Here is a 72,089-nt window from a genome sequence, read left to right on the forward strand (position 1 = left end):
TTCGGAGGAATCATTAGTGCTTGTTGATCTTAACTCATCAGTCTTCCTAATTCGAAGGATATTTAGATTATGGCTGTTAACAAAACAAAAAGAAGAAAAGAAAAAAGATGTTGTAACATAAAGACATTGAACTAAAATTTAGTCATGTTTTAATTTCTAAAGTAATATTCAACAATAAGGGAAACTATCTCTGCGCATGGAGAGTTAAAGTGTAAGCCAAATATTCACGGCTACTGCCATAGCGTCCTGGATCAGTTCCACTCCTTGGTCAACGCTCATGTTCTCCCTCCATCCTTTCTCCATTACTTCATTTGCTGCACCTTCTTGGATGCCAAGACACTTGTAATCAACTTCGGGATAAACTTTACCACCCACAATCGGTATCAACTTTGGAACGACTTCATCATACTCATCTTTCTCCCATGTTCCATACATGAACATACTACGGTTTGCACGACTAGTAGTTTCCTTCGTTTCTTTGTTATCTTTAGCTTCTCTGACCTTCTTCTCTATGTTATCACGAATCAACTTAACTGCATCATTAGCTAAAAGTTGTTTTTTATCAACATCTTCATGCTCTAGAGCCTATAGACCTGTTGATACATAGATAAAATAGTTAAAGAAGTATATGTTTTGATACTAATGTCATCATTAGATCCTACGCGAATCAAAGGAAGGAGATATTCATACATATATTACAAAGATATGAATGTGCAATTCTCTATGGGAAACTAAACTGTGAAGGATTGAATTAGTAGGTCCAAACTTTTCTAAACTCAGCACTTTTTTCTGGTTGGGTGTTTCTGTTTAATGGTTAATCCATTTAGGATAAATTCGAGTACGGAAGCAATGTTAATGATTGTTAGAAGCCCATTCAACACCTAAATATGTGGCAATGTGGCCTGAGCAACAGAACCCAATAAATCAGTTGTATCTTATCCTGCTCTTGTTGGGGGGTTTTCCCATTTGATCAAACTCTACAGAGTCGGTTATTAAAGAGCTGACTGGAAAAATCTAATATCTTTTGGTTTTAAAGACACCACTAATAACAGAATAACCAAGGAAAATACAAAGGAAAACTAGCTAACTGTTTAGAGAAAGTAAACAACAACATTTACATGGCTTTGTCTTTCCCTTTATCTTTCTGTGCAACCGAAAGAGATACTTACTTCATCCAATAGCTTTGAATGCACCCATTGTCCGAACGAGCCGTTTCCTGCTATTGCAAGTGCACAATATTGAGCTAATTGAACTTTCTCATTCTTCTTCTCGACTGTACCAATAACAACTAGTGTTAACACTTGTAATAGTGTAAATGTAATACAAATTGATAAGTAGTATTTCGAAAAACAAAACTTACCCTTGCGTTCCTCGGCTATATCCCATTTCTCATTGGGAACTGGAATCTCATCTGGCGTCTGTTCTTTATGAGACTTCGTGTCATAAGCAAGCAAAAGAGCATCTTTAGCTTTCATGGTTAACAATAAGGTTCTACATCCGCTTTCGCTTTCACTTGACTGTTCAGAAACGTGATCCATTGTCTTGGATCTTCATAGACAATAAACCAAAGATTAGAAACAATAAACAAGTAATTAATCAATTACTAAACATATTTAAATATTAATTAAGTCAAACATATGTGATATATATATGTGATTTATGAAATAAACCAGCATAGAATATATAAACTAATTTCAGGAGTTCCTTAATGGTTAGTACATAATGGCATCTCTATTTGAGTCTTGAATGTCCAGTTACTTCCCATATCAACACTCAATACTTATATATGTAAGTAGTTTAAAACCTACTGATCATCATTTATTTTACTATATTTTAAAGGGAGGTGAAGCTGCAAAATTGGATTTTCCAAATTTGCCCTTCATTCATAAATAAATGAGGGTACAAAAATAATTTACGGAAATTAAATTTCAAAACTAAATTTACTACCCAAAAAAAAAATCATAACCGTCCCAACTTAGACCTAACGAGATTACAGTTTAAAAACCAGTTCTCCGTGATCAAAATCAGATGCTTAACAAAAAGGTCAAAATCAACAACTATATGATCTTCATCGTTAAATTTTTTTGAGTATATATGTAACCTTGTATTTATCGAATCGACCGAATTCTCTAATTACGTTACCTTATATATGTAACCTTAAATTTGAGTATATATGTAATCTTATATTTATGGAATCGACCGAATTCTCTAAAAATGAATTATCATATCGTCTGCATAGTTACGATTTGTTGATCTAAACTTAGCAACTAAAATGAGATAGGTTACCTTAGCAAATAGAGTGAAATTGAAACTGGAAGGACATGAAGAATTTGAGAGAACAACAACAACCATTAACATTGGCTGCTCCACAAGAAACTAACAACGGCAAGAGAAGATTAAAGAAAGGCTATAGTCCTTGAGCTGATAAGTCATTTAAATGACCAAAACCCACTATATTTTCCACCTATTGATTCATTTTGTAGATCATTTGGTAGCCATTGATATAAGCGCGTGCGTAAGCACGTGCCCAACCCTCTAAATTAAAACAGTACATAGTGAAGCCATTATAGCATCAAAAATGTAAAAAATATGAAGTTGCTATGTGATCATCAAAAATGTAAAAAATATGAAGTTGCTATGTGATCATCAAAAAAATACCCAGGTTCTGTATACGGTGAATTCTTCATGTTAAATATAGCATAGAATGGAATAGACACTATGGCATCTCTACTTTGGTCTTGATTATCCAACTGCGTCCCACATCAACACTCCATATAAATATAATATAAACACATATCTTGACATCATATATGCTTATGATGATATATTTCTTCATCTTTGTGTTTTATGAAATGTTGGTTCATAAGGAAGCCAACTACCTGATAAAACAACAAAATGGATCCATCTACCAAACGAAGAAGACAACTTACAGAAAGAAAAGAAATTGTGCTAAACCAGCTGTTGAAGATAAAATTAAGGAGCTGTTGACCTGACGAGGTGCTTCTGTGAAAGAAGGTGGTCCGAGTGCTTCTCCACAAAGAAGATAAAACGAAGAAGACAACTTACAGAAAGAAAAGAAATTGTGTTAAACAAGGATATGAGGTGCTTCTGTTGAGAAACATTTAAGCCACCTTAAAGGTGAGAGAAGGCATCATTAGTTTCGGATGGTACATCATACTGATCAAATCATTATGAATGCTATTTATTTTATCCGTACAATGAAGTCCGTTTGAAATTATGCAAACAGCTCTCACCTGCTGTAGTGTCAGCTCGGGAGTTAATGCCATGGGGAGACAGAGTGTTAGCATGGAATCATGGTTAAGAAAATTGGTTTCACAAATGACACGGACGGGGCAACGGGTGGAGAATACAGTGCTAGTTGATTTGATTCAAATACCACCTGATACCGTGGATGAAATTAAGCACGTTATATCGCTAGCTCCCCTCTGTTTACCGTATCTCTAATAGTATTACTCCCTCTATTTTTTTGAAATGAGTTACTATCACCCTTCTAATTTGGGCCAATTTTTAGGCTAAAATGAAAACACGATGACACCTATTTTCTAGAAACACAAAATTGGTTAAAAACACCAAAATCAACAATATTCGGGTGAAAAAGACATGTAAAATTTGATACCGTTTAAATGGACGAGAATGTAAAAATAGCCAGGATGTAAACAGTTTCATCTTATCCATTTTCAAATACTTTTTCTTATTTTTAATTTACATCAGGATGCATCCAGTTTCATCCTTGCTCTTCTTTAAATTTAAGTCATGATAAATCAAGTTTCATTCTTGCTATTTTTTTGGTATTCATTTCACCCATACCAATTTTTACTCGTCCATTAAAACCATGTTTTAAGAATATTTGGACAGATGACTTTTTTTCCATTCTAGAAACGAATGTCGTATGAAGCAAAATACTTATCGGTGTTGCACATACAGAACAAAAACAAAAATATAATAGTGTTTAGCACTTCACGTAAGAAGGAAAAACGAAAATAATATCGGAAAATGGGTCATTTGTCCAAAAAATTTTAAAACCCGGTTCAAATGGACGAGTAAAAATTTGTATGGGTGAAATGGACAAAAAAAAATAGTAAGGATGAAACTGGATGCATCATGTGTAAATTAAAAATAAGAAAAAGTATTTGAAATTTGGCAGGATGAAACTGGTTACATCCTGGCTATTTTTAAATTTTTGGTCATTTAAACAGTATCAAAATCTAAGTGTCCTTTTCACCCAGGAAATATTATTTTTGGTCTTTTTAACCAATTTTCCGGTCAAATTCGCAAGGAAAACATAAATTAAATTCAAAGTAATGCATGCCCTCACTAGTAAATGTTGCGCTCATTTTTGTTTACTATCTTTGTTCTTTTCTTATTTGTTAGCAGAAGGATTCACATTTTAATTAAATACACCGTATACGAGTGGAAGTTTACATCAAATTAGCCCTTTGAAAAAACAAAAGAACTTCTACATTTGACAAAGTCTCGTATGTAATAAACTTGGCCGTTGACACCCTCTGGCACAGCTTTCTTTGCTAATTGGTCCTCTAAATATAATTCTCCCTATTTTTAAAAATAAAGAAAGAGTAATATTGGATTAGACTCATGGACAAATTTTTGTTTACCCGTTCACTTCACCTCTGCAATAAATCTTATTGGTTACTGTGATATTTATTCAAAACGTACTATTAGACCTTTAAGAGTTGTACCAAGAAAATTTACACCTCTTGCAGAAAAACAAAACGAGCGCATACAGGCCTTGGGATACGGAACCTCACTAGTCATTACATTCCTCGGCATGGTCCTTGTTAAGACCTAAAGTGGTCCGAGTCCTACGCTCATGGTCCGTCCAGTCGGATTCTTGGATGTGAAAATCAAACAACCATGTGTATATTTATGATGCACAATGTGTGCCAAACTCCAAAGGGCTCTTTTAGTCTATTATACAGTAGTTTGTCATCTACCCGGATAAATCATAACAGTTTCCATTTTGCTATAAACTTGTAGCTGATATCGATCTTCAAAATCCCAAATTTATTCGAAAATATTTGGTGTACTGAAAACCTACACCTTGATCTGCACCGATTTTAATGTGAGAGGATATTTGGTGGTGGACCTCACCTTTGACCCCACCTCTGCAAATCTCTTGCAGGACTGTCCTAACAGCCCTTGGATTGTTTTGCGGTGCAGATCGTGGTACACGCCTTCTGTGTGTATCATTACTGAACTTTATCATCCTTAGAGCAACTGCAGTGGTGCGATCAAAACCAAAGATCAAAGATCAAAAAAAAGATCAAATTTTGGGTTTAGTCCGTGTTGTCACGTAACGGTGGCGATTAAAATTTGGTCGCGCGTAATTTAAAGATCCGCCCCAAAAAAATTTCATCGGGCGTATCACAAATGTCCGCCCAATCAATCACCAGGCGGACTTTAAGTTTACGCCTGTCAACAGGCGTACTTTAAGTTTACGCCTCATTTTTTTTTTTTTTTTTAATTTGAATTTTCATCGGGCGTAATTTAAATCTCCGCCCGTTAACAAGCGTACTTTAAATTTACGCCCAGCAACAAGCGTACTTTAAATTTACGCCCGACTATATTAGGATTTGGTATTTGGTCGCGACCAAATATGGTCTAGAATTTGATCTTTGGCTGGGATTTGATCTTTACTCCGTCCCACTGCGTCACGATCTCATCCCAAATTTTTGGTTATACTCGCCCACTGTGGATGCTCTTAAGGATCACATAAAACCAAAGTACTATCATCCGCCAGATAAACATTCTGGTCGGGTTCGAATTTCACAAAGAAGCTCGCCATTTCTTAGACACTGTATCTGCAAACCATGAATGAAGTGCTCTTTTAAAAATATCTTCTGGGTAATCCTTGGTTTTTTTACAGCTAGAAGTTCTTAAACGGTTATAATAGCTAACATACTTACGACATATTTATTCCACGGTCTTGTTTCAGCATACCTAACTTACTAGCTCCTCGAAACGAACAAATGAAGACATGATAATACATTTTAGTAACATCAGCAACAAATTAAATGACTACTCCTCGGAGTAAAACAGGCTGCCGTATGTTCCATAATAATCTTCAACAGTGTAACTAATTAAACTCAATTAGTAGTTTATCTTCCACGGAATAATTAATTAAACTCAATTAGTTTTTTTTTTGTTTGAAGAGATCACATCGAAGCACTAGTCCAAAAGGGACCATAAATGACGAATGAAGCCTGTTACAAAACATGATTTATCACGGTTTTCATCTGTTATTCGAACCGTTATTTATTTGGTGTGACTTTTTATAAATGACAAATAGAGAATGTTATTAAGTATGACGAATAAAATTTGTGACTTTAAATCACGCACAAAATCTGTTATCAAGTATCACATTAATTGAATGTAAAATAAAATAACGTTTGATGTATGCCATAAATAAATGACGGTTTTTATACGTAAAATATAATAACGGTACATGTACGCCATTAAAAATGAACGGTTAATATATGTTATTGTATGATAGCATAATAACGGTTAAAATTTGTTATAATGGAGAGTCAAGAATGTTCCGTCATTCTCTGGTGATTTAGATTTTGGTATTCCGATTCTGTGAATCTAAAATCCGGTCAGATTGAGAATTAGTGCATCTGAAATTCGTTCAGATTCATATACCGAGTATCTGAAACTGATTTTGGAATATGGAAGTGAAACAAAATTAATCCAAAATTAACTTTATTAATTATATTTTTAAGAAAATCAAATTTTCGAATACAACTCGGAAGATAAGTTACAAAATGAAAATTCAAACTGTAATCAATCTACTGTCACCTTGCCGCTTTAACTTGGTGGCTCTCCTACAAGAGTTACATAGGCTTTTGGCCATTTAATCATGCCACATCTTTAATCATTCCCGAGTACATCATCATCTTTGTCGCACAACATTGCTCTTGGGTTAATGATTTCATCAATCATGCAGTCATTATTGTCATCAATAGGCCTGTCAATGGAAATCCGTTAACCGTTAGCCGAATCTGATTACCCGGTTGCCGTTACGTTTAGTTCCATTATATCCGTTATCCGTTACCGATAATGTAGCGGTTAATTTTATCCGACGGTGACGGCAACGAAAGACCTATTTCCGTTAGCCTTAGTTCCGTTAACCGCTAACGTGTGCCTAGCACGTGTAACATTCATCTATACCTAGGTTACTATACTCGAATGAACATCATTTTCATCTTCTTCTGTTCTTCAACTCACAAACGAGAGAAGAAAAACTCACCCCTCAGTCGATTAGAAAACTAGGGTCATCTCCTTCCTTTCAATTCGAGCAAAATCATCATCTTCATTCGATTAGAAAACTAGGGTTATCTTGTACTTTTTATTTCGAGTTTAATTTCAATCCTAAAAACTAAATTTTCAATTTAGGGTTTCTGAAAATTGAAATTAGGGTTTTCAATTCGTGAAATTAATCATGACCCAAAGCGAAAGAGGAGCATCCAATTGCGTTGGTTCATCAAAAAGAAGTCATCCCTCTCAATCACTTTCAGTTGCATCTGAATTACCTTCTGCATCTCAAGTTCAACAATCAGGAATTCAATCAACACCTGCTGTTGTTGCAACAGAAGAAGCAGTAGAAGAAATAGAAGTAGATGAAGATCCAATTATAGCTGAAGCAAAGAAGAAACTGCGTGCAGTAAGGTCTGATGTTTGGGATGATTTTGAAAGGTTAACTGAAAAGAAGATGGTAAAAGGTAAGGAGATCGGGATACTTGTAGCTAAATGCAAACATTGTAATAAGAGAATGACTTCACCCAGTAGCCAAGGAACCAGCAAATTGCATTACCATGCCAAAACTTGCCAAAAAAAGCCTGCAAACAAGAAAGGACAAACAAAGATTACTACAGTCAGAACAGGTAATGCACAAACTAAGCTTGCTAATTGGAAGTATGATGTTGATGCTACTAGGATACTAGTTTCCAAAATGATTGCTAAACATGGTTATCCAATCACTATAGTTGAGCATCCATATTTTGTTGAGTTTGTGAAGTCTTTAAATCCTGCTGCTAAACTTTACACTAGGAATACAGTTAGGGAAGATATCATGAAACTAAGAACTGAGTTCAAAAAAGAATTACAAGACCAATTTGAGACAATTACATCTAAGTGTAGTTTAACAACAGATATGTGGTCATGTAAGCATACAAAGGATGGTTATTGCTGTGTGACAATGCATTACATAGATGATGATTGGAAACTGATTAAGAAAACACTTGCATATACTTTAGTGCCATCACCACATTCTGGAGAAGTTCTAGCATCTGTAGTGAAATCAGTATGTCTAGATTGGAACATAGATACTAAGCTTTTTGTTGTTGCTGCTGACAATGCTAGCTCCAACAATGTTATGATGGACCATCTGAAGAAATGGCTTGATAGCAAAGACTGTTTAGTTCTTAATGGGGATATGTTCCAAATGAGGTGTAGTAATCATGTATTACACTTGATTGTAGGGTGTGGAATGAGAGTGGCTGCTCCATTTATAGATGCAGTTAGAGAGTGTGTAAAATATGTCAAAGCAAGTCAGGCTAGAAAAGAGAGATTTGAATTTTCTATTGCTCAAGTTAAGCTTCCTTCTTCAAGGTCTGTGGGTTTAGATGTGAATACCAGGTGGAACTCCACCTATAAGATGCTAAAGGATGCAATCTTTCTGAGACAAGCTTTTGTTAGGCTAGCTGATTTAGATAATGACTTCAAGATACTACCAACCTCTAAGGAGTGGGAACAAGAAGTACACATATGTGAATGTTTGGAATTGTTTGATGTCATTTCAACCAAATTTGCTGGGATTAAGTATCCCACAGCAAATTTATATTATAATGGGGTGCAAGAAGTTAATAGATGCATTAAGATATGGGAATCAAGTCAGCATGAGTACATCAGAGACATGGCCAATAATATGAGGATGAAATTTGATAGCTACTGGAAAGAAAGTAACACTTTGATGGGCATTGGGGTTGTTTTAGATCCTAGGTACAAAGCTAAATGGGTGGAGTTTGTTATGAAGAGAGTATATGGTGTGGATCACTATAAAAGTCACTATAACAAATTTGAGATTGCACTCAATGCTCTTTTCTGTGCTTATGAAACAAACACTACAGCTCCAGATTATTTTGATACTGCAATGCATTCAACTGCATTTGAGAGCTGTGCAGGTGCAAGTACAACAACATCATATGGATTTGGTTATGATGATTTCATTATGGAAAACAATATGTTTGAGGTTGAGAAGTCAGAATTGGAGACATACTTAGCAGAACCAGTTCTTCCTAAAGGCACAGCTGCTGAAGAAATGAGGTTTGATATCTTAAGTTGGTGGAAGAATCATTCTGCTAAGTACCCAATTCTCTCAAGGATTGCAAGAGATGTATTGGCTGTTCCAGTGACAAGTGTAGCATCAGAATCCATGTTTAGTATTGGTGGCAGAGTTCTCACATCTCACAGGAGTTCATTAGCTCCAGATCTTGTTGAAGCTTTGCTTTGTTTGGGTGATTGGCTGCCAGATCTCACTCTCAGTGAGAGCAATAGTTGTGTTACTGGTAAGTTTCCTTATATCTTAATATTTTACTAGCTTTTACTGATAGTTGTGACTGCACTGACATTGCCACTTTTATTGGCTTATTGCACTGACATTGCCACTTTTATTGGCTTATTGCACTGACATTGCCACTTTGCCAACTTAAGTTGCTTCACTGACATCACTGTCTAACACTTTTCATTTTCCTTTCAAAATGCAGAAGTTGAGGACTAAGGAGGAATGCAGTTGGCATTGGCAGTGGAGAATTTGGAGATGGAGGAATGCATTTGCAGTTGCAGATGCAGTTGGCATCCCTTTGTCTTTTCTTTTGCAAAAACTTGGTTTTTTTCTTTTGATAGAACGTGTGATGATCTGAACATGTAATTTGGTTTAGAACATGAACATTTGTATGTTTTTTTTTCTGTGTGTCATGGATTTAGAACTTGTTTGCTTGGATTTAGAACTATTCTATGTAATTGGTTTGTGTTTTAAACCTGCTTTTGTGTTGTCCTGTGACATACCGGTTAATACCGGAAAATTAACCGTTAGCCGATAAGTCCGACGTAACGGCAATGGTTTTGGATTTTACAATTCCGTCGGCATTTAACGGATAACGGTTAACCTCTAATTTAAACGGCAAAGGTAGCGGCAGAGCCATTATTTGTTACGTTAAGTGCCGTTGACAGGCCTAGTCATCAATTAGCAGCAGCTTTGAAGTATTAGCATATGCATGTGCAATGGTTTTTTTCTGAAATTAAAGACCAAACGACCGAGGTGCTGTTAATAGGAAAATGAGTAGAGAGTTCAACTGTATAAGAGAGAACGTAAAACCATACCCCAAACACGTCTTTCAATTTGCTCCATTCTCAAATCTGGGGACCTAGCATGATGCATGGCAGACATCTCAGCAGTCCTGTATAATTCACATTTCATTTAGTATTTGTTTACCCAGAATTCAAACAAAAGCTAAAAAGGGGTAGGCATACTTGGAACTGAGGTGAAATGGATGGTACACCTCATAATGAATTGAGTTTTAAGTATTGGTAGAACAACATCACCAAATAATTCAGATCTTAGCCATTGTACAAAGGATTATACGTGCAATATCTCCCAAATACATCCCAGAAATTATCTTCTAAATAATCTGTTGCATTAATGAAGGATATGACAATTAAAAGCACTGAAAAGACAACAACTAATAAAATAAAAAAATAAAAAGATGTCCATACTTTTTACATGCTCACCAACATTAAGACTCTCTAGTCCAAAGCCTGATCATATTCAGTCACCGGAAGTACCCCAGTCCATGTTGATTACCTAGCGAATTAGAAAGCAAAATTTAGAATATTTATTTTGACTGCCAGATGCCTTTGCTTTATTTAGGTGTTTTAACTGATCAAATTGATCACTTAAAGCAGAAAAAACATATTCGAATTGGAGTGATAATGGTGAAGGCTACATACCATGTCTCCTGATTTACATAGGAATGGCGTGTGCACGCTCTACATATGCTGCATTTGTTCCAGTTACCAAAATAACTACAGCTGCAACATCATTATTGAAGTATTTGCCTCCAACTAATGTACCAATTGTATCATTCACCTGCATCAACAATGCCAGTTATAAACAGAATCTGAAGAACCAGTATGCAAGGATAGCAATAGCATAAGAAAACTCTAAACTAAGAAGAAAATTTTACCTTACCAAAGCTGCATATCTATGCCTATCTGTCTAATGCTTTAGTTAGTTCCACCACCACAACTTATCAACCTAGGACAAGGGACCGAAAGAATCATTATCAGAAACATAAAAGTACGAAAAGAACTCCATATTATGAACCATGAATACTGTCAGTAACTACTCTTACAGTTTGTGATATCTACCCAGCCATACTCTTACTTCAAGTACGTACATATATGCATGACTAAAGTATGCAAACTAGAGGAAGGTATAAAGAACTAACTGCATCATCAATGGAGAAACCCTTTGTCCATCTAATAAGAGTTCCAGATGCCATTGATAACTTTACAGAGAATGAAAAAATAAAATCCAATTCCGTCTCACTACCAGGAGGAAGAAAAAAGCTTCTCCTTCTATAGCTATAAATCTTAAGAGTTCTTTAGCAATGAAATCAAGAGAAAAACTGTAATTAAATCATACCTAAAATCAAACCTCTTTAATTGGCAATTGAAATTCTACAGTCTCAATCACCTCCTCCTTCATTTGAATATTGGTCACAATTTCCTTCTTAGCATCCTCCCGCCGTTTCTTCTCTGACCTACAAAAATACCAAATCAAAAATGAAATCAAATTACAAATATCAAATTAAAAAATTATGAAAATAAGATGTTCAAAGGAAAATCAACAAAAAACAAATGAAATCACTATAGACCCTTAAATTGACAGTAAAAACTGATGATCAGACCTTATAGTGGTCATGTCCAATCATGGGAAACTCCAAGGGTGTGAAGGTGGAGCTGACAAGAGACAGACTTAATCGCGAACAAGGGCAGGGTCTCCTCAGGTTGATGTAATAAGTTGTTAGTGAGCCGCTGGGCATCTTGGTGGTGCTGATTTCGGTTCCCACTCTCCTCGCCAAAAGGTTGTGTCACAGGAACAAGCCCAAGAACCCCAGTTCTCATATCCTATTTTAACTTTTTAAGATCAGTAAGTGGCCTCAGACTGATTGCTCAGTGATAAACTAACCTCAGAAAACTGACCATCTCATATCAACAAAGCTTGAACAAGAGAAGCACATCAGGAAAACAAACTCACTTATTGATCAATGAAAAAATAGAATGGAATGACTTAAGATTTCCAAAGTATCCAATTCTCCCGTAAAAATCAGACCAGTTTATCAAACCAAAATCTCTGCAATTATCGATTCTTAATAGAGATTTAAAAACCCAATTCGTTCCCTTCCAATTCATGCAATAAAACTAAACAAATTCATTCCTTTCCAAGTTTTATATCAACCAATTTATCAAATTAAATTAACCAAAAATCAATTTTTTTGACTAACCAGACAAAAGCTTAAGCAAAAAAACAGAATGAAATATGAAAAGGGATTTGAAACTTACTTTAATTGGATATCTTCTTCTTCTTCTTCTTCGATCTCCTCTTAGGTTTGTCTTGCAAAATAACAGAGAGAAAGGTATGAATCAAATCAAAATCTTTGTATTTTGGTCTCCAAAATCAATTTTTTAGGGACCAGATAGAAACTTTCAAAACCCAGAAACAAAGGATTTGAAACTTACTCAATATCGCCTTTTCTTCTTCTTCTTCTTCTTCTTCTTCTTCTTCTTCTTCTTCTTCTTCTAAGTTAGAGTCTCCTCGAGTAGTTAGGTTTCCGAAGGGTAAAAAACAGCCGACGGGGTGAAGATAAGAAATCAGAACTTCTCTTTTGGTTCTGGGTTTTTTTTTTCTTTTTTTGGTTTTGGGGTTTGCTAGAATTGGAACCGATATGGCTCTATAGACTTATGGCAAGTAAGCCGGTGTCTATGTCAAGCCGGTGGTTAGCCATTTTTATGGTGCGTAACAAAATATTTATGGGGCGTATTAAAACTTACAATATCCGATAAATATATTCTGTGATTTAATGGTTCTTAAAAAATCACACACCTACAAATTTATCACATATCAGAATAACAGTTTTTTTGCGTTAAATGATGGGTCCCACTGTTTTCATATTATATCACATGATTTGTTTGTAATACCCTAATCACGCAACTAGTATGTTATTTAAAAACGTGATTTATAGCCCCTTCTGGACTAGTGAAGAGAAATTTAAAATGAGGGGTAAGGAATACATTATTTAAGCTTCCATACCATAAACCAGTATTAATCTCTGGAGGAGGAACTTCTTAAAAATAGATAATAGTTTCATACAGAAGTATTCAATTGCTAGGAAAATTTTGCATCTTAGATCATTTTCAACTCCCTGTGATGCACAACCACTATATGTTGTCATATCAAAATAAGCAAGACACCTCTACGTGTTTTGCAATTTTTGTACTTGAAAAATTATTTATAACTAACTACAAAAGAACAAATTAATAAAACTCTGTTACGGGGTGGTGGTTGTGAAGTCTCACCTCTCTCACCTCCAAATTGGATATCAGATTTAGATTTAAACGTAGCCGTTACAGTCCTAACCTAGAGGCTAGAGGTCTTACACTAGAATAAAGTAGACTTCTTAAAGATATTATGGCCCCCACACCTGTTCTCCATTGATCCTGGATCAGTGCCTCAGCAGCTGTCATAAAATATGATGTGAAGACCCACCCGTTTAAGTTTTTTTTCTCTTTGAAAGAAAAAGTTACTTTAATTAATTTGAAATTTCGGAACGAAATAATCGTCCCATCATCCCGTCGAATCATTCATTATAATTACAATTAGACTGAGGAAACTGGAATATGTGCAGTCCCATATATATGAATAATCTAATTGTGAGGGTAAAATACCCGATCACCACGTGTCAACATCTTAAAAGGTGGTCTCATGATAAGATGATAGGATAGAAGTATCGAATCATCTTCCAAAAGGTAATTTCTTCTGAATCGAGATGACTGCTGCAAGGCTACATGTATGACGCGTGTAAGGAGTGGTCTAATCAACTCAGACGGTCAAATCTAAAAAGAATGAACACATTTAATGAAGGATCAGAAGAGGCGTGGGAGAAGGTACATCATTTCAGAAGACTCGGACGACCCATAACACAACCCGAAGACGGTGCAGTACGATGCCCTTCAAGGAGGGGCAATACGATAATGCACAAGGCGAGACAACTCGGAAGGAGAACCGAGCAAGGCATCACGAGGAAAAGTACAAGGTTCGTCTGAAGTACTGATAAGATGTACAATAGCTCCACCAGCTCGGAGATATCGGGTCACACCTTCACGAGTCCAGTCTGTCTATAAATACCAGTCCATGTAGAAGGAAATGGACATGTAATCTTAGATGGTCTTTCTACAGAGAATTTTAGAGAGACATTTTGTAACTCTTTCAAGGGTAAGACCTTAATCAATAAAGAAGATAGTTTCTTTCCCGTGGATGTAGGTCTCAATGGCCGAACCACGTTATATGCTTGTTTTCATCTTTAATTTCATGTTCTTTACATCTTATTTATCTTTGAATCTTGAATGTTAGTAGTTTTATAGTCATTAGATCTACTTGGGTGTAGTCATCAGAAAAGATGCAACTACATTTTGGCGCTAGAAACAGGGAGGTATGAAGATTTAGTCTACCTCCCTTGTAAAGTCTTAGAATATTTTTATAATCTTTTAAAGAGAAGTGGTTTTCCATACCACTGTATAGATTTAAATGTAACTCATGAGTATATCTCGGATGCAACACGATCTATGTGATCAATGAAGTCCTGAAGAGCCTCAGAAACATTAGATCTACACCTTTTCGCCAGTTTTGTTTAAGATTTTTGTTCTTCTAAAGTTCCTAGTATCTTCCTTAGAGGCTCGGGATAGTAGAGGGTTGGAATGAAAATGGAGTATAAACCACTTCAAATAAACATTCAAGCGACCTCCTCCGTGAACGAGTTGGGAAGAAATCTAAGCAAGTAGACTTCGTAGAGAGAAAATCATACTACGAGAGTTGAAAAGACTTTGAAAGAAGAACTATTCATGATGTTCTTCATCTCCTAAGAAGCTCAAAGTGAACCAAAATCTTCTTCTTAAAAATCTAAATCTAAGTAAAAGGGAAAGGTTAATGAGTACATAATCATTATTCATCAAACTCAAAGTTTGTTCAAATCAAAAATTTAAGACATTGAGAAATATTTCCTAAAATGGGAAGACGTGCTCAATCATCATAACTTGGTTTTTTTCCATTAAATATATGACGTGTCAAAGGAAGTAGTTTTCTCGAAAAATGATAAAAGAAAAACATTCTTGTCACCGAAACTTTATCCAAGTGTGGAATGTTTTAACATCATCATATGTCTCCATAATTTACTGAAGAGTCTTCCTGTACTAAAATTTTATAGTCTGAACTATGTTCAATGGCCCGAATTTTATAGCATAATCAGTTGGCACTTATGTGAAGCTAGATGTGAATCTACTTTCCGAAAAAGAAGTCAGAATATTGCTAATACGGCAAAAAAAATTGTCTAATTCATAAACAGTTTTACGGATCTTAACAAACCAGATTACAATATGTACAAATTCTATATTATAACCCAATGAAAGATGAGGAACTTAAAATTCTGGAAAGGGAACCATATAGAGAAACAATCTATATAAGTTTGAGAATCTCTATTGACATATCTATGAACTTTCCTTTTAAGTACTTTAGGACTAACACGCAGGTAGAACAATCAAAGAAGGGTTCTCATGTAAATTGTACCACAAAAGAAGAACTAGAAGAAAAAGTTGTTGAAGCAACCTTCCAATGGACTACTGAATGGAATGGTCATAGCGTAATCTTTCAAAGTGACTCTGAACCTTCTCTCCAATTGTTGATGCAAAGATATGCAAAGCAAGAGAGATTAGATAGAGTATTAGTGATGACCTTAAAACTGGACCTCACATTTACATTAATTTTAAAGTTTTTGCTTTTGTTTTAAACTTTTGATTCAATATCATTAAGGAAGGATTAGAAATGGAATCTAAAATACTTGGAATAATGAAGGATTAGAAGCTATTCCGCATTACCTATGTATTAGGAACTGTATCAACCTTGTAACAACAAATGAGCCGAACTAAAACAGTGAAAAGGTAATCTATGTTACCTAATGAACATCAACAACCTTTAATAGTAATACTAATAGGGATTATTGCTCTAGCAGTAACTGTGACCTTTAATATTTAGATGTGCTAATGGTGAATGCAGGGAGGTAAAAGTAAAATGGATATGCGGAGGGCTCTAACATACTATAAATGAATGACGCAAGTGATTAACGTCATTCCGCCGAAGTCTACATCCCCGGACAGGGGCGGAGTCATCCCATTGTACGGGCGTACACTTACATCCCCTACCCAGCTGGCTCCAAAACTTATTTTAGGTCCAATAGGAAAAAAAAATCTATATCTAAGCCTAATTTTTTTTTGTGCCCCTAATTATTATTTTTTGCACCCCCGAAACAAATTTTACAACCCCATAACAAAACTCTTGGGTCCTCCCCTGTCCCGGGGATAACGAGTTTGAGTTCTTACAATCGATAATCCATGTGAACTACTACAAGTTTGTGACACTAAGAGCATCTCCAACGGGAGTTTCTCACATTCCTATACTATAGGCCATATAGGATTTCTGCACTTTCTATAAAAAAAACTTCTCCAACGGAGATGTGAAGGAAGTGTGAGGATGACGTGGTGATTTAGTTATTACCACTTCCTCTAGTTCATCCTCTGGTTCCAGAGGTTTTTCGGGAGGATGTGATAAATCTAGTTACATATCTTAACCAATCAAAATAAAGTTAAATCAACAGAAAATAAAAAATAAAAGTAAAGAAAATATTTCAACCAATTAGATAAATATAAATGGATTACAAGATATCAACCATTGGAGATAATTTTTCTCAAATTCCTAAATTGTAGGAAATTTTTGAGTTTATATTTTACATAATAAGCTTTAAAAATCCAAGGTGATACTAGTTGAGATATAAAAACACTAACCATATTATTTGGCACACATAAAAACCATATCATGTAAAATTGACACAAAAACTCCATTTCAATTTAAAATATTTATATTTAGTTTTTATAATCTCAATCCTACCCTTTACTGTATATATCCTTATCGATCCTTCTTCTCCTCTCGTTTAATAGTTTCATTTCTTTTTTCTTCTCCCCTACCACCACCACCAACTCCTCCGACCGTAGAACCACCACTAAGCCACTGTCACTTCCAGATCGCCACCAACATCATCTCCGTCGCCACCAAACCCACTACGATGTTCAGATCTGACATAAACAACACCTCCATCTCTTCCTTCCCCACCATCATTACTAGAAGCACCTCATCTTTCTACTCTGACAACAACACCAAATTCGTGGATATACACAGAAGAACTTCAATTATTCCGTTGATTATAAAAACAAAATTCAGAATTAGGGTTTTTTCTGAAATTGAATTATGAAGATTTATTTTATTCAGATATAGAACCTTCAAATTTACAAGAAGGTGTTATTGTCCTTGATGATAAGAAAGATGAACAACGACAACTGCGTGTTAAGAGGAAAACGTTACAAGATGTACTTGAACAGTGTCAGCGAGCTTTAGATTTGATTAATAGTGGTGAAGTTGATGATGATGATGGTGAAGATGATGATGAAAGTGAGGTGGAGATTGGTGAGGATTCGTTGAATCAATTTGGTGATGATGAAACTGTTCAGGTAATTTTGTTCAATTTTAAGAAAATTTTAGTGTTGAATTGTGAGTTTTTGTTGATTTTTTTTTCTTTTTAATTGCATAATCTATGAGTTTAAATTGATGAATTGAAGGTTTGGTGTTGAAATAATTTGGGAGAAATTGAGAATAGACCGTCTTTAGAATTGTAAAACTAGTGGGAAGGTAACCTGAGTTAAGTATGGAACCTGAACTGAGCAAGTTCATTTACATGTGGTGAAGGATTCGCAAGAAATGGGTAGACTTTAGGTTTATTGTCCCATATTAAGGGTAATAGTGAACCCTTCACACTTTGACCGCTTTTGGAACGGCGCATGCAATCATTGCTTGATTCAATGGAAAACCTGGTTATAGACATTTATGGGTGGAAAAGTACAATTTGTGAAACAAAACTCCTTGTATGTTTGAGCGAGAATCTTAAATGTAAATACTAACCCAGGACCCGAACTCGTTTGTTATTTTTATCATCAAATTATGTAAATTGCAGTTGAGACCTGCTAATTACTACCTCAAGTTGCATGGTACTTTCTTATATGGTAGATAAGGTTGTAGTGATCATCTATTAGCATTGTTGAAGTAAACATGTGTACCTTCAGTACCATTAGCATTCAAGGTCATTGTGATTAGGTATTAGAGATTGATATTTTTATTTATTTTGTCTTTGATAAAGGTGTTGGAGGAAATAATGTATATTTTCATGTTTCCTATACATCTTCCTGCATTTTTTGGTAATATGATTTTTTTCACTGAAACCAGTTTTGGTTTCATAAAATATTCATTTCCTTTTTTCAAGTTTATGTCGATTAAGCCAATCTTGTTGGTTATATTGCGACCAGATACCGATAATATTAACTTAGGGATTATTTATGTGTAAAGTGTAAAGGAAATAAATACAAAAAGAAGGATGTTGTTGTGCAAACAGTAAAGAAAGTAAATGAAAGAAGAGTTGGCTTCTGTTTACGGTGTTAAAAACCGTAAAGGAGGTAAAATGTATGCTTCTGTTATTGATGTTGTTAAAACAGTTTCCTCAATATGATTATTTTAGTGTTTCATTTTGGTTTCATCTAATTTTTGTTAGTTTTTGTCGACGAAACCAATCTTTTCGTTTATATAATTATTTTTCATTGTTGAAACCAGTTTTGGTTTCATCTATTTTTATTTCTTGTTTTGAGTTTATGTTAATGAAACCAACCTAGTTGGTTATACTGCGAACACTAGAGTATTAACTTCGGGGTCATTTATGAGTATGTTTGTTTGCTGCAGGAAGTGACCAGTGAGGAGGACGAATTGTTGAAAGGCTGAACAAGGTGAGGAAGTATATTAATGGTTATTACACGTACCACAAATTATTAAAAGCAATTTGACAAAGCTCTATACTTGAACTTGTCAGTGTACTTGTTATTTCTCTCTACGTAGCATGAAGTGGGATTTTCATTTTGGAAGAATTTAATTTGTCTGATTAGTATTAATGTGTAACTAACTTGCTGGATGATTATTCACTTGCGAGGTGGTTATGGCTTCTTAAATTCATCACCACATATTCGCGTAGCAAGTACTCCACTGGTCAGAATAAGCCTGACATTGGACCTCTTGGTCATCTCCATACTCTTGGTATGGTTGATTACTATAGCATAGAATTGCTTTTTTTTATATATATTAGACGTATATTATATGTTGTTGTATTCACTCGTATTCCTGTCTTATTTTTTCTTTGTTATGCAAGTTTATTGACCGAATTCTGGCACAATGAACCCTGACATTTTTTTTTAATGAAGGTAATGCCTGCTATAGTCAAACTCATGAAAGATAAAGCAATATTAGTTACCCTAACATATTTTCCTGATTCGAACAGTACTACTCGGTTTGTCGCCATCTGTCGTACTGCTTTCTTAAGCATATTTTAGTATTTGGGTAGCGCCACTGTCGTATAATTCCCATAACGTCATAAGTGTTCTTTTTGATTTGCGTGTCTTTATCATCTTTGATTATTTTTTTCGATGGACATGTAGGCATGCCATGTCAATCATGACATTTCAATGACGTCTTTTTATCAATGGACATGTATATACCTCCAGTAATTTCTCTTGCAGTTGAATAAACATTTGCACGAAACCAATTATGGTTTCATCTTATTTATGATGAAACCAAAATTGTTTTCATCTAATTTTTGTCGACGAAACCAATTTGTTGGTGATATAATTTTTTTTTTGTTAAAACCAGTTTTGGTTTCATCTAATATGTGTTTTTTTTCCAAATTTTATGTCGACGAAACCAATTTTTGTTGGTGAACTAGAAGGACATATTCCAGAGATATTTTTTTACCTGGTGAGCTGGAGATCTAGTCAGGTTATGAAGATCCGTCTCATGTTTTTTGGACAAAATTACTGAATAGGAAGACCCCGAGGTGGAGATATTTTCCTGCTGCATCCTCACCTCAGAGGTCCGTAAACGAGTTCCATATTTCCAAGGCTCATTGGAAAATGAGAATTTTGACAGTGATGATGTCACGAAGAAAAGAAGGAAGGTTCTCACCGGTACCATTGTAGCAGGAGAATCTGAAACTCCCGATTTTGATTGCTCCAAAAAAGTTGATGGTGGTGGTAGGTTTCATCTTATTTGTGTTTCTTCCGTTATGAAACCAAATTTTGGTTTCAGCTGATTTTTTCCTAGTTTATTTGGCCTGAATTGGAAGTCGATGTATTTGGTTTCATCATTGAAGTTTGTGTTGGTGAAATGACAATATGTGGAAAAATGATAAAACCAATTTCGGTTTCATCATTTTTTATGTTTGGTTTCATCATTTTTTTCTTATTTTGTTGAGTATTTATCAATGAAATTCATTTTTTGTGGCGGTGGCGGCTGGTTGGTGGTGGAGGTCGGCGATAATGATGGTGTTGCTCGACGACGATGGTGGTCGTCGTCGGCGGTGGTCTGTGGTGGTGGTTGGCATCAGCGATGGTAGTGCGGTGGTAATTGGCGCGGTGGTGGTGGTGGTGGCTGTGGGTGGTGGTGGTTGGCGGCTGTGGTGGTGGTGGCGCGTTGGTGGTTGTGGTAGTTGGCGGCAATGGCGGTGGTGGTTGGTGGTGGTGCGATGGTGGTGGTTGGTGGCGGTGGTAGTGGTGGCGCGATGGTGGTGATCGACGGCGATCAGTGGTGATGGTCAGCGACAAGTGGCAGTCGGTGGTATTGCTAGTTGCTGGTGGTGCGTTGTTGCTGGTGGTGATAATATTAATAAAAATTAAAGGTGGGGTTGATTTTTGTTTTTATTGGGGTGATTTAAACTAGAACGACAATATAAATAATTTATATTAAATGAGATTTTTGTAAACAATTTGTTTTGTTGGAGTTTTTGTACATGGATAGGGGTGTTGTAACTCACGGATTACATTACATACATTCTGTTGAATACTCCTCTTTGTTTCCTATTATCACTGTTGCCATATACAGAAGCAGCAATAATGTGTGTCAATTGTACAAGAGCTCCGGCCATAGTTCTGATAGGATGCCAGACCAAAACGATAGAATCCTACACTAATTTCGATCACTTTATTGGAGATGAGCCACCAAATCAATAACTTGTACGTAATTATAGAGAACATATAATAAAAAGTGGAATCCTAAACAAGGAAACCTAGTCCTAATCAAATACGGAGTACTTGCATGAAGTTTTCTGGAATGCTGGACATTCTCTATTAGAGTTTTTATTTTCTTAGGTTGGAGAACTCAGTGGTTCGCTCTTTATAGACTATAGACTGAATTAATAGTGTGCCTCAGAATCCTTGCCGCAATCTGCCTTCCGAACAAAAATTAACCCAGCTGGTCTTGATTGCACCAACTCAAGCCAAAATAACGACAAAACAAAAATGAAGTGTTGACAGTGGGATATGATTAGCTTAGCAGGCTGATAAAAACCAAAGCTAATGTGAAAAATATGTGATATGAATAGCTTAGCAGTATTGCAGCAAAGCAGTATCCTAAAGCAGTTCTTTCCTAAAGAAACCTTACTTTGCCGGCTATCTCTCTCGGCCTGACAAAACTCCATGCTCAAATGAAAAAGACCGTGCATACAAATCCATAAATTCACTTTCCAAATCCAAAATTGACTAACAACACTGTTGACTCATGATTTATAAAGGGGATACCAGTTTTACTAGTGCATACCGTTTCATATAGGATAAAAAGATCCCACTAATCCTGACCGTTGGATCGATGAAATGATATCAGCACTTAGGAGGACTGATATCCCCTTTATAAATCGTGTCTTGACTTTCCAAAGAAAGTAGAGATCACTTTCTCTTCCACATACTATTATTTTTTATTTTTTTATTTCCAAAGGAAAAAAAACTACTAACTAGCTAAACTAGTATTGAACATAAAACCGGACAAGAATAATTTTTAGAAATTAGATTGATTCAAAGGTGGAGGACGAGATTACTGCACTATCACCATGCTTGTTGGATTGGATAGCATCAAAAATGGGCATGAAAATGATCTGTGTCATAGTTGCTTGAAATAACAGTGAGTTAATTAAAGACCATTTCTCTTTGGCATCGTCTTCTTGGACACTAATGCTTAGAACAATTCTTAGATTTTAGAAATCATTCTCTTCCAGTTTCAAATAATGCTCTAGATTCCTGTCATTAACGTAGCTTTTTACTCAAATGACGTCAAGAATGACAAAATCAAAAGAGCTACTTGAAATTGGAAGAGAATTATTTTTAACAATTCTAAGAACCGTTCCAAGCATCTATATATGTATAAGATACCAAATGAAGCTCTATTTTCTGTAATTCTTCTCTACTTAACTTGTGCAAAGAATTGATGTATAATATTTATTACATTAATAACATCAAGATGGAGATAAAATAGGGAGAGTAGTTTTGAATATTGAAAACTTCTACTGCTACGTCAGGTGAGCTCTGATCCTTTGACATTTTTTTTTCATAATAACTTTACGGCGTTATAGGCAGACCGAAGATAGATGAAGGAAACTAAAAGCCAATTCACGAAATGACAAGAGTCAGCCGACTTAGCTCAGTGGTAGAGCGCGTGACTTTTAATCCCGATCCCCTTAGTCGGCGTTTAGAGCAACCACAGTCATGGAAGAGATTAAATACCAAAAGCTAGACCAAGAGCTAAAAAATAATGGTTTTAGTGGAGGTGAAGTGCAATGGTGAAGACTAGATTTTAGTCTGGCGGAGGATATACCAGCGCATGGAGTTAAGCGGGTGTGTAACTATTAAGGAAAGTGTAATACTTTCCAAGACCGTAGTGGTCAGTCTATGGAAAGTATTGTATGTAAGTCATTAATGTGAGACTGATAAGGTAAGTGATATTTTAGGAAAGTGTGGTCATATACTAGGAAAGGATTGTCCATGTAAGTCATGATTTTGAGACTTATAAGGAAAGTCTCAAATCCGTGTCTTAGGAATAAAATTAAGAAAGGAATTTACCAAAGTTTTAACATGGCATCACGAGCCGGTTGAAAACCGAAAAAAAAAAATCGTTGAGAATGGGTGGAGATGGAGAATCAAGCAAAGACAAGAATATAGATTATGATACGCAAAAGAAGAATCCAGTATATCACCTAGGATTTGCGAATGGAAGAGGTGGTAGAGGACAAGGAACGGGCAATCAGGTTCGAGCACATAATCTAAATATATCAGAGACAAAGCAGTCAAATGGTCCATATTCCTCAGACGGCTCAGATTTGATGGGAGTAACCGCAACACAACTCAGACAGGTGCTTGAGTTTTTGAATGCAAAGAAAAATACGTCCCAACTTCAAGGTAAGCAAACTAAACCGAATTGGATTATTGACACGGGAGCTACAAATCATGTCACGTGTAGAAGAGATGACATGATTGATGTGAAAGATATTGTGGAGTGTACTGTTGGACTCCCAGATGGAAAATATGCACAATCTGAGAAAATAGGGACTATTATTCTGCAGGGCGGTTTGAGACTTAATAATGTGCTTTATGTTCCTCAAATAACTTGTAACCTAATTTCAGTCACACAACTTATTGATGAATTAATGTGTACGGTACAATGTACTAACAGTTTATGTCTTATACAGGACCGGTTGACGAGGAAGGTGATTGGAATGGGTGAACGACAAGGTGGACTGTATATTTTCTGTGGTGTGCCTCGAGTTGAAGTTATGGCAGTCAGTGGAGAATCATACGAGCTGTGGCATCGACGAATGGGGCATCCATCAGAAAAAGTATTGCAAAGGTTGCCGGGTGTGAGTAGATTGAAGAAGCATAATGAAGTTTGTGATATTTTCCCAAGAGCGAAACAACATAGGAGTAGCTTTACTAGTAGTCTAAGTAAATCCAGTTGTATTTTTGAGTTGATTCATATAGATTTATGGGGTCCTTATAGGGCTACATCGTCTTGTGGAGCACAATATTTTTTAACAATAATAGATGATTTTTCAAGAGGTGTGTGGATTCATTTACTTCCAAATAAAACGGCAGTTGAACGAACGTTTCTTGATTTCATTGCTCTTGTGAAACGACAATTTGATAAAGATATCAAAGTTGTTAGAAGTGATAATTGTACCGAGTTTAATTCATTACGTGGATATTTTAAGACTAATGGGATAGTTTTTGAAACATCGTGTGTAGGCACTCCGCAACAAAATGGAAGAGTGGAGAGAAAGCATCAACATATATTGAATGTGGCAAGGGCTTTGAGATTTCAAGCCAACTTGCCAATACGGTTTTGGGGAGAATGCGCATTGACAGCTGCGTATTTGATTAATCGTACTCCTACACCTATTCTGGAAAATAAAACGCCGTATGAAATATTGTTTGGAAAGCAACCTCTGTATAATCGGTTGAAAGTGTTTGGATGCCTGTGTTATGTGCATGATCAAAGTAATAAAGGTGATAAATTTGCAAGTAGAGGAAGGAGGTGTGTTTTTCTTGGATATCCGTTTGGTAAAAAGGCATGGCAAGTATATGACTTGGATGAAAGAAAATTTCTTGTGTCAAGAGACGTCCAGTTTTGTGAGAATAGTTTCCCATATAAGAATGAAACATCTGTGTTGCAGCAGCCAACAGTTTCGACTCGCAACGAGAGTGTTCAGCCTGGTCATGATTTTGAGACCGAGGTGACTGGTGTATCAGCTGAGACTGATCAGCTGAATCCAGCGTTTGACTGGAGTGATGATGAAGACGTAACAGCGACAACAGGAGAAAGTGTGGCAGTACCAGGCGTAACTGCGACAGCAGGAGACGCTGTAGGCATACCGGGCGTAACTGTGACACAAGGAGAAGGTGTAGCAGTTCAAGATGTGACTGCAACGGAAGAAGAACGTGTAGCAGTTCAAGAGAGATCTGACATTATGAGTCCGGGCAATGATGTTGCAGTAGAAGGTGATATGGGTAAAGGAAAGCGTACGAAAATTCCATCGAGTAGGCTTAAGGGATTTGTGACGCACACCACTCGAGAAAAAGTCCATCTCATCTTCATTCATCACAATCATCCTCCTCAGGTACACCGTATCCTTTGACATATTATGTTAGTTGTGATAAATTTTCTAGACCGTATAAGAAATTTCTTGCAGCTATAACTGCGAGTTCTGCACCTCGCAACTTTAAAGAAGCAATGAAACATCCAGGATGGAGGAAACCATGGAGGAAGAAATACGAGCACTAGAAGAACAAGATACCTGGGTTTTGCAAGAATTACCGGAGGGCAAGAGAGCACTAGGAAGTAAATGGATATATACAGAAAAGTATGATGAAAATGGGAATTTGGTTCGTTTAAAAGCAAGATTGGTGATCTTTGGAAATCATCAGGTGGAAGGCTTAGATTACAAAGAGACCTTTGCACCTGTAGCAAAAATGACAACAGTGCGCACTTTTCTAGCTGTTGCAGCTGTTAAAAATTGGGAAGTACATCAGATGGATGTGCACAATGCATTTCTACATGGAGATTTGGAGGAAGAGGTGTATATGAAAATACCACCTGGATTTGCGAGAGGTAATCCTAATATGGTATGTAGAATGAAGAAATCATTGTATGGTTTGAAACAGGCTCCACGTTGTTGGTTCGCAAAACTATCAACAGCTTTGAAGAATTATGGTTTTCGGCAATCTTATTCAGACTATTCTCTCTTCACTATGATCAAAGGAAAGATGCAGCTTAATGTTTTGGTGTATGTGGATGATTTGATTGTTGCAGGAGATAATATAGTGGAGCTAAATAAATTTAAAACATATTTGGGACAGTGTTTCAAGATGAAAGATTTGGGAAAATTAAAATATTTTCTGGGCTTGGAGATAGCTCGCAGTAAGCAAGGCATTTATGTTTGTCAACGGAAATATGCATTGGACATTATTATGGAGACGGGGTTATTGGGAGCAAAACCAGCAGAGTTTCCAATGGAAACTAATCATCGTCTAGCTTTGGCAACAGGGCCGTTGCTGATTGATGCAGAAAGGTATCGACGACTGATTGGAAGATTGATTTATCTGGCTGTGACTAGACCAGATCTAGCTTATTCTGTGCATATTTTGTCACAGTTTATGCAGCATCCAAGACAAGAACATTGGGAAGCTGCACTTCGGGTAGTTAGATATTTGAAAAAGAATCCTGGGCAAGGAATTTGTTGCGCTCTGATAGTAGTCTAAGTTTAAAAGGCTGGTGTGATTCAGATTGGGCAAGCTGTCCTTTGACTAGACGATCGTTGACAGGATGGTTTGTGCTTCTTGGAGATTCACCAGTGTCTTGGAAGACCAAAAAGCAGTACACAGTTTCTCGGAGTTCAGCTGAAGCAGAATACAGATCTATGGCTGCAGCTACTTGTGAATTGAAGTGGTTGAAGCAATTACTAGGTGATTTGGGAGTTTGTCATACACAGGGAATGAGTCTTCTTTGTGATAGTCAGTCGGCATTGTATATTGCTCAGAATCCCGTTTTTCACGAAAGAACTAAACATATAGAAGTGGATTGTCATCTCATTAGGGATGCGATAGTACAGAAAATTATTTCTCCCTCTTATACGCCTACGGGGTTGCAGTTGGCGGATATCTTCACCAAATCATTAGGACGAGTTCAGTTTCAAGGTCTTTTGTCCAAGATGGGCATTTGTGACCTGCATGCTCCGTCTTGAGGGGGGGTATTAAGGAAAGTGTAATACTTTCCAAGACCGTAGTGGTCAGTCTATGGAAAGTATTGTCCATGTAAGTCATTAATGTGAGACTGATAAGGTAAGTGATATTTTAGGAAAGTGTGGTCATATACTAGGAAAGGATTGTCCATGTAAGTCATGATTTTGAGACTTATAAGGAAAGTCTCAAATCCGTGTCTTAGGAATAAAATTAAGAAAGGAATTTACCAAAGTTTTAACAGTAACGAGCGTATGCTAGTTAGGCGTGGGTATTGTGGACGTACACATGGGGCGCAACTATAACTCGCGTCTGGGATGGGACGAAGATGAAATAAGAGCCCAATCAATAGGCGCATGTATAACAAGCGTTTTGTGGGGTTAGTTATGTGAACCATAACTTCTTCTAATTTGATAAAGTATTACACAATTGAGACGAGGACTATATCAACGTTTGGCATGAGGCGTGGGTATAATAGTCGTTCTCCCCGGCGGTGTTTATAACGACGCCTCATTCATACGCTAATTCTATTAACGTTCCAATCACGGGCGCTCACAATACTAACGCTTAAATCCAGACGCTCACTGTACACGCGCCTAATCTCTTACGCTCATTATACTTCCGCCTCACTATATTTTGATTTGGTCTGGGTTGACGACTACATTTGGTCTCAAACCCTAGTTTTTCAGACCAAATATAACTATGGTCCTCTCCCTATGCTTCACTTTCAGACTAAATTTGGGTATAGTCCCCAAATTTGATCGTGACTGTGGTTGCTCTTAGCCTAAGAAAAATTCATTCTTAGTTTTTTTTTTTTTTTTTACTTAGTGAATTTTTCGTATGCCATCCAACCTACGAAGCTGGTCTTTCCTACTGACCAACCTATGAAGAGACCATGCATGCCTCAGAATCCTTCTCCCGATCCTCCTTGGCGAGATTCTCCAGCAAAAAGTCGACCACTGCCTCTCTGGGGTAAACTACGGCCTCAGCTACAGCTGAGCAAACTATATATGCATGGTACTAGCTTTGTTCCTATATGCCTTACTTTAGTTGAAAGTTGGTTGCTAGAGCCTGAACCCACGCCCTTTCGGACCAGCGCCTTAAGCTAGCGCCTTAGACCAACTCGGCCATATCAAAATCGTTGTTTGGATTGCATGCAGATAAGAAACATACAAACAAATATAGCATCTTATTGGCCTTTTGTGCTCACCTGTTTGCACCAAATTTAAAACAACATAGGTTGTGCTAGTGATGCAAGAACGCATGGCGCATCCGTGTCAAATGGTAATTTCTCCAATATCCAGTACATGTATTCTGATGTCTAAAACATCCCATGGTGCTACAGAAATAAATTGCACTACCGTGGTGTTCCCATCAACCACCAATATCCACTATTTTGAGTTGTTCGGCAAAATTTACAATCTTCAAAATCAAAAAGTGTATTATGGATATCGAGTGCTGAAATCCACGGGGAAATTTAAGTTGATGTATGTATGTTGCAATAGCAAACAATTTTTGTGAATTGGTGATTGCGAAAGAAGAAATAAAAAAGACCAAACATCTAAAATTCAAAGCATTCAATTTATATCCTCCTCCGCCAGTCCTCAATGGAGACAACTGGCTTCAATTGTCCCTACCATGCAACATCTAATATTTCATCGTATTGGAAATGGATTATCAACCCCAATGGAAGCCAATTGGATTCCACACTCAACAAATCTACACCCGACACATTGTCGCCCAATCCGAACGGTAGCAGATATCATCGACCCAATATCCCATTCCTGGAATCATGAAAAATTAAGCACCCTTCCCACTCCTATAATCCAAAAAATCATAAACATCCACTTTCTTCAAAATAGCCGCCAAGACGAAATTATCTGGCCACACTCAAATTCTGGAAACTACACTACCTTATCAGGATACAAATGTTTAACCCGAGGTCAACCAACTCATACCACTCTCCCACCTACCAAATTTCTATGGACTTTACCATGTCCACCAAAAATTCGTCTTTTCTTGTGGAAAGCCATCAATGAAGGACTACCAACCTTCTCTATCCTACATCACATCCATTTAACCAACTCAGACATTTGCCCGAGATGTAACACAGATCCAGAATCAGCAACTCACCTTCTAATTCATTGTCCAACGACAACCAATTCATGGAACACCTTATTCAACCAATCTACAAGTTCACCAACCTCCAACCCCCCGCAACATTCACCTTAACACCTCAAACAACCATATCCCAAATCCTTCAACAACCAGCATTAACATCTGCAATTTCCTCGTTCTGTTTTTTATTTTGGACCTTATGGATGGCTAGAAATGATCTAATATACCAACAAAAGCAAACAACTTCAGAAGATATCCTAGTCTGGGCACAAAAACTGCAACAAGAATACTACGGGGCTATCCACTCTTCACCACCAATCATTCCAGGAGATACACCAATATTTAACCACCCAATAAGAGATAAAAGCGCATTAAAAATATCGGTGGGATGGTCAATTCCGAACATCAACTGGATCAATATTAACACGGATGGAGCAGCCAGATGTCACCTAGGATTTTCGGGGGAGGGGGTTCATCTGCAGGGACTCCGGCGCACGAACTTTAATAATTGTAGCTCAACCACTGGGAATTACGACTGCATTAACTGCAGAAACTTAGGCTTTGCTTTTGACCTCAAGAACAGCAACAGAGAGGCAATGACCAAGAGTTCTCTTTGAAACAGACTCAGAGAACCTTCTGCGCTTCATTACCTCCTCCACCCCTCTACCTTGGCACATAGCAGGAATGATTGAAGAAATAAAAAGTAGACTTCGGCATATCCCGCAAGCTGCTATTCAACACAACTACAGGGTAAGAAATCAGGCAGTCGACGGAATGGCCAACCACGCAGCAGATGAAAGCCAAACAAGAAATTCATTAACCAAAAGCGTCAGGTTCGAGCACACAGCCTTAACATATCAGACGCAAGGAAGTCAGGTGGAGCGTCCTCATCAGAAGCGTTAGGTTTGACCGGAGTCACAGCAACACAGCTTCAACAGGTGCTTGAGTTTTTAAACTCAAGAAAATTCACGCCTCAGCTCCAAGGTAAGAAGAATAAAACTATTTGGATGTAGACACGGGAGCTACAAATCATGTCACATATAAAAGGGATGACATGATAGAGATAAAAGATATTAAGGCATGCACTATTGGACTTCCAGATGGGAAGTATGCACTTTCTAAGAAGATAGGAACTGTTATCCTTCATGGGGGTTTGAGACTAGAGAATGTGCTTTATGTGCCTCAGATAACTTGTAACTTAATTTCGGTTACACAACTTATTGATGAGAAAAGATGTATTATCCAATATTCCAATGTACTAACAGTTTATGTCTTATATGAGCTTTGTTCCTATATGCCTTACTTTAGTTGAAAGTTGGTTGCTAGAGCCTGAACTGTGGATGAATCTAAGTTTACCAATGGCGTTAAGAATTTTTCCATCAGAAAAAAATAAATAAAAAAATTTTTTAACTGTTGACAGTGGGATTTGAACCCACGGCCTTTCGAACCAGCGACTTAAGCTGGCGCCTTAGACCAACTCGGCCATATCAACATCGTTGTTTGGATTGCATGCAGATAAGAAACATACAAACGAATATAGCATCTTATTTGCCTTTTGTGCCTACACTAGAGCTTAACCGGTGCCTCGTTTTATTTCTTATTATATCATAGTTTTAGACCTCACCTGTTTGCACCAAATTTAAAATCGTCAACATAGGTTGTGCTAGTGATGCAAGAACGCATGGCGCATCCGTGTCAAATGGTAATTTCTCCAATATCCAGTACATGTATTCTGATGTCTAAAACATCCCATTGTGCTACAGAAATAAATTTCACTACCAACTTGGATAGTCCATGTAGATGGTCTATTTACGTAAGTAGCAGACTTGAGACCCAAGTAATCGGTCTCAAGTCGGTAGGTCTAGGGTTTGTGTCTTGTAACCCAAGTTTGGTCTTGTATAAGTTAAGACGTGATGAATGAATGAAAACACTCATAATTATCAAAACTTAACATGGCATCAAGAGCCAGTTAAGAACCCTAAAAGAAAACGATGGATGGTGAAACAGATTCATCCAAAGGGAAAAATATAGAGTGTGATATGCAGAAGAAGAATCCAGTCTACCATCTAGGATCGAGTGATGGTCCAGGTATCATCATCACGCCGATTTTTCTAAAGGGGACTAACTATGATGAATGGGCTAGAGCCATAAGAAGATCATTGATAGCTAAAAGGAAGTTTGGTTTTGTTGATGGAACAATCACAAAACCTGAAGATAGTGACCAGTTGGAAGAGTGGATTGCTATCCAGTCAATGCTTGTTTCATGGATTAGAAACACGTTAGATTCACCAATGAGATCGAGCTTGGGAGACTATGATAATGCAAACTTGATGTGGACACAGTTGAAGAGAAGATATTGTGTTGTAAGCGGAACAAGAATTTGTCAACTGAAAGCTTTGTTAAGTGAGTGCAAACAAAAGAAAGCAGAAGGTGTACCTGAGTACTTTGGGATATTGAACAAGATATGGGATGAGATGGTAACATACATGAGGGTACCTCAGTGCAAGTGTGGTAAGTGCACTTGTAATATCGCATCACAAGTAAGTATGTTGAGAGAAGAAGACTTTCTGCATTATTTTTTGATTGGACTAGACTCTGTGTATAGTTTCGTGCGTGAACAACTGTTGGCTAGAGACCCGTTGCCATCAACAGATGTAACATACTAGACAATGGTGAATTCGGAGCGTCTGCGTATAGGAGAAGTAGCTATGTCTACGGAGGTACATGACAATGTGATGGCATTCAGAGTACAATCTGATCAACGTCAACTCAATAATACGTATGATCCTAACAAGCATTGCAAGTACTGTTTCAGATATAGACACTCATAGGATGGGTGTTTTCAACGTATTGGATACCCAGAATGGTGGGGAGACAGACCTAGAGGCGGAAGAGGATCTGGTCGAGGAGGCAGAACCAATGGTAGAGGGCTAGGTGGCACTAACTTTACCGGTGGTAGAGGTGGTCGAGGACAAGGTGCAGGCAACCAGGTTCGAGCACACAACCTTAATATATCAGACGCAAGGCATTCAGGTGGAGCGTCCTCATCAGAAGCGTCAGGTTTTACCGGAGTCACAGCAACACAGCTTCAACAGGTGCTTGAGTTTTTAAACTCAAGAAAATCCACGCCTCAGCTCCAAGGTAAGAAGAATAAAACTGTTTGGATTATGGACACGGGAGCTACAAATCATGTCACATATAAAAGGGATGACATGATAGAGATAAAAGATATTAAGGCATGCACTATTGGACTTCCAGATGGGAAGTATGCACTTTCTAAGAAGATAGGAATTGTTATCCTTCATGGGGGTTTGAGACTAGAGAATGTGCTTTATGTGCCTCAGATAACTTGTAAATTAATTTCGGTTACACAACTTATTGATGAGAAAAGATGTAATATCCAATGTACTAACAGTTTATGTCTTATACTAGCTTTGTTCCTATATACCTTACTTTAGTTGAAAGTTGGTTGCTAGAGCCTGAACTGTGGATGAATCTAAGTTTACCAATGGCGTTAAGCATTTTTCCATCATAAAAAAAAAAAACAAAAAAAAAAATTAACTGTTGACAGTGGGATTTGAACCCACGCCCTTTCGGACCAGCGCCTTAAGCTGGCGCCTTAGACCAACTCGCCCATATCAACATCGTTGTTTGGATTGCATGCAGATAAGAAACATACAAACGAATATAGCATCTTATTGGCCTTTTGTGCCTACACTAGATCTTAACCGGTGCCTCGTTTTATTTCTTATTATATCGTAGTTTTAGACCTCACATGTTTGCACCAAATTTAAAATCGTCAACATAGGTTGTGCCAGTGATGCAAGAACGCATGGCGCATCCGTGTCAAATGGTAATTTCTCCAATATCCAGTACATGTATTCTGATGTCTAAAACATCCCATGGTGCTACAGAAATAAATTGCACTACCAACTTGGATAGTCCATGTAGATGGTCTGTTTACGTAAGTAGCAAACTTGAGACCCAAGTAATCGGTCTCAAGTCGGTAGGTATAGGGTTTTTGTCTTATAACCCAAGTTTGGTCTTGTATAAGTTAAGACGTGATGAATGAATGAAAACACACAGAATTATCAAAACTTAACATGGCATCAAGAGCCAGTAAAGAACCCTAAAAGAAAACGATAGATGGTGAAACAGATTCATCCAAAGGGAAAAATATAGAGTGTGATATGCATAAGAAGAATCCAGTCTACCATCTAGGATCGAGTGATGGTCCAGGTATCATCATCACGCCGATTGTTCTAAAGGGGACTAACTATGATGAATGGGCTAGAGCCATAAGAAGATCATTGATATCTAAAAGGAAGTTTGGTTTTGTTGATGGAACAATCACAAAACCTGAAGATAGTGACCAGTTGGAAGAGTGGATTGTTGTCCAGTCAATGCTTGTTTCATGGATTAGCAACACGTTAGATTCACCAATTAGATCGAGCTTGGGAGACTATGATAATGCAAACTTGCTGTGGACACAGTTGAAGAGAAGATTTTGTGTTGTAAGCGGAACAAGAATCTGTCAGCTGAAAGCTTCGTTAAGTGAGTGCAAACAAAGGAAATCTGAAGGTGTAGCTGAGTACTTTGGGAGATTGAACAAGATATGGGATGAGATGGTAACATACATGAGGGTACCTCAGTGCAAGTGTGGTAAGTGCACTTGTAATATCGCATCACAAGTAAGTATGTTGAGAGAAGAAGACTTTCTGCATTATTTTTTGATTGGACTAGACTCTGTGTATAGTTTCGTGCGTGAACAACTGTTGGCTAGAGACCCGTTGCCATCAACAGATGTAACATACTAGACAATGGTGAATTCGGAGCGTCTGCGTATAGGAGAAGTAGCTATGTCTACGGAGGTACATGACAATGTGATGGCATTCAGAGTACAATCTGATCAACGTCAACTCAATAATACGTATGATCCTAACAAGCATTACAAGTACTGTTTCAGAGATGGACACTCAGAGGATGGGTTTTTTCAACGTATTGGATACGCAGAATGGTGGGGAGACAGACCTAGAGGCGTAAGAGGATCTGGTCGAGGAGGCAGAACCAATGGTAGAGGGTGTGGTGGCACTAACTTTACCGGTGGTAGAGGTGGTCGAGGACAAGGTGCAGGAAACCAGGTTCGGGCACACAACCTTAATATATCAGACGCAAGGAATTCAGGTGGAGCGTCCTCATCAGAAGCGTCAGGTTTGACCGGAGTCACAGCAACACAGCTTCAACAGGTGCTTGAGTTTTTAAACTCAAGAAAATCCACGCCTCAGCTCCAAGGTAAGAAGAATAAAACTGTTTCGATTGTAGACACGGGAGCTACAAATCATGTCACATATAAAGGGATGACATGATAGAGATAAAAGATATTAAGGCATGCACTATTGGACTTCCAGATGGGAAGTATGCACTTTCTGAGAAGATAGGAACTGTTATCCTTCATGGGGGTTTGAGACTAGAGAATGTGCTTTATGTGCCTCAGATAACTTGTAACTTAATTTCGGTTACACAACTTATTGATGAGAAAAGATGTATTATCCAATGTACTAACAATTATGTCTTATACAGGACCGGTTGACGAGGAGGATGATTGGAGTGGCTGAGAGACAAGGTGGACTGTATATTTTCTGTGGTGTGCCTCAAGTTGAAGTTATGGTTGTTTGTGGAGATACGTATGAGCTATGGCATCGGCGTATGGGACATCCTTCATAGAAAGTTTTGCAGAAGTTACAAGGAGTGAGTAGGTTAATAAAGAAGAATAATGATGCTTGTGATATTTGTCCACGAGCAAAACATCATAGGAGTAGTTTTGCTAGTAGTCTCAGTAAATCCAGTTGTATTTTTGAGTTGGTTCATATAGATTTATGGGGTCCGTATAAGACTCAGTCATCGTGTGGAGCACATTATCTTTTGACAATAGTAGATGATTTTTCAAGAGGTGTGTTGATTTATTTGCTTCGAAACAAAACTGAAGTTGAACAGACATTTCTTAACTTCATTGCTCTTGTGAAGCGTCAGTTTAATAAAGAAATCAAAATTGTTAGAAGTGATAATGAAACTGAGTTCAATGCATTGCGTGGATACTTTCGAACTAATGGGATAGTGTTTGAGACATCCTGTGTAGGTACACCACAACAGAAGGGAAGAGTTGAGAGAAAACATCAACATATAATGAATGTGGCAAGGGCTTTGAGATTTCAAGCCAATTTGCCAATAACGTTTTGGGGGGAATGCGCATTGACGGCTGCGTATTTAATCAATCGTACGCCTACACCTATTTTAGATCATAAAACTCCATATGAACTTTTTTTTGGAAAACAACCTCCATATCATCAGTTGAAGGTATTTGGATGCATGTGCTATGTGCATGATCAAAGTAGTAAAGGGGATAAGTTTGCGAGTAGAGGAAGAAGGTGTGTCTTCCTTGGTTATCCGTTTGGTAAAAAGGCATGACAAGTATATGATTTAGACACGAAACAATTTAGGGTATCAAGAGATGTCAAGTTTTTTGAACATCAATTTCCGTTTAAGACTGATGGTGTATCGAGTAAGATGGCGACTGAGATGATGCAGTCGAGATTTAACGCTTCATCTACGACTGATATGCAAGGTGTATCGGCTGAGAGGGTTCAGTCCAGTAGTCCTGATGAGTACTGGAGTGAGGATGAAACAGTATTAGCTCCTCAAGGTGGAGTTTCAACTGAGACATACAGCGCTGGTGCTTCAGCCGAGACCGAGGATGCTGGTGCTTCTACTGAGACTGAAGGTATTGGTGTTTCAGCTGAGTCCGAGGGTATGGGTGAGAGAATACAATACGATGTTCCAAAACAACATGAAGAAAATGTTGCTTCTCTCAATGATGTTGTAGTTGAGGGTGACATGGGTAAAGGGAAGCGTCAGAAGATCCCTTCTAGCAGACTAAAAGGATTTGTGACGCACACCATTCGAGAAAATAGTCTACCTCATCCTCATTCTACACAATCATCATCCTCGGGTACGCCTTATCCTTTGACATATTATGTTAGTTGTGATAAATTTTCTGTTGTGCATAAGAAATATCTTGCAGCTATAACAGCTGGGTCTGAACCCACTAGTACAAACCTTCACATAGGCCACGTTTTTTAGTGTACAGTCCAGCCACGTTTCAGGTTATTTGTGTGGCTATTGGTCATCAGTATAACTATAGCCACATTTTGTTTTACCATGTAGCCATAGTGCACCATTTAGTCATGGGTTTATTCCTAAACCCATCAACTGTATCCATAGGGAAACTTATAGAGGCATCTGATGGCATAAAAATGACTTCGTCAAAGCTCAGGGACAATGTAGAGTGTTGAATAGCCATAACGAACCTGCAACAGGAAAATAGGGTTCTGAGTTCAAAAAAAACAAGGAAGAAAGAACGAGGGCACAACAATTAATACAAGGTGTCAGCCCAACTCAACATAAATTGTGGTCAAGACTTCTTACAAAGAGGACTTTCACAAGATATGGGAAAAACCCTGTCAAGTATGGTATTCAAAACGGTTGAGGGTTAAATTGGAACAAGGAAAATGAGATTAAAATTCACTATTATTCACAGGCTACACAATACAAACTCCTCACACAAGCAAGTGAACCGCTCCATGCAATTCACTTAGGAAAAAGCATCAGTCCGCCCCCAAATGCTTTCACCATAAAATTGAGAACCATAAGACCTTTAGCACCATCATTTTAAATGTTTTTTTTGTGGTTAATGAACTGGAGTTTCCATCATATATCTACAGGGTTACGAATCTAATTTGGGTACTTGGAATTCAATTTCACCATATGCTTTGAGTAATGTTATGAAGTGTATAAAAGATTTCTGAAATACAAGTACAACATGTAGTTATAGTGCATGTGCCCATAAATATATTCAAGCAATAGGACAAAAACATACCAACTCTCATTCTCTTGGATATCTATTTAAAAGTGACCAGAGTAGCAAGTTGTAAAGTACAGTAGTAGAAATTTCAATTGAAGTTCCATATGAGACACGGATAAAATGATGTTATTCATTTTACAAAGAATAAAGCACGCAAACATACAGAAAGCATGCTAAGGAACAGGATTAAACATAAGTTCCATCTTTATCGTTCTTTCAATATCATGTCACTAACCGAATAACCACAGATTAAAGGAAATAAAGCGATGTACCTGCGGGAGTGTGTCATTTTGGCTTGCGTATAAGTAAACCTCGGCAGTCAGTTCGGAAGTAATCATTTCGGGATTCTTTACCCAAGTCTTGTGGATATACAGACGGCAAGATATTATCATTCGCAAAAAATATTACTGTACTGAATTCCTCATCGTTGCCATCGTCATCTCTATAATTTTTGGGAGGTGTCACAAAAACAATAGACTTTTTCTTATCTAACTGGTCTTTGACATAAAATACCTGCTTAGCTTGTGAGGCTAAAATAAAAGGATCATTTTTGTATCCCAACATAGTAAGGTCAACAATCTTGTAGCCAAGAGCATCTCTTTTGACCCCACGTTTATTATCAACCCAATTGCACTTGAACAGATGAACTTTTCTTTCACAGTAATCTAACTCCCATATCTCTTGCAAGACACCATAATAAGAGGCTTTACCATATGTAACATCATCATCTCTAGATATGTGCATGTCATTTGCTGCAACGCTAACCCCACTATTCTGGTGAATTCTACCATCACGGGATCTTGTGCGGAATAGATATCCATTGATGCGATATACAGTGTATTTCGTTACCTCGTAGTGGGGTTAGCGTTGCAGCAAATGACATGCACATATCTAGAGATGATGATGTTACATATGGTAAAAAAATTTAGATCTACAACCAATATTTTTTATTTACCTCTTTCCAAAAGAAAAAAACAAAAATATTACATCAAATTGATTTTGGAGCCAGCCACTCCAAAACTACGATTGCAGTAGGAATGCATTTCTTTTGCTCTTTATATAACAAGACAAAACAATCCCATAATCAAATTCTTGATGTTTTAGATGCAGAGTTCGTGTCCTACAATTCGAGTGTCAAACTTATAGAGGCATCTGATGGCATAAAAATGACTTCGTCAAAGCTCAGGAACAATGTAGAGTGTTGAATAGCCACAACGAACCTGCAACAGGAAAATAGGGTTCTGAGTTCAAAAAAAACAAGGAAGAAAGAACGAGGGCACAACAATTAATACAAGGTGTCAGCCCAACTCAACATAAATTGTGGTCAAGACTTCTTACAAAGAGGACTTTCACAAGATATGGGAAAAACCCTGTCAAGTATGGTATTCAAAACGGTTGAGGGTTAAATTGGAACAAGGAAAATGAGATTAAAATTCACTATTCTTCACAGGCTACACAATACAAACTCCTCACACAAGCAAGTGAACCGCTCCATGCAATTCACTTAGGAAAAAGCATCAGTCCGCCCCCAAATGCTTTCACCATAAAATTGAGAACCATAAGACCTTTAGCACCATCATTTTAAATGTTTTTTTTTGTGGTTAATGAACTGGAATTTCCATCATATATCTACAGGGTTACGAATCTAATTTGGGTACTTGGAATTCAATTTCACCATATGCTTTGAGTAATGTTATGAAGTGTATAAAAGATTTCTGAAATACAAGTACAACATGTAGTTATAGTGCATGTGCCCATAAATATATTCAAGCAATAGGACAAAAACATACCAACTCTCATTCTCTTGGATATCTATTTAAAAGTGACCAGAGTAGCAAATTGTAAAGTACAGTAGTAGAAATTTCAATTGAAGTTCCATATGAGACACGGATAAAATGATGTTATTCATTTTACAAAGAATAAAGCACGCAAACATACAGAAAGCATGCTAAGGAACAGGATTAAACATAAGTTCCATCTTTATCGTTCTTTCAATATCATGTCACTAACCGAATAACCACAGATTAAAGGAAATAAAGCGATGTACCTGCGGGAGTGTGTCATTTTGGCTTGCGTATAAGTAAACCTCGGCAGTCAGTTCGGAAGTAATCATTTCGGGATTCTTTACCCAAGTCTTGTGGATCTACAGACGGCAAGATATTATCATTCGCAGAAAAGATTACTGTACTGAATTCCTCATCGTTGCCATCGTCATCTCTATAATTTTTGGGAGGTGTCACAAAAACAATAGACTTTTTCTTATCTAACTGGTCTTTGACATAAAATACCTGCTTAGCTTGTGAGGCTAAAATAAAAGGATCATTTTTGTATCCCAACATAGTAAGGTCAACAATCTTGTAGCCAAGAGCATCTCTTTTGACCCCACGTTTATTATCAACCCAATTGCACTTGAACAGATGAACTTTTCTTTCACAGTAATCTAACTACCATATCTCTTGCAAGACACCATAATAAGAGGCTTTACCATATGTAACATCATCATCTCTAGATATGTGCATGTCATTTGCTGTAACGCTAACCCCACTATTCTGGTGAATTCTACCATCACGGGATCTTGTGCGGAATAGATATCCATTGATGCGATATACAGTGTATTTCGTTACCTCGTAGTGCGGGCCGTGTGATATCCATCTTAAGTTCTCTGAGATACTTTCTCTGTCGTCTGCCAACTCTTTTTCAACCTGAAATTCATTATTAGGATGAACCTTGAGTTTAAAGGAATATAACACATCAAACAAGACACTTTTTCTATGACCTATTACCTCATTTTTTAACCAAGCGCCAAAAGTGTTAGAGTGCTCTTTCTCTAGCCATGCTCGCTTTTTAGTAGAATAGTTAGTTTCCAAATATAGCTTGTGTCGGCTGGTATGTACAATAACCAAATGTTATTATACTTTGTACAAAAAAAAAACAGGAAAAAAAACAGGAAAAAAAACAGGAAAAAAAAACAAATTAATACTTACTCTATGTAAGGCTCAATTTCAGGCGTGTTCTGCATTACATAGAAATGTGCTTGTCTCAACTGTTCAGGGGTAACTATACACGGCTCTTCAGCTGATAACGGTTCTCCCTCCTGAGATGTATTATGCCTATCTAGTGGAATACCAATTGTCCTGATGCTTTTATGGTACTCACAATATATCTCAATCGTCTCTTCTGCAACATTCTCTTCGGCAATGCATCCACAAGGTTGATTCTTGTTTCGCACATGCCCCTTTATAACCTTCATACACCTTTCGAAAGGATACATCCATCGAAAGCAAACCGTACCGCATAACTTCACTTCCCTGGTAAGATGTACAGTTAAATGAATCATGATGTCAAAGAAGGATGGAAGAAAATACTTCTCTAGTAAGCATAACGTCACACAGAGATCCTCTTGCAATTTATCTAGCTCTTCCACCATGATTTCTTTGGCAGATATTGATCTGAAAAAGAAACAAAACCTAATAATAGCATATCTCACAGGTGTAGGCATAATTGATCGAATAGCGACGGGCAAAAATTGTTGCATAAGCATATGGTAATCATGTGATTTGAGTCCGATCAGCTTACGCTCTTTTAGGTTCACAGGGGTGGAAAAATCCGAACAATACCCTTCTGGAACTCTTAACTCGGATAGTGTCTCCAAGAATATGTCTTTTTCTTCCGTAGTTAATGTATAACATGCTGCGGGAAGTATCGTTCCTTTGTCATTTGTCTTAGGGTGTAACTCCGATTTTAACCCCAAACGCACCAAATCCTTTCTGGCGTTTAATCCATCTTTTGTATTCCCGTTGTGCAGCAACGTTCCAACAAGACTTTGTCCCACATTCTTTTCGACATGCATGAAATCAATACAATGTTGGACATCATTATTGCGCCAATATCTAAGTAGTCGCTGCCATATGTTGTACTTGCTCCAGTAAGTGGTTTCCCTGCCTTCCTCTTCCTCACCTGACCTATCGACTTCTTTTGATATTTTTTTGATGCGCTCAATTTTCGTTTTTCCGATGCGCTTCATCTTTCCACCTTTTCCAGGTGTAGCCTGCACGTCTTCCCCTTGAGTATTCGTCCCCTTCTTTCCCCATGAATTCTTTATACATTTTACCTCCTCATATATTTCTTCCCCGGTCATTGGTTCTGGAGCAGTCTCCCACTCTTGTTTTCCGCCAAATGCCCCCTTCTGCCTTCTGAACGGATGCTCATAGGGTAAAAATCTTCTATAACCAACATAAACATTCTTGTTTGAGTCATGAAGCCTAATACTGTGCGTTTTTTTACGACACACCACACAACCATGATATCCAGCGTAGCGACAACCACATAGTGTACCAAGAGCAGGATAATCGTTTATCGTCCACAAAACAACTGCACGTAGAGTAAACATTTCTTGGGCATATGCATCCCATGTTCTCTTTCCCTTCTCAAATAAGAATTGAAAATATTTAACAAGAGGTTCTAAAAAGACATCGATGTTGTTTCCTGGCGCACCATCTATAAGTAACGACAACATGATGAACTTTCTCTTCATACACAGCCCCGGTGGAAGGTTGTAAATCACAACCAAAACTGGCCATACACTGTGATGTTTGGTGCCTGTGTTTACATCAACTCCATCAGCCGAAACAGCTAACCGCAGATTTCTTGGATCACCTTTAATTTCTGGGAAATTGTTATCTATCTCTCTCCAAGCATGTGAGTCTGCCGGATGACGTAAAACACCGTCTTTGTTTCTAGTGGTATCGTGCCATATCAAATCTTTTGCTGTGTGCTTCGATTGAAACAGCCGCTGAAATCTTGGGATGATGTCGAAGTACCACAATACCTTTGCTGGAACATTCTCGTAAACTTTACCATCCCTGTCAACTTTCCATCTGGGTGCTTTACAAGTAGGACACACTTTTTCATCCTTGTACTCATTCCTATAAAGAATGCAGTTGTTGATACATGCATGTATCTTTGTGTACCCTGAACCCATTGATTTCAATATTTTTTTTCCTGATATGTACTCCTCGCCATTAAATTACCTTCTTTGGGAAGCATGTCCTTTAACAAGGGTAACAATTCATTAAAAAACATGTCTGATGCACCGTGCTTACTCTTCAACTTAAACAACTGCACAATTGCAGACAACTTTGTGAAGTTGGGACATCCTTCGTATAAGGGCTTTTCAGCATTTTCAAGTAACTTTTTAAACTTTATAGGGTCATCTGCGAACTCTTCTGCAGCCTGCATCATATCTATAGTGTCTGGAGCATCAGTGGGAGTTCCCATTCCAAAATCTTCGTCTGGAGCATCAGTGGGAGTTCCCATTTCAAATTCAGCGTGCATACCATTGTTGACGTTAACTGGCTTACTACTAGTTATTGCCTCATCCTTTTCCCCATGCTTATTCCAAATAGTATACGTTTGATCGATTCCATTTACGAATAAATGATCTTCTACGTCGCCAACGGAGCATGCACAGAGATTTAAACAATTTTTACACGGACACAACATAAGAAATTCATCATATGTCTCACCCTCCTCCTTGAGATGGTTGACAGCATACCGCAGAAACGCCGCAACTCCTTCTCTATAACGTTTCTTCGTTCTATCAGTACTCATCCAGGATTTATCCATTCTGAAACGCAAAGAGACCAGTAGATCCATCAATTGCACTCCAATGAAAGCAAAAACTGATAAATCAATTCAGAAATACAAGCTTAGCATTAACTAATAAATATGTTTCATTTCAAAATAATAGTTATCCCCTAACTTGACAATTTAGACATACAAGTCTTGAAATTACCAATAAATTCAGCACCATTTGAAACATAAAAAATTTATATGGACAAACATGGTAATAACAGATGAAACAGGCAATATGCAATTTCCCTCATACAAACCGATAATCATGCCACACAAACCCATAATCAGACATCCAGTATTAACTCAGGAAAATTGGTCTAGTACTTTCAGTAAATGGAGTCATTTCAAGTTTTGGAATAACACATACTGAAGGGTCTGTATGTCAGCCGCAGTTGGGAGATTTCGCGAGAATGAATTGCAGCAGCTCTAGGGTCAGTGTGTTTGTTAAATTAGAGTAAACACTGATCTGTGCTCTAATTGATTAACTTAGAAATCAAAATGTCATTTCAAATAAGTACTCTAATTGATTAACTTAGAAATATCAGATCATAAGTAGTATGTCCCTAGTTCTATAATTGACATAGTTGGCAACTTTTATATCTCTGGGAGCTCAAATCTTCTTCTTTAGACAGATGTGAAGTCACATCTGTCGAGAAAGAGCTCTAATGTTCATGAAGAATGATTGCACAATGACAATGAGAAAAAAAATACGAAGTACTTAACACTGGTGCATAGTACATCAAGGCTTGAAAAACATACCTATAAGTAACTTTGAGTCAGTTTTAGTGATTCTTTAAAAAAATGCCTTCCTTTTCTGGCTTTTCTCTCCTCGTCTCAAAGTGTTGATTTAGTAGAAATTAGATCCAGAAACAACAAATCCCAGGCAACTGTTGCAAAAAGTTAAGAATTTTATCATTGCAAATTTTCAAATTCTTCCAAAGGTCTTAACTGAAAATGCTCGAAACTGCACGATAGTATTATACATAAAGCAAATCACTAAATCTGTCTCTCATGGAACTGGAAACTCAATGCTTTCACTGAAGAATAATGACACCCCTGAAACAGATTGAAAACAAATACATGTACCTACAATACATCACCCATTTAGCTACAGATTCAAAAACAAATAGGATAACATCAACCATTTAGTTTTATGAAACATCACCAGATTGAATGAAACATCACCCATTCAGCTACAATACATCACCCATTTAGCTACCCATTTTACTAGTCCCTCAAATAGGATAACATCACCAGATAAGTTCTATGAAACATGCTCACAGATTCAACATGATGTACTGAACAACAAAGCAGTAGTGAGCACAGATTCTATATGTTGCAGGAAAAGAATAGACACAAACTTTAGTGCAGCGAAAAAGAATTTTAGTGCACAAACTTCATACACAAACTTTACTCAACAGATTCTATATGTTGCAGGAGTTAACAACATTTCAGGCAAACATGGGGTATATCATTCAAGACAGAGCATGAAAAGTTCAGAGGTTTAACTAAATTACAATGGGGTTACAGTTCAACAAGCTATCATGATAATTATCAGAGATAATAACTTTAAGGTTTGAGAATGATACCTCCAGTATAAACTGGGTTTAGGCACTACCACAGATTGTGATGCTCCTTCTTACCCCCTCCTTGGTTTGTATTTCAGCCTCACAAGTACCTGGTTGCTCAAAAGAGATTGTTAGGACTAACAAATTCAGAGAGCATCAATGCTGACTAACATCAAGGGAACCATATGAAGCTAACACAGAGTGCAATGGGTTACAGCAAAATTCAAAAAGCTAACATAGTAACACTTATTACTACGCAAAAACCATCTAGTATAATGAGAATTTCAGCAATCTAAGAATGAATGCTACAACATACCTAAGATGGGAGTAAATCAAACTGATTTTAGGGTTGAATCTATAGATATTCTAAAACATCAAGGGGCAATAATCCCGCCCAAAAGTTATTTCTTTTGATTTCAACCCCAAAATAAAAAGGTTAGGGTTCAAATCGAAAAATAATTGACTGGGATTATTCCCGCTAGATGTTCTCAATATTCTTGATTTCATCAGATTTTCATCCTATGGAGGTGCATAAATATTACCAAAATTGAAGACTAAATCTTCCCTGAAAATCCCCTTATTTTCTGCCAGAATATGAGTTGGAGAATCTTTTTCTTCCGTAGTTAATGTATAACATGTTGCGGGAAGTATCGTTCCTTTGTCATCTGCCTTAGGGTGCAACTCCGATTTTAACCCCAAACGCACCAAATCCTTTCTGGCGTTTAATCCATCTTTTGTATTCCCGTTGTGCAGCAACGTTCCAACAAGACTTTGTCCCACATTCTTTTCGACATGCATGAAATCAATACAATGTTGGACATCATTATAGCGCCAATATCTAAGTAATCGCTGCCATATGTTGTACTTGATCCATTAAGTGGTTTCCCTGCCTTCTTCTTCCTCACCTGACCTATCGACTTCTTTCGATATTTTTCTGATGCGCTCAATTTTCGTTTTTCTGATGCGCTTCATCTTTCCACCTTTTCCAGGTGTAGCCTGCACGTCTCCCCCTTGAGTATTCGTCCCCTTCGTTCCCCATGAATTCTTTATACATTTTACCTCCTCATATATTTCTTCCCCGGTCATTGGTTCTGGAGCAGTCTCCCACTCTTGTTTTCCGCCAAATGCCCCCTTCTTCCTTCTGAACGGATGCTCATAGGGTAAAAATCTTCTATAACCAACATAAACATTCTTGTTTGAGTCATGAATCCTAATACTGTGCGTTTTTTTCCGACACACCACACAACCATGATATCCAGCGTAGCGAAAACCACATAGTGTACCAAGAGCAGGATAATCGTTTATCATCCACAAAACAACTGCACGTAGAGTAAACATTTCTTGGGCATATGCATCCCATGTTCTCTTTCCCTTCTCAAATAAGAATTGAAAATATTTAACAAGAGGTTCTAAAAAGACATCGATGTTGTTTCCTGGCGCACCATCTATAAGTAACGACAACATGATGAACTTTCTCTTCATACACAGCCCCGGTGGAAGGTTGTAAATCACAACCAAAACTGGCCATACACTGTGATGTTTGGTGCCTGTGTTTACATCAACTCCATCAGCCGAAACAGCTAACCGCAGATTTCTTGGATCACCTTTAATTTCTGGGAAATTGTTATCTATCTCTCTCCAAGCATGTGAGTCTGCCGGATGACGTAAAACACCGTCTTTGTTTCTAGTGGTATCGTGCCATATCAAATCTTTTGCTGTGTGCTTCGATTGAAACAGCCGCTGAAATCTTGGGATGATGTCGAAGTACCACAATACCTTTGCTGGAACATTCTCGTAAACTTTACCATCCCTGTCAACTTTCCATCTGGGTGCTTTACAAGTAGGACACACTTTTTCATCCTTGTGCTCATTCCAATAAAGAATGCAGTTGTTGATACATGCATGTATCTTTGTGTACCCTGAACCCATTGATTTCAATATTTTTTTTGCCTGATATGTACTCCTCGCCATTAAATTACCTTCTTTGGGAAGCATGTCCTTTAACAAGGGTAACAATTCATTAAAAAACATGTCTGATGCACCGTGCTTACTCTTCAACTTAAACAACTGCACAATTGCAGACAACTTTGTGAAGTTGGGACATCCTTCGTATAAGGGCTTTTCAGCATTTTCAAGTAACTTTTTAAACTTTATAGGGTCATCTGCGAACTCTTCTGCAGCCTGCATCATATCTATAGTGTCTGGAGCATCAGTGGGAGTTCCCATTCCAAAATCTTCGTCTGGAGCATCAGTGGGAGTTCCCATTTCAAATTCAGCGTGCATACCATTGTTGACGTTAACTGGCTTACTACTAGTTATTGCCTCATCCTTTTCCCCATGCTTATTCCAAATAGTATACGTTTGATCGATTCCATTTACGAATAAATGATCTTCTACGTCTCCAACGGAGCATGCACAGAGATTTAAACAATTTTTACACGGACACAACATAAGAAATTCATCATATGTCTCACCCTCCTCCTTGAGATGGTTGACAGCATACCGCAGAAACGCCGTAACTCCTTCTCTATAACGTTTCTTCGTTCTATCAGTACTCATCCAGGATTTATCCATTCTGAAACGCAAAGAGACCAGTAGATCCATCAGTTGCACTCCAATGAAAGCAAAAACTGATAAATCAATTCAGAAATACAAGCTTAGCATTAACTAATAAATATGTTTCATTTCAAAATAATAGTTATCCCCTAACTTGACAATTTAGACATACAAGTCTTGAAATTACCAATAAATTCAGCACCATTTGAAACATAAAAAATTTATATGGACAAACATGGTAATAACAGATGAAACAGGCAATATGCAATTTCCCTCATACAAACCGATAATCATGCCACACAAACCCATAATCAGACATCCAGTATTAACTCAGGAAAATTGGTCTAGTACTTTCAGTATATGGAGTCATTTCAAGTTTTGGAATAACACATACTGAAGGGTCTGTATGTCAGCCGCAGTTGGGAGATTTCGCGAGAATGAATTGCAGCAGCTCTAGGGTCAGTGTGTTTGTTAAATTAGAGTAAACACTGATCTGTGCTCTAATTGATTAACTTAGAAATCAAAATGTCATTTCAAATAAGTACTCTAATTGATTAACTTAGAAATATCAGATCATAAGTAGTATGTCCCTAGTTCTATAATTGACATAGTTGGCAACTTTTATATCTCTGGGAGCTCAAATCTTCTTCTTTAGACAGATGTGAAGTCACATCTGTCGAGAAAGAGCTCTAATGTTCATGAAGAATGATTGCACAATGACAATGAGAAAAAAAATATGAAGTACTTAACACTGGTGCATAGTACATCAAGGCTTGAAAAACATACCTATAAGTAACTTTGAGTCAGTTTTAGTGATTCTTTAAAAAAATGCCTTCCTTTTCTGGCTTTTCTCTCCTCGTCTCAAAGTGCTGATTTAGTAGAAATTAGATCCAGAAACAACAAATCCCAGGCAACTGTTGCAAAAAGTTAAGAATTTTATCATTGCAAATTTTCAAATTCTTCCAAAGGTCTTAACTGAAAATGCTCGAAACTGCACGATAGTATTATACATAAAGCAAATCACTAAATCTGTCTCTCATGGAACTGGAAACTCAATGCTTTCACTGAAGAATACACCCCTGAAACAGATTGAAAACAAATACATGTACCTACAATACATCACCCATTTAGCTACAGATTCAAAAACAAATAGGATAACATCAACCATTTAGTTTTATGAAACATCACCAGATTGAATGAAACATCACCCATTCAGCTACAATACATCACCCATTTAGCTACCCATTTTACTAGTCCCTCAAATAGGATAACATCACCAGATAAGTTCTATGAAACATGCTCACAGATTCAACATGATGTACTGAACAACAAAGCAGTAGTGAGCACAGATTCTATATGTTGCAGGAAAAAGAATAGACACAAACTTTAGTGCAGCGAAAAAGAATTTTAGTGCACAAACTTCAGACACAAACTTTACTCAACAGATTCTATATGTTGCAGGAGTTAACAACATTTCAGGAAAACATGGGGTATATCATTCAAGACAGAGCATGAAAAGTTCAGAGGTTTAACTAAATTACAATGAGGTTACAGTTCAACAAGCTATCATGATAATTATCAGAGATAATAACTTTAAGGTTTGAGAATGATACCTCCAGTATAAATTGGGTTTAGGCACTACCACAGATTGTGATGCTCCTTCTTACCCCTCCTTGGTTTGTATTTCAGCCTCACAAGTACCTGGTTGCTCAAAAGAGATTGTCAGGACTAACAAATTCAGAGAGCATCAATGTTGACTAACATCAAGGGAACCAGATGAAGCTAACACAGAGTGCAATGGGTTACAACAAAATTCAAAAAGCTAACATAGTAACACTTATTACTACGCAAAAATCATCTAGTATAATGAGAATTTCAACAATCTAAGAATGAATGCTACAACATACCTAAGATGGGAGTAAATCAGACTGATTTTAGGGTTGAATCTATAGATATTCTAAAACATCAAGGGGCAATAATCCCGCCCAAAAGTTATTTCTTTTGATTTCAACCCCAAAATAAAAAGGTTAGGGTTCAAATAAAAAAATAATTGACTGGGATTATTACCGCTAGATGTTCTCAATATTCTTGATTTCATCAGATTTTCATCCTATGGAGGTGCAGAAATATTTCCAAAATTGAAGACTAAATCTTCCCTGAAAATCCCCTTATTTTCTGCCAGAATATCAGTTGGAGAATTTTTTTCCTTAAGATAGAGAGATATGGATGAAGTGATTTAGAGATTTTATGGATGAACTGATAGGCGTACATGCCTGTTTGAGAAGATACCCATTTTACATTGTTAACATCAAAACCGAGCATGTGTTTGTCTTTTTTTTTTTAATAGGGTTTACCGACACAAATAAAGAAAATGCAAAAAAAGTTTGTTAAATTAGTTTGTGAATATAGTTAATTTATCAAAAAAAAAAAGTAAAGTTAAATTATTTCCCCACACAAATTTAATTAAAATTAAATTATAGTTAATTATAAATTATTCAATTAAAATTAAATTATAAATTATTCGATTAAAATTAAATTAGTACTCGAACTCATTCCGAATCGATCAATATTTCAGGTGAAGTGTCGAGTCTTGATTATGTAATAACTAAATTATGATTATGTAATAACTAAATTTTGCCGTGTCTCGATTCCAAAGGAAGAAGTTCCGTTTTCATCAGTTTTACTCGAACTCGTTTCGAATCGATCAATATTTCAGGTGAAGTGTCGAGTCTTGATTATGTGACTAAATTTTGATCATGTAATAACTAAATTTTGATTATGTAATAACTAAATTATGATTATGTAATTACTAAATTTTTCAGTGTCTCAATTCCAAAGGACGAAGTTCCATTTTCATCAGTTTTACTCGAACTCGTTCCGAATCGATCAATATTTCAGGTGAAGTGTCGAGTCTTGATTATGTAACTAAATTTTGATCATGTTATAACTAAATTTTGATTATGTAATAACTAAATTATGATTATGTAATAACTAAATTTTGTCGTGTCTCGATTCCAAAGGACGAAGTTCCGTTTTCATCAGTTTTACTCGAACTCGTTTCGAATCGATCAATATTTCAGGTGAAGTGTCGAGTCTTGATTATGTAAATAAATTTTGATCATGTAATAACTAAATTTTGATTATGTAATAACTAAATTATGATTATGTAATAACTAAATTTTTCCGTGTCTCGATTCCAAAGGACGAAGTTCCATTTTCATCAGTTTTACTCGAACTCGTTCCGAATCGATCAATATTTCAGGTGAAGTGTCGAGTCTTGATTATGTAACTAAATTTTGATCATGTAATAACTAAATTTTAATTATGTAATAACTAAATTATGATTATGTAATAACTAAATTTTTCCGTGTCTCGATTCCAAAGGACGAAGTTCCGTTTTCATCAGTTTTACTCGAACTCGTTCCGAATCGATCAATATTTCAGGTGAAGTGTCGAGTCTTGATTATGTAACTAAATTTTTATCATGTAATAACTAAATTTTGATTATGTAATAACTAAATTATGATTATGTAATAACTAAATTTTGTCGTGTCTCGATTCCAAAGGACGAAGTTCCGTTTTCATCAGTTTTACTCGAACTCGTTCCGAATCGATCAATATTTCAGGTGAAGTGTCGAGTCTTGATTATGTAATAACTAAATTTTGATTATGTAATAACTAAATTTTTACGTGTCTCGATTCCAAAGGACGAAGTTCCGTTTTCATCAGTTTTACTCGAACTCGTTTCGAATCGATCAATATTTCAGGTGAAGTGTCGAGTCTTGATTATGTAACTAAATCTTGATCATGTAATAACTAAATTTTGATTATGTAATAACTAAATTATGATTATGTAATAACTAAATTTTGTCGTGTCTCGATTCCAAAGGACGAAGTTCCGTTTTCATCAGTTTTACTCGAAATCGTTTCGAATCGATCAATATTTCAGGTGAAGTGTCGAGTCTTGATTATGTAACTAAATTTTGATCATGTTATAACTAAATTTTGATTATGTAATAACTAAATTATGATTATGTAATAACTAAATTTTTACGTGTCTCGATTCCAAAGGACGAAGTTCCGTTTTCATCAGTTTTACTCGAACTCGTTCCGAATCGATCAATATTTCAGGTGAAGTGTCGAGTCTTGATTATGTAACTAAATTTTGATCATGTAATAACTAAATTTTTATTATGTAATAAATAAATTTTGATTATGTAATAACTAAATTTTTCCGTGTCTCGATTCCAAAGGACGAAGTTCCGTTTTCATCAGTTTTACTCGAACTCGTTTCGAATCGATCAATATTTCAGGTGAAGTGTCGAGTCTTGATTATGTAACTAAATTTTGATCATGTAATAACTAAATTTTGATTATGTAATAACTAAATTATGATTATATAATAACTAAATTTTGTCGTGTCTCGATTCCAAAGGACGAAGTTCCGTTTTCATCAGTTTTACTCGAACTCGTTCCGAATCGATCAATATTTCAGGTGAAGTGTCGAGTCTTGATTATGTAACTCAATTTTGATCATGTAATAACTAAATTTTGATTATGTAATAACTAAATTTTTCCGTGTCTCGATTCCAAAGGACGAAGTTCCATTTTCATCAGTTTTACTCGAACTCGTTCCGAATCGATCAATATTTCAGGTGAAGTGTCGAGTCTTGATTATGTAACTAAATTTTGATCATGTTATAACTAAATTTTGATTATGTAATAACTAAATTATGATTATGTAATAACTAAATTTTGTCGTGTCTCGATTCCAAAGGACGAGGTTCCGTTTTCATCAGTTTTACTCGAACTCGTTCCGAATCGATCAATATTTCAGGTGAAGTGTCGAGTCTTGATTATGTAACTAAATTTTGATCATGTTATAACTAAATTTTGATTATTTAATAACTAAATTATGATTATGTAATAACTAAATTTTGTCGTGTCTCGATTCCAAAGGACGAAGTTCCGTTTTCATCAGTTTTACTCGAACTCGTTTCGAATCGATCAATATTTCAGGTGAAGTGTCGAGTCTTGATTATGTAACTAAATTTTGATCATGTAATAACTAAATTTTGATTATGTAATAACTAAATTTTTCCGTGTCTCGATTCCAAAGGACGAAGTTCCGTTTTCATCAATTTTACTCGAACTCGTTCCGAATCGATCAATATTTCAGGTGAAGTGTCGAGTCTTGATTATGTAACTAAATTTTGATCATGTAATAACTAAATTTTGATTATGTAATAACTAAATTATGATTATGTAATAACTAAATTTTTTTGTGTCTCGATTCCAAAGGACGAAGTTCCATTTTCATCAATTTTACTCGAACTCGTTCCGAATCGATCAATATTTCAGGTGAAGTGTCGAGTCTTGATTATGTAACTAAATTTTGATCATGTAATAACTAAATTTTGATTATGTAATAACTAAATTTTTCCGTGTCTAGATTCCAAAGGACGAAGTTCCATTTTCATCAGTTTTACTCGAACTCGTTCCGAATCGATCAATATTTCAGGTGAAGTGTCGAGTCTTGATTATGTAACTAAATTTTGATCATGTAATAACTAAATTTTGATTATGTAATAACTAAATTATGATTATGTAATAACTAAATTTTTCCGTGTCTCGATTCTAAAGGACGAAGTTCCGTTTTCATCAGTTTTACTCGAACTCGTTTCGAATCGATCAATATTTCAGGTGAAGTGTCGAGTCTTGATTATGTAACTAAATTTTGATCATGTAATAACTAAATTTTGATTATGTAATAAATAAATTATGATTATGTAATAACTAAATTTTTCCGTGTCTCGATTCCAAAGGACGAAGTTCCATTTTCATCAGTTTTACTCGAACTCGTTCCGAATCGATCAATATTTCAGGTGAAGTGTCGAGTCTTGATTATGTAACTAAATTTTGATCATGTTATAACTAAATTTTGATTATTTAATAACTAAATTATGATTATGTAATAACTAAATTTTGTCGTGTCTCGATTCCAAAGGACGAAGTTCCGTTTTCATCAGTTTTACTCGAACTCGTTTCGAATCGATCAATATTTCAGGTGAAGTGTCGAGTCTTGATTATGTAACTAAATTTTGATCATGTAATAACTAAATTTTTATTATGTAATAACTAAATTTTGATTATGTAATAACTAAATTTTTCCGTGTCTCGATTCCAAAGGACGAAGTTCCGTTTTCATCAGTTTTCTCGAACTCGTTTCGAATCGATCAATATTTCAGGTGAAGTGTCGAGTCTTGATTATGTAACTAAATTTTGATCATGTTATAACTAAATTTTGATTATGTAATAACTAAATTTTGTCGTGTCTCGATTCCAAAGGACGAAGTTCCGTTTTCATCAGTTTTACTCGAACTCGTTCCGAATCGATCAATATTTCAGGTGAAGTGTCGAGTCTTGATTATGTAACTAAATTTTGATCATGTAATAACTAAATTTTGATTATGTAATAACTTGATTTTTCCGTGTCTCGATTCCAAAGGAGGAAGTTCCATTTTCATCAGTTTTACTCGAACTCGTTCCGAATCGATCAATATTTCAGGTGAAGTGTCGAGTCTTGATTATGTAACTAAATTTTAATCATGTAATAAATAAATTTTGATTATGTAATAACTAAATTATGATTATGTAATAACTAAATTTTTCCGTGTCTCGATTCCAAAGGACGAAGTTCCGTTTTCATCAGTTTTACTCGAACTCGTTCCGAATCGATCAATATTTCAGGTGAAGTGTCGAGTCTTGATTATGTAACTAAATTTTGATCATGTAATAACTAAATTTTGATTATGTAATAACTTAATTTTTCCGTGTCTCGATTCCAAAGGAGGAAGTTCCATTTTCATCAGTTTTACTCGAACTCGTTCCGAATCGATCAATATTTCAGGTGAAGTGTCGAGTCTTGATTATGTAACTAAATTTTGATCATGTAATAACTAAATTTTGATTATGTAATAACTAAATTACGACTATGTAATAACTAAATTTTTCCGTGTCTCGATTCCAAAGGACGAAGTTCCATTTTCATCAGTTTTACTCGAACTCGTTCCGAATCGATCAATATTTCAGGTGAAGTGTCGAGTCTTGATTATGTAACTAAATTTTGATTATATAATAACTAAATTATGATTATGTAATAACTAATTTTTTCCGTGTCTCGATTCCAAAGGACGAAGTTCCATTTTCATCAGTTTTACTCGAACTCGTTCCGAATCGATCAATATTTCAGGTGAAGTGTCGAGTCTTGATTATGTAACTAAATTTTGATCATGTAATAACTAAATTTTGATTATTTAATAACTATATTATGATTATGTAATAACTAAATTATTCCGTGTCTCGATTCCAAAGGACGAAGTTCCATTTTCATCAGTTTTACTCGAACTCGTTCCGAATCGATCAATATTTCAGGTGAAGTGTCGAGTCTTGATTATGTAACTAAATTTTGATTATGTAATAACTAAATTATGATTATGTTATAACTAATTTTTTCCGTGTCTCGATTCCAAAGGACGAAGTTCCATTTTCATCAGTTTTACTCGAACTCGTTCCGAATCGATCAATATTTCAGGTGAAGTGTCGAGTCTTGATTATGTAACTCAATTTTGATTATGTAATAACTAAATTTTGATTATGTAATAACTAAATTATGATTATATAATAAATAAATTTTTCCGTGTCTCGATTCCAAAGGACGAAGTTCCATTTTCATCAGTTTTACTCGAACTCGTTCCGAATCGATCAATATTTCAGGTGAAGTGTCGAGTCTTGATTATGTAACTAAATTTTGATTATGTAATAACTAAATTATGATTATGTAATAACTAAATTTTTCTGTGTCTCGATCCCAAAGGACGAAGTTCCATTTTCATCAGTTTTACTCGAACTCGTTCTGAATCGATCAATATTTCAGGTGAAGTGTCGAGTCTTGATTATGTAACTAAATTTTGTTTATGTAATAACTAAATTATGATTATGTAATAACTAATTTTTTCCGTGTCTCGATTCCAAAGGACGAAGTTCCATTTTCATCAGTTTTACTCGAACTCGTTCCGAATCTATCAATATTTCAGGTGAAGTGTCGAGTCTTGATTATGTAACTCAATTTTGATTATGTAATAACTAAATTTTGATTATGTAATAACTAAATTATGATTATATAATAAATAAATTTTTCCGTGTCTCGTTTCCAAAGGACGAAGTTCCATTTTCATCAGTTTTACTCGAACTCGTTCCGAATCGATCAATATTTCAGGTGAAGTGTCGAGTCTTGATTATGTAACTAAATTTTGATCATGTAATAACTAAATTATGATTATGTAATAACTAAATTTTTCCGTGTCTCGATTCCAAAGGACGAAGTTCCATTTTCATCAGTTTTACTCGAACTCGTTCCGAATCGATTAATATTTCAGGTGAAGTGTCGAGTCTTGATTATGTAACTAAATTTTGATCATGTAATAAATAAATTTTGATTATTTAATAACTAAGTTATGATTATGTAATAACTAAATTTTTCCGTGTCTCGATTCCAAAGGACGAAGTTCCATTTTCATCAGTTTTACTCGAACTCGTTCCGAATCGATCAATATTTCAGGTGAAGTGTCGAGTCTTGATTATGTAAATAAATTTTGATCATGTAATAAATAAATTTTGATTATGTAATAACTAAATTATGATTATGTAATAACTAAATTTTGTCGTCTCTCGATTCCAAAGGACGAAGTTCCATTTTCATCAGTTTTACTCGAACTCGTTCCGAATCGATCAATATTTCAGGTGAAGTGTCGAGTCTTGATTATGTAACTCAATTTTGATTATGTAATAACTAAATTTTGATTATGTAATAACTAAATTATGATTATATAATAAATAAATTTTTCCGTGTCTCGATTCCAAAGGACGAAGTTCCATTTTCATCAGTTTTACTCGAACTCGTTCCGAATCGATCAATATTTCAGGTGAAGTGTCGAGTCTTGATTATGTAACTAAATTTTGATCATGTAATAAATAAATTATGATTATGTAATAAATAAATTATGATTATGTAATAACTAAATTTTTCCGTGTCTCGATTCCAAAGGACGAAGTTCCATTTTCATCAGTTTTACTCGAACTCGTTCCGAATCGATCAATATTTCAGGTGAAGTGTCGAGTCTTGATTATGTAACTAAATTTTGATCATGTAATAAATAAATTTTGATTATGTAATAACTAAGTTATGATTATGTAATAACTAAATTTTTCCGTGTCTCGATTCCAAAGGACGAAGTTCCATTTTCATCAGTTTTACTCGAACTCGTTCCGAATCGATCAATATTTCAGGTGAAGTGTCGAGTCTTGATTATGTAACTAAATTTTGATCATGTAATAAATAAATTTTGATTATGTAATAACTAAATTATGATTATGTAATAACTAAATTTTGTAGTGTCTCGATTCCAAAGGACGAAGTTCCATTTTCATCAGTTTTACTCGAACTCGTTCCGAATCGATCAATATTTCAGGTGAAGTGTCGAGTCTTGATTATGTAACTAAATTTTGATCATGTAATAACTAAATTATGATTATGTAATAACTAAATTATGATTATGTAATAACTAAATTTTTCCGTGTCTCGATTCCAAAGGACGAAGTTCCATTTTCATCAGTTTTACTCGAACTCGTTCCGAATCGATCAATATTTCAGGTGAAGTGTCGAGTCTTGATTATGTAACTAAATTTTGATTATGTAATAACTAAATTATGATTATGTAATAACTAATTTTTTCCGTGTCTCGATTCCAAAGGACGAAGTTCCATTTTCATCAGTTTTACTTGAACTCGTTCCGAATCGATCAATATTTCAGGTGAAGTGTCGAGTCTTGATTATGTAACTAAATTTTGATCATGTAATAACTAAATTATTATTATGTAATAACTAAATTTTTCTGTGTCTCGATTCCAAAGGACGAAGTTCCATTTTCATCAGTTTTACTTGAACTCGTTCCGAATCGATCAATATTTCAGGTGAAGTGTCGAGTCTTGATTATGTAACTAAATTTTGATCATGTAATAACTAAATTATTATTATGTAATAACTAAATTTTTCTGTGTCTCGATTCCAAAGGACGAAGTTCCATTTTCATCAGTTTTACTCGAACTCGTTCCGAATCGATCAATATTTCAGGTGAAGTGTCGAGTCTTGATTATGTAACTAAATTTTGATTATGTAATAACTAAATTATGATTATGTAATAACTAATTTTTTCCGTGTCTCGATTCCAAAGGACGAAGTTCCATTTTCATCAGTTTTACTCGAACTCGTTCCGAATCTATCAATATTTCAGGTGAAGTGTCGAGTCTTGATTATGTAACTAAATTTTGATCATGTAATAAATAAATTTTGATTATGTAATAACTAAGTTATGATTATGTAATAACTAAATTTTTCCGTGTCTCGATTCCAAAGGACGAAGTTCCATTTTCATCAGTTTTACTCGAACTCGTTCCGAATCGATCAATACTTCAGGTGAAGTGTCGAGTCTTGATTATGTAAATAAATTTTGATCATGTAATAACTAAATTTTGATTATGTAATAACTAAATTATGATTATGTAATAACTAAATTTTGTCGTGTCTCGATTCCAAAGGACGAAGTTCCATTTTCATCAGTTTTACTCGAACTCGTTCCGAATCGATCAATATTTCAGGTGAAGTGTCGAGTCTTGATTATGTAACTAAATTTTGATCATGTAATAACTAAATTATGATTATGTAATAACTAAATTATTATTATGTAATAACTAAATTTTTCCGTGTCTCGATTCGAAAGGACGAAGTTCCATTTTCATCAGTTTTACTCGAACACGTTCCGAATCGATCAATATTTCAGGTGAAGTGTCGAGTCTTGATTATGTAACTAAATTTTGATCATGTAATAACTAAATTTTGATTATGTAATAACTAAATTATGATTATGTAATAACTAAATTTTGTCGTGTCTCGATTCCAAAGGACGAAGTTCCGTTTTCATCAGTTTTACTCGAACTCGTTCCGAATCGATCAATATTTCAGGTGAAGTGTCGAGTCTTGATTATGTAACTAAATTTTGATCATTTAATAACTAAATTTTGATTATGTAATAACTAAATTTTTCCGTGTCTCGATTCCAAAGGACGAAGTTCCATTTTCATCAGTTTTACTCGAACTCGTTCCGAATCGATCAATATTTCAGGTGAAGTGTCGAGTCTTGATTATGTAACTAAATTTTGATCATGTAATAACTAAATTTTGATTATGTAATAACTAAATTATGATTATGTAATAACTAAATTTTGTCGTATCTCGATTCCAAAGGACGAAGTTCCATTTTCATCAGTTTTACTCGAACTCGTTCCGAATCGATCAATATTTCAGGTGAAGTGTCGAGTCTTGATTATGTAACTAAATTTTGATAATGTAATAACTAAATTATGATTATGTAATAACTAAATTATGATTATGTAATAACTAAATTTTTCCGTGTCTCGATTCCAAAGGACGAAGTTCCATTTTCATCAGTTTTACTCGAACTCGTTCCGAATCGATCAATATTTCAGGTGAAGTGTCGAGTCTTGATTATGTAACTAAATTTTGATCATGTAATAACTAAGTTTTGATTATGTAATAACTAAATTATGATTATGTAATAACTAAATTTTTCCGTGTCTCGATTCCAAAGGACGAAGTTCCATTTTCATCAATTTTACTCGAACTCGTTCCGAATCGATCAATATTTTAGGTGAAGTGTCGAGTCTTGATTATGTAACTAAATTTTGATCATGTAATAACTAAATTTTTATTATATAATAACTAAATTATGATTATGTAATAACTAAATTTTGTCGTTTCTCGATTCCAAAGGACGAAGTTCCGTTTTCATCAGTTTTACTCGAACTCGTTTCGAATCGATCAATATTTCAGGTGAAGTGTCGAGTCTTGATTATGTAACTAAATTTTGATCATGTAATAACTAAATTTTTATTATGTAATAACTAAATTTTTATTATGTAATAACTAAATTATGATTATGTAATAACTAAATTTTTCCGTGTCTCGATTCCAAAGGACGAAGTTCCATTTTCATCAATTTTACTCGAACTCGTTCCGAATCGATCAATATTTCAGGTGAAGTGTCGAGTCTTGATTATGTAACTAAATTTTGATCATGTAATAACTAAATTTTTATTATATAATAACTAAATTATGATTATGTAATAACTAAATTTTGTCGTTTCTCGATTCCAAAGGACGAAGTTCCGTTTTCATCAGTTTTACTCGAACTCGTTTCGAATCGATCAATATTTCAGGTGAAGTGTCGAGTCTTGATTATGTAACTAAATTTTGATCATGTAATAACTAAATTTTTATTATGTAATAACTAAATTTTGATTATGTAATAACTAAATTTTGATTATGTAATAACTAAATTATGATTATGTAATAACTAAATTTTGTCGTGTCTCGATTCCAAAGGACGAAGTTCCGTTTTCATCAGTTTTACTCGAACTCGTTCCGAATCGATCAATATTTCAGGTGAAGTGTCGAGTCTTGATTATGTAACTAAATTTTGATCATGTAATAACTAAATTTTGATTATGTAATAACTAAATTATGATTATGTAATAACTAAATTTAGTCGTGTCTCGATTCCAAAGGACGAAGTTCCGTTTTCATCAGTTTTACTCGAACTCGTTTCGAATCGATCAATATTTCAGGTGAAGTGTCGAGTCTTGATTATGTAACTAAATTTTGATCATGTAATAACTAAATTTTGATTATGTAATAACTAAATTATGATTATGTAATAACTAAATTTTGATCATGTAATAACTAAATTTTTATTATGTAATAACTAAATTTTGATTATGTAATAACTAAATTTTTACGTGTCTCGATTCCAAAGGACGAAGTTCCGTTTTCATCAGTTTTACTCGAACTCGTTCCGAATCGATCAATATTTCAGGTGAAGTGTCGAGTCTTGATTATGTAACTAAATTTTGATCATGTAATAACTAAATTTTGATTATGTAATAACTAAATTATGATTATGTAATAACTAAATTTAGTCGTGTCTCGATTCCAAAGGACGAAGTTCCGTTTTCATCAGTTTTACTCGAACTCGTTTCGAATCGATCAATATTTCAGGTGAAGTGTCGAGTCTTGATTATGTAACTAAATTTTGATCATGTTATAACTAAATTTTGATTATGTAATAACTAAATTATGATTATGTAATAACTAAATTTTGTCGTGTCTCGATTCCAAAGGACGAAGTTCCGTTTTCATCAGTTTTACTCGAACTCGTTCCGAATCGATCAATATTTCAGGTGAAGTGTCGAGTCTTGATTATGTAACTAAATTTTGATCATGTAATAACTAAATTTTTATCATGTAATAACTAAATTTTGATTATGTAATAACTAAATTTTTCCGTGTCTCGATTCCAAAGGACGAAGTTCCGTTTTCATCAGTTTTACTCGAACTCGTTTCGAATCGATCAATATTTCAGGTGAAGTGTCGAGTCTTGATTATGTAACTAAATTTTGATCTTGTTATAACTAAATTTTGATTATGTAATAACTAAATTATGATTATGTAATAACTAAATTTTGTCGTGTCTCGATTCCAAAGGACGAAGTTCCGTTTTCATCAGTTTTACTCGAACTCGTTTCGAATCGATCAATATTTCAGGTGAAGTGTCGAGTCTTGATTATGTAACTAAATTTTGATCATGTAATAACTAAATTTTTATTATGTAATAACTAAATTTTGATTATGTAATAACTAAATTTTTCCGTGTCTCGATTCCAAAGGACGAAGTTCCGTTTTCATCAGTTTTACTCGAACTCGTTTCGAATCGATCAATATTTCAGGTGAAGTGTCGAGTCTTGATTATGTAACTAAATTTTGATCATGTAATAACTAAATTTTGATTATGTAATAACTAAATTTTTCTGTGTCTCGATTCCAAAGGACGAAGTTCCATTTTCATCAGTTTTACTCGAACTCGTTCCGAATCGATCAATATTTCAGGTGAAGTGTCGAGTCTTGATTATGTACCTAAATTTTGATCATGTAATAACTAAATTTTGATTATGTAATAACTAAATTATGATTATGTAATAACTAAATTTTGTCGTGTCTCGATTCCAAAGGACGAAGTTCCGTTTTCATCAGTTTTACTCGAACTCGTTTCGAATCGATCAATATTTCAGGTGAAGTGTCGAGTCTTGATTATGTAACTAAATTTTGATCATGTTATAAATAAATTTTGATTATGTAATAACTAAATTTTTCCGTGTCTCGATTCCAAAGGACGAAGTTCCATTTTCATCAGTTTTACTCGAACTCGTTCCGAATCGATCAATATTTCAGGTGAAGTGTCGAGTCTTGATTATGTAACTAAATTTTGATCATGTAATAACTAAATTTTGATTATTTAATAACTAAATTATGATTATGTAATAACTAAATTTTGTCGTGTCTCGATTCCAAAGGACGAAGTTCCGTTTTCATCAGTTTTACTCGAACTCGTTTCGAATCGATCAATATTTCAGGTGAAGTGTCGAGTCTTGATTATGTAACTAAATTTTGATCATGTAATAACTAAATTTTAATTATGTAATAACTAAATTATGATTATGTAATAACTAAATTTTGTCGTGTCTCGATTCCAAAGGACGAAGTTCCGTTTTCATCAGTTTTACTCGAACTCGTTCCGAATCGATCAATATTTCAGGTGAAGTGTCGAGTCTTGATTATGTAACTAAATTTTGATCATGTAATAACTAAATTTTGATTATGTAATAAATAAATTTTTCCGTGTCTCGATTCCAAAGGACGAAGTTCCATTTTCATCAGTTTTACTCGAACTCGTTCCGAATCGATCAATATTTCAGGTGAAGTGTCGAGTCTTGATTATGTAACTAAATTTTGATCATGTAGTAACTAAATTATTATTATGTAATAACTAAATTATGATTATGTAATAACTAAATTTTTCCGTGTCTCAATTCCAAAGGACGAAGTTCCATTTTCATCAGTTTTACTCGAACTCGTTCCGAATCGATCAATATTTCAGGTGAAGTGTCGAGTCTTGATTATGTAACTAAATTTTGATCATGTAATAAATAAATTTTGATTATGTAATAACTAAATTATGATTATGTAATAACTAAATTTTGTCGTGTCTCGATTCCAAAGGAAGAAGTTCCGTTTTCATCAGTTTTACTCGAACTCGTTCCGAATCGATCAATATTTCAGGTGAAGTGTCGAGTCTTGATTATGTAACTCAATTTTGATCATGTAATAACTAAATTTTGATTATGTAATAACTAAATTATGATTATGTAATAACTAAATTTTGTCGTGTCTCGATTCCAAAGGACGAAGTTCCGTTTTCATCAGTTTTACTCGAACTCGTTCCGAATCGATCAATATTTCAGGTGAAGTGTCGAGTCTTGATTATGTAACTAAATTTTGATCATGTAATAACTAAATTTTTATTATGTAATAACTAAATTTTGATTATGTAATAACTAAATTATGATTATGTAATAACTAAATTTTGTCGTGTCTCGATTCCAAAGGACGAAGTTCCGTTTTCATCAGTTTTACTCGAACTCGTTTCGAATCGATCAATATTTCAGGTGAAGTGTCGAGTCTTGATTATGTAACTAAATTTTGATCATGTTATAACTAAATTTTGATTATGTAATAACTAAATTATGATTATGTAATAACTAAATTTTTCAGTGTCTCGATTCCAAAGGACGAAGTTCCATTTTCATCAGTTTTACTCGAACTCGTTCCGAATCGATCAATATTTCAGGTGAAGTGTCGAGTCTTGATTATGTAACTAAATTTTGATCATGTTGTAACTAAATTTTGATTATGTAATAACTAAATTATGATTATGTAATAACTTAATTTTGTCGTGTCTCGATTCCAAAGGACGAAGTTCCGTTTTCATCAGTTTTACTCGAACTCGTTCCGAATCGATCAATATTTCAGGTGAAGTGTCGAGTCTTGATTATGTAACTAAATTTTGATCATGTTATAACTAAATTTTGATTATGTAATAACAAAATTATGATTATGTAATAACTAAATTTTGTCGTGTCTCGATTCCAAAGGACGAAGTTCCGTTTTCATCAGTTTTACTCGAACTCGTTCTGAATCGATCAATATTTCAGGTGAAGTGTCGAGTCTTGATTATGTAACTAAATTTTGATCATGTAATAACTAAATTTTGATTATGTAATAACTAAATTATGATTATGTAATAACTAAATTTTGTCGTGTCTCGATTCCAAAGGACGAAGTTCCGTTTTCATCAGTTTTACTCGAACTCGTTCCGAATCGATCAATATTTCAGGTGAAGTTTCGAGTCTTGATTATGTAACTAAATTTTGATCATGTAATAACTAAATTTTGATTATGTAATAACTAAATTATGATTATGTAATAACTAAATTTTTCCGTGTCTCGATTCCAAAGGACGAAGTTCCGTTTTCATCAGTTTTACTCGAACTCGTTCCGAATCGATCAATATTTCAGGTGAAGTGTCGAGTCTTGATTATGTAACTAAATTTTGATCATGTAATAACTAAATTTTGATTATGTAATAACTAAATTATGATTATGTAATAACTAAATTTTTCCGTGTCTCGATTCCAAAGGACGAAGTTCCGTTTTCATCAGTTTTACTCGAACTCGTTCCGAATCGATCAATATTTCAGGTGAAGTGTCGAGTCTTGATTATGTAACTTAATTTTGATCATGTTATAACTAAATTTTGATTATGTAATAACTAAATTATGATTATGTAGTAACTAAATTTTGATCATGTTATAACTAAATTTTTCCGTGTCTCGATTCCAAAGGACGAAGTTCCGTTTTCATCAGTTTTACTCGAACTCGTTCCGAATCGATCAATATTTCAGGTGAAGTGTCGAGTCTTGATTATGTAACTAAATTTTGATCATGTTATAACTAAATTTTGATTATGTAATAACTAAATTATGATTATGTAATAACTAAATTTTGTCGTGTCTCGATTCCGAAGGACGAAGTTCCGTTTTCATCAGTTTTACTCGAACTCGTTTCGAATCGATCAATATTTCAGGTGAAGTGTCGAGTCTTGATTATGTAACTAAATTTTGATCATGTTATAACTAAATTTTGATCATGTTATAACTAAATTTTGATTATGTAATAACTAAATTATGATTATGTAATAACTAAATTTTGTCGTGTCTCGATTCCAAAGGACGAAGTTCCGTTTTCATCAGTTTTACTCGAACTCGTTCCGAATCGATCAATATTTCAGGTGAAGTGTCGAGTCTTGATTATGTAACTAAATTATGATCATGTAATAACTAAATTATGATTATGTAATAACTAAATTATGATTATGTAATAACTAAATTTTTCCGTGTCTCGATTCCAAAGGACGAAGTTCCGTTTTCATCAGTTTTACTCGAACTCGTTCCGAATCGATCAATATTTCAGGTGAAGTGTCGAGTCTTGATTATGTAACTAAATTTTGATCATGTTATAACTAAATTTTGATTATGTAATAACTAAATTATGATTATGTAATAACTAAATTTTGTCGTGTCTCGATTCCAAAGGACGAAGTTCCGTTTTCATCAGTTTTACTCGAACTCGTTCCGAATCGATCAATATTTCAGGTGAAGTGTCGAGTCTTGATTATGTAACTAAATTTTGATCATGTAATAACTAAATTTTGATTGTGTGATAACTAAATTATGATTATGTAATAACTAAATTTTTCCGTGTCTCGATTCCAAAGGACGAAGTTCCGTTTTCATCAGTTTTACTCGAACTCGTTTCGAATCGATCAATATTTCAGGTGAAGTGTCGAGTCTTGATTATGTAACTAAATTTTGATCATGTTATAACTAAATTTTGATTATGTAATAACTAAATTATGATTATGTAATAACTAAATTTTGTCGTGTCTCGATTCCAAAGGACGAAGTTCCGTTTTCATCAGTTTTACTCGAACTCGTTCCGAATCGATCAATATTTCAGGTGAAGTGTCGAGTCTTGATTATGTAACTAAATTTTGATCATGTAATAACTAAATTTTGATCATGTAATAACTAAATTATGATTATGTAATAACTAAATTTTTCCGTGTCTCGATTCCAAAGGACGAAGTTCCGTTTTCATCAGTTTTACTCGAACTCGTTTCGAATCGATCAATATTTCAGGTGAAGTGTCGAGTCTTGATTATGTAACTAAATTTTGATCATGTTATAACTAAATTTTGATTATGTAATAACTAAATTATGATTATGTAATAACTAAATTTTGTCGTGTCTCGATTCCAAAGGACGAAGTTCTGTTTTCATCAGTTTTACTCGAACTCGTTCCGAATCGATCAATATTTCAGGTGAAGTGTCGAGTCTTGATTATGTAACTAAATTTTGATCATGTTATAACTAAATTTTGATTATGTAATAACTAAATTATGATTATGTAATAACTAAATTTTGTCGTGTCTCGATTCCAAAGGACGAAGTTCCGTTTTCATCAGTTTTACTCGAACTCGTTCCGAATCGATCAATATTTCAGGTGAAGTGTCGAGTCTTGATTATGTAACTAAATTTTGATCATGTAATAACTAAATTTTTATTATGTAATAACTAAATTTTGATTATGTAATAACTAAATTTTGATTATGTAATAACTAAATTATGATTATGTAATAACTATATTTTGTCGTGTCTCGATTCCAAAGGACGAAGTTCCGTTTTCATCAGTTTTACTCGAACTCGTTTCGAATCGATCAATATTTCAGGTGAAGTGTCGAGTCTTGATTATGTAACTAAATTTTGATCATGTTATAACTAAATTTTGATTATGTAATAACTAAATTATGATTATGTAATAACTAAATTTTGTCGTGTCTCGATTCCAAAGGACGAAGTTCCGTTTTCATCAGTTTTACTCGAACTCGTTCCGAATCGATCAATATTTCAGGTGAAGTGTCGAGTCTTGATTATGTAACTAAATTTTGATCATGTTATAACTAAATTTTAATTATGTAATAACTAAATTATGATTATGTAATAACTAAATTTTTCCGTGTCTCTATTCCAAAGGACGAAGTTCCATTTTCATCAATTTTACTCGAACTCGTTCCGAATCGATCAATATTTCAGGTGAAGTGTCGAGTCTTGATTATGTAACTAAATTTTGATCATGTTATAACTAAATTTTGATTATGTAATAACTAAATTATGATTATGTAATAACTAAATTTTGTCGTGTCTCGATTCCAAAGGACGAAGTTCCGTTTTCATCAGTTTTACTCGAACTCGTTTCGAATCGATCAATATTTCAGGTGAAGTGTCGAGTCTTGATTATGTAACTAAATCTTGATCATGTAATAACTAAATTTTGATTATGTAATAACTAAATTATGATTATGTAATAACTAAATTTTGTCGTGTCTCGATTCCAAAGGACGAAGTTCCATTTTCATCAGTTTTACTCGAACTCGTTTCGAATCGATCAATATTTCAGGTGAAGTGTCGAGTCTTGATTATGTAACTAAATTTTGATAATGTAATAACTAAATTTTTATTATGTAATAACTAAATTTTGATTATGTAATAACTAAATTTTTCCGTGTCTCGATTCCAAAGGACGAAGTTCCGTTTTCATCAGTTTTACTCGAACTCGTTTCGAATCGATCAATATTTTAGGTGAAGTGTCGAGTCTTGATTATGTAACTAAATTTTGATCATGTTATAACTAAATTTTGATTATGTAATAACTAAATTATGATTATGTAATAACTAAATTTTGTCGTGTCTCGATTCCAAAGGACGAAGTTCCGTTTTCATCAGTTTTACTCGAACTCGTTTCGAATCGATCAATATTTCAGGTGAAGTGTCGAGTCTTGATTATGTAACTAAATTTTGATCATGTAATAACTAAATTTTTATTATGTAATAACTAAATTTTGATTATGTAATAACTAAATTTTGTCGTGTCTCGATTCCAAAGGACGAAGTTCCGTTTTCATCAGTTTTACTCGAACTCGTTCCGAATCGATCAATATTTCAGGTGAAGTGTCGAGTATTGATTATGTAACTAAATTTTGATCATGTAATAACTAAATTTTTATTATGTAATAACTAAATTTTGATTATGTAATAACTAAATTTTTCCGTGTCTCGATTCCAAAGGACGAAGTTCCGTTTTCATCAGTTTTACTCGAACTCGTTCCGAATCGATTAATATTTCAGGTGAAGTGTCGAGTCTTGATTATGTAACTAAATTTTGATCATGTAATAACTAAATTTTTATTATGTAATAACTAAATTTTGATTATGTAATAACTAAATTTTTCCGTGTCTCGATTCCAAAGGACAAAGTTCCGTTTTCATCAGTTTTACTCGAACTCGTTTCGAATCGATCAATATTTCAGGTGAAGTGTCGAGTCTTGATTATGTAACTAAATTTTGATCATGTAATAACTAAATTTTGATTATGTAATAACTAAATTATGATTATGTAATAACTAAATTTTGTCGTGTCTCGATTCCAAAGGACGAAGTTCCGTTTTCATCAGTTTTACTCGAACTCGTTCCGAATCGATCAATATTTCAGGTGAAGTGTCGAGTCTTGATTATGTAACTAAATTTTGATCATGTAATAACTAAATTTTTATTATGTAATAACTAAATTTTTCCGTGTCTCGATTCCAAAGGACGAAGTTCCGTTTTCATCAGTTTTACTCGAACTTGTTTCGAATCGATCAATATTTCAGGTGAAGTGTCGAGTCTTGATTATGTAACTAAATTTTGATCATGTTATAACTAAATTTTGATTATGTAATAACTAAATTATGATTATGTAATAACTAAATTTTGTCGTGTCTCGATTCCAAAGGACGAAGTTCCGTTTTCATCAGTTTTACTCGAACTCGTTCCGAATCGATCAATATTTCAGGTGAAGTGTCGAGTCTTGATTATGTAACTAAATTTTGATCATGTAATAACTAAATTTTTATTATGTAATAACTAAATTTTGATTATGTAATAACTAAATTTTTCCGTGTCTCGATTCCAAAGGACGAAGTTCCGTTTTCATTAGTTTTACTCGAACTCGTTTCGAATCGATCAATATTTCAGGTGAAGTGTCGAGTCTTGATTATGTAACTAAATTTTGATCATGTAATAACTAAATTTTGATTATGTAATAACTAAATTATGATTATGTAATAACTAAATTTTTCCGTGTCTCGATTCCAAAGGACGAAGTTCCGTTTTCATCAGTTTTACTCGAACTTGTTTCGAATCGATCAATATTTCAGGTGAAGTGTCGAGTCTTGATTATGTAACTAAATTTTGATCATGTTATAACTAAATTTTGATTATGTAATAACTAAATTATGATTATGTAATAACTAAATTTTGTCGTGTCTCGATTCCAAAGGACGAAGTTCCGTTTTCATCAGTTTTACTCGAACTCGTTCCGAATCGATCAATATTTCAGGTGAAGTGTCGAGTCTTGATTATGTAACTAAATTTTGATCATGTTATAACTAAATTTTGATTATGTAATAACTAAATTATGATTATGTAATAACTAAATTTTTCAGTGTCTCGATTCCAAAGGACGAAGTTCCATTTTCATCAGTTTTACTCGAACTCGTTCCGAATCGATCAATATTTCAGGTGAAGTATCGAGTCTTGATTATGTAACTAAATTTTGATCATGTTATAACTAAATTTTGATTATGTAATAACTAAATTATGATTATGTAATAACTAAATTTTGTCGTGTCTCGATTCCAAAGGACGAAGTTCCGTTTTCATCAATTTTACTCGAACTCGTTTCGAATCGATCAATATTTCAGGTGAAGTGTCGAGTCTTGATTATGTAACTAAATTTTGATCATGTAATAACTAAATTTTGATTATGTAATAAATAAATTATGATTATGATTATGTAATAACTAAATTTTTCCGTGTCTCGATTCCAAAGGACGAAGTTCCATTTTCATCAGTTTTACTCGAACTCGTTCCGAATCGATCAATATTTCAGGTGAAGTGTCGAGTCTTGATTATGTAACTAAATTTTGATCATGTTATAACTAAATTTTGATTATGTAATAACTAAATTATGATTATGTAATAACTAAATTTTGTCGTGTCTCGATTCCAAAGGACGAAGTTCCGTTTTCATCAGTTTTACTCGAACTCGTTCCGAATCGATCAATATTTCAGGTGAAGTGTCGAGTCTTGATTATGTAACTAAATTTTGATCATGTTATAACTAAATTTTGATTATGTAATAACTAAATTATGATTATGTAATAACTAAATTTTGTCGTGTCTCGATTCCAAAGGACGAAGTTTCGTTTTCATCAGTTTTACTCGAACTCGTTCCGAATCGATCAATATTTCAGGTGAAGTGTGGAGTCTTGATTATGTAACTAAGTTTTGATCATGTTATAACTAAATTTTTATTATGTAATAACTAAATTATGATTATGTAATAACTAAATTTTGTCGTGTCTCGATTCCAAAGGACGAAGTTCCGTTTTCATCAGTTTTACTCGAACTCGTTTCGAATCGATCAATATTTCAGGTGAAGTGTCGAGTCTTGATTATGTAACTAAATTTTGATCATGTAATAACTAAATTTTTATTATGTAATAACTAAATTTTGATTATGTAATAACTAAATTTTTCCGTGTCTCGATTCCAAAGGACGAAGTTCCGTTTTCATCAGTTTTACTCGAACTCGTTCCGAATCGATCAATATTTCAGGTGAAGTGTGGAGTCTTGATTATGTAACTAAGTTTTGATCATGTTATAACTAAATTTTTATTATGTAATAACTAAATTATGATTATGTAATAACTAAATTTTGTCGTGTCTCGATTCCAAAGGACGAAGTTCCGTTTTCATCAGTTTTACTCGAACTCGTTTCGAATCGATCAATATTTCAGGTGAAGTGTCGAGTCTTGATTATGTAACTAAATTTTGATCATGTAATAACTAAATTTTTATTATGTAATAACTAAATTTTGATTATGTAATAACTAAATTTTTCCGTGTCTCGATTCCAAAGGACGAAGTTCCATTTTCATCAGTTTTACTCGAACTCGTTCAGAATCGATCAATATTTCAGGTGAAGTGTCGAGTCTTGATTATGTAACTAAATTTTGATTATGTAATAAAAAAAAAGTAAAAAGAAAAAAAAGGAAAAAAATGAAAAAAAATTTAAGTAAAAAATGAAAAATAATGAAAAAATTTATGCCACATTTATGTCCAGCCCAGTCAATTACATGGTTTAAGCTAACACTCCAGCCCAGTCCATTACATGGTTTAAGCTAACACTCCAGCCCAGTCCATTACGATTTTACTTATGTTATTTCAAAATGCATCGAATAGGATGTCCATAGTAAATCTAACGGTGAATATATTTATCACAAGCCCAACCAATAGTTAGATTAATATGGAAGAACCTCTTATCTTACGCTATGTAACACCTCAAAATTCTGTTCGTTTTATCTTTCCTCCTAAACCAGAGTTACAGAGCGGAGAGAACTAGAGAAACCTAAGCAGAGTAAAAAGGGGATAAAGTTCTAGGCTTAAAATCAGGGAAACATTGAGATTTGTTAGAGTAAAAAGGGAAATCGGATTTCTAAAGTTTGGAAATATTTTTAGGTCTACCGTAGGATCAAAATCAAATGGTATTTTCTTAGGAGATTTTTCCGAAAAAAGGAAATCGTAGACCAAACTCAATCGATTTTTCAGTTCACCCTAAATAATTTTGAGCGGGATGAAAATGAAACGCAAAATATTTTCGGCGGGATTATTCAATCTGTGCGACTTTATAAAGGGCCGTATGGTGTTGAGGAATTGCATGGCTAAATCTTATAAAGGTATATCCTGTTCTCAATCTTTCTTTCGTCTAAAAAGCTTAGTTATTCAAACCCTAATTGATTCAAACCTTAATTTTTGAATCAGACCCAATTGATTCAAAGGTTAAGTTTTGACTCAAACCCTAATTCTTAATTTTTGATTCATTGAAAGCAGGGTTTATGCACCTGTTTATTTCTTATTAAGAAGAACAATGGTGTGCATTCATGTTTAAGCTTTTCCTATGTTATGCTTAGGATCTTTATGCAGATTGTATTCTAAGTTGCATAGTGGCTGGATAACAACTCAGTCTTCTATGGTTATGGAAATGCTATTCTTTTATGTTTTTTTCTTTCTTTTCCGATGAATCTGATTAATGTTTTTCACACTGCAAACAATAGTTTAAGCTTCTGTGGTTCTCCCTGAAACCACTCGACATCACATTCTTATCTCATTTAGCTGGCCACATTCTCTGTCGTGTATACTCCCGTGTCATTGACGTTTTGTATAATGGGATTATAATTATGTCAGAGCTAGGTCAATTGAATGTTATTCCTTGGTTTTTTTATCTGTCTATTCTGATGAATGTTTTTCACATTGCAAACCAATAGTTTAAACTTCTGTGGTTCTCCCTGAAACCACTAGAAATCACATTTTTATCTCATTTTCATCAACTTTAGCTGGTCAGTAAGCTTCCATATTTCGTGTATACTCCCGAGTCATTGACATTTTGTATAATGGGATTATAATTATGTCGGAGATCGGCATCCGTCGTTTGTTTTTAGGGAACTTGGTAGGTTTACATAATTGTGTATGTTTGAACTGGAGTCTTGCTTGAGTTCTTTCAATGCTCTAGTAAAAACCTCAGCGATTAATAATTTTTTAATTGTTATATCTTTTAACAATTCTGAGACGGCATCCTGCTCTTGCATCTAATCATACTAATCAAGACCATGTTAGTACTGACATAATCAAGACCATGTTAATTGACTGTTATTTAATTTTTGCTTGTGTCTAGCTTAATAACTTTTGACTTTTGATTGAAAAGAATTCAGACCTTATTTGATTGAATCATATACATGTATATGCAGTTTCCTATATGACTACACAAGAGAATTCGAGTTGGGAGCCAGAGTATGATGATGATGAGTATGCTGAAAATGAGACTGCATCCCTGGAGGCTCAAGCCTTGCAGAATTTAGGAGAGTCAGAGGATGAAGACGAAGATTCCGATGGTAGTCGCACCGGTTCCGATGGTGATAGCT

General features: G+C 34.9%; 1 protein-coding gene and 2 non-coding genes across 3 annotated transcripts; all 3 read right to left on the reverse strand.

Moving 5' to 3' along the window:
• Positions 1 to 30,595: 30,595 nt before the first annotated feature.
• TRNAL-AAG lies at positions 30,596 to 30,676 on the reverse strand. The gene has a single exon. It is a non-coding gene; the product is annotated as a tRNA-Leu (tRNA).
• Positions 30,677 to 32,746: 2,070 nt separating this feature from the next.
• TRNAL-AAG lies at positions 32,747 to 32,827 on the reverse strand. The gene has a single exon. It is a non-coding gene; the product is annotated as a tRNA-Leu (tRNA).
• Positions 32,828 to 45,177: 12,350 nt separating this feature from the next.
• LOC113337406 lies at positions 45,178 to 46,908 on the reverse strand. The gene is made up of 2 exons (XM_026583087.1): positions 45,835 to 46,908; positions 45,178 to 45,675 (listed from the first exon to the last, which is right to left on the reverse strand). The coding sequence occupies exons 1-2, from the start codon at positions 46,906 to 46,908 to the stop codon at positions 45,178 to 45,180; spliced, it is 1,572 nt and encodes a 523-aa protein (XP_026438872.1).
• Between the last annotated feature and the right edge of the window lie 25,181 nt (positions 46,909 to 72,089).

This window comes from Papaver somniferum, unplaced genomic scaffold (genome assembly GCF_003573695.1).
Source record: "Papaver somniferum cultivar HN1 unplaced genomic scaffold, ASM357369v1 unplaced-scaffold_16, whole genome shotgun sequence".
In the NCBI taxonomy this organism is placed as follows: domain Eukaryota; kingdom Viridiplantae; phylum Streptophyta; class Magnoliopsida; order Ranunculales; family Papaveraceae; genus Papaver; species Papaver somniferum.

Coding starts and splice junctions, on each gene's coding strand:
- LOC113337406 (XM_026583087.1), bottom strand. CDS start 46,908: ATGGATCTACTGGTCTCTTTGCGTTTCAGAATGGATAAATCCTGGATG. Junction 45,676..45,834: donor CAGGCACCAAACATCACAGT/GTATGGCCAGTT, acceptor TTATTTGAGAAG/GGAAAGAGAACATGGGATGC.